The sequence below is a fragment of the Nerophis lumbriciformis genome, linkage group LG03, assembly GCF_033978685.3.
Source record: "Nerophis lumbriciformis linkage group LG03, RoL_Nlum_v2.1, whole genome shotgun sequence".
In the NCBI taxonomy this organism is placed as follows: domain Eukaryota; kingdom Metazoa; phylum Chordata; class Actinopteri; order Syngnathiformes; family Syngnathidae; genus Nerophis; species Nerophis lumbriciformis.
In genome coordinates this window covers 29660976-29721923 of record NC_084550.2, presented here as the reverse complement: position 1 = coordinate 29721923, position 60948 = coordinate 29660976, and the positions used below count along the sequence as shown (strand labels likewise).

At 42.4% G+C, this 60948-nt stretch overlaps 2 protein-coding genes across 4 annotated transcripts in view; both read left to right on the top strand.

Moving 5' to 3' along the window:
- Positions 1 to 309: 309 nt before the first annotated feature.
- Positions 310 to 33359, top strand: rab2a (RAB2A, member RAS oncogene family). The gene is made up of 8 exons (XM_061936626.1): positions 310 to 497; positions 5886 to 5957; positions 9326 to 9393; positions 15562 to 15644; positions 16857 to 16949; positions 20716 to 20827; positions 29172 to 29240; positions 31056 to 33359. Exons 1-8 carry the CDS (start codon positions 452 to 454, stop codon positions 31149 to 31151), a joined length of 639 nt encoding a protein of 212 aa, XP_061792610.1. The 5' UTR covers positions 310 to 451; the 3' UTR covers positions 31152 to 33359.
- A 3910-nt stretch (positions 33360 to 37269) lies between these two features.
- Positions 37270 to 60948, top strand: part of chd7 (chromodomain helicase DNA binding protein 7) — a 126611-nt gene continuing 102932 nt past the window's right edge. For 2 of the 3 annotated variants that reach the window (XM_061936604.1, XM_061936589.1), the window contains exon 1: positions 37270 to 37521. The gene's annotated coding sequence lies outside the window, so the exon portion shown is untranslated. Of the gene's footprint in view, positions 37522 to 37803; positions 38025 to 60948 lie in introns of those variants that run through there. The other variant, XM_061936596.1, reaches the window with a different exon arrangement.

Below are 60948 nucleotides of genomic sequence, written 5' to 3'. Positions count from 1 at the left end.
ATTGTAAATAATGTCAATAATTCAATGTATATACTCTGATGATGAACTTGTGTGATCACTGCATTATGATGATAGTATATATCTGTATCATGAATCAATTTAAGTGGACCCCGACTTAAACAAGTGTAAAAACTTATTGGGGTGTTACCATTTAGTGGTCAATTGTAGGGAATATGTACTTCACTGTGCAATCTACTAATAAAAGTCTCAATCAATCAATTACAATGCCACCTAGAAAGAGCTGGAAAAATGAAGTGTAGTTTCCGAGGGCACGTGAAGTACTCATACTGTAGCGTGGCGAGGGCGTGTCCAGTGACGTCACGGCAGGCTCGGGCTGTTTATTGTTCCTTCTTGGACGGCGACGGAGAAAAGGATTGAAGCTAGCCCGCAGACACTCGCCTTTTTCCCGCGGTCTACTACGTTGTAGTCGGCAAGACAGCCCTGTCCACACATGGCGTACGCTTACCTCTTCAAATACATCATCATCGGAGACACAGGTAGGCTGCGACCAGCGACAAACGCCGTTAGCATGCTGCTAGCAGTTAGCATGCTGCTAGCAGTTAGCATGGTCCATTTCCGCAGTGTTGGACAGTCCATGACGTGGTCACCGCAGAGCAGAGGTGGATGACACTTCTCCCTGCGGCCTGTTCGAACTAACATAGCAGCAAAGCATGGCAAACACCACGTCCACATTCTAGTGCGCTAATCGGACATGTTCTGCCGCCAGCTGCTAACATTTGTGAAACAATGCGGGCCTGTGCGTCTTACTGCTAGCTAGCATTAGCATTAGCATTAGGAGTTGATCCAAACATTACGCAAGCAGCAGCAGACACAACAACAACAACAACAACAATCATCATCATTCTCTCAGATAACGGGTGTGACCGCTGTAAATAACAACAAAGTGCGCTAATCGCCAGAAGAGGCCGGCACGCACAAACAAGCCTGAAATATTCCCGAGAAGACTTATTATTTTTGATCATATGCACCTTACTTGCACCGTGTTACTCTGACTAGTCTTTATCCACACCTCTTACCTAGTCCTGTGTGTGTACCACTACTACACCTTCTAGTTACTTGCACCGTGTTACTCTGACTAGTCTTTATCCACACCTCTTACCTAGTCCTGTGTGTGTACCACTACTACACCTTCTAGTTACTTGCACCGTGTTACTCTGACTAGTCTTTATCCACACCTCTTACCTAGTCCTGTGTGTGTACCACTACTACACCTTCTAGTTACTTGCACCGTGTTACTCTGACTAGTCTTTATCCACACCTCTTACCTAGTCATGTGTGTGTACCACTACTACACCTTTTAGTTACTTGCACTGTGTTACTCTGACTAGTCTTTATCATCTACACGTTACTTGCACCGTGGTAGTAGGACTAGACTTTATCATCTGCACCTTACTTGCACCGTGTTTCTCTAACTAGTCTTTATCCACACCTCTTACCTAGTCCTGTGTGTGTGCCACTACTACACCTTCTAGTTACTTGCACTGTGTTACTCTAACTAGTCTTTATCCACACCTCTTACCTAGTCCTGTGTGTGTACCACTACTACACCTTCTAGTTACTTGCACCGTGTTACTCTGACTAGTCTTTATCATCTGCACCTTACTTGCACCATGTTAGTAGGACTAGAAATTTATCCACACCTATATTCTAGTCCTGTGTGTGTACGTGTGTATATACCACTACTACACTTACTAGTCCTGTGTGTGTTTACCACTACTACACTTTCTAGTCCTGTGTGTGTGTGTGTGTGTGTGTGTGTGTGTGTGTGTGTGTGTGTGTGTGTGTGTGTGTGTGTGTGTGTGTGTGCCACTACTACATTTTCTAGTCCTGTGTGTGTGTGTGTTTACCACTACTACACCTTCTAGTCCTGTGTGTGTGTTTACCACTACTACACTTTCTAGTCCTGTGTGTGTGTTTACCACTACTACACTTTCTAGTCCTGTGTGTGTGTGTGTGTGTGTGTGTGTGTGTGTGTGTGTGTGTGTGTGTGTGTGTGTGTGTGTCACTACTACACTTTCTAGTCCTGTGTGTGTGTGTTTACCACTACTACACTTTCTAGTCCTGTGTGCGTGTGTGTGTGTGTGTGTCACTACTACACCTTCTAGTCCTGTGTGTGTATATACCACTACTACTCCTTCTAGTCCAGTGTGTGTGCTTGTGTGTGTGTGTGTGTGTGTGTGTGTGTGTGTGTGTGTGTGTGTGTGTGTGTGTGTGTGTGTACCACTACTACACCTTCTAGTCCTGTGTGTGTGTGTGTGTGTACCACTACTACACCCACTAGTCCTGTGTGTACCACTACTACACTTTCTAGCCCTATGTGTGTTTACCACTACACATTCTCGTCCTGTGTGTGTGTACCACTAAATGTTCTAGTCCTGTATGTGTACCACTACACATTCTAGTCCTGTGTGTGTATACCACTACATGTTGTAGTCCTGTATGTGTACCAGTACGTGTATTAGTCCTGTATTTGTACCACTACGTGTTCTAGTCCTGTATGTGTACCAGTATGTGTTCTAGTTCTGTATGTGTACCAGTATGTGTTCTAGTCCTGCGTGTGTACCACTACGTGTGCTAGTCCTGTGTGTGTGTGTGTGTATACCACTACATGTTCTAGTCCTGTATGTGTACTAGTCCTGTATGTGTACCACTACGTGTTCTAGTCCTGTGTGTATACCACTACATACCACTAGACATCCACCCCAGATCCCACCTCACTCCTACCCACTTCTCCAAAGTGGGCTGGCTCAGGGTGGAGGACAGAGTAAAACAACTTGCACTGAGCCTGGTCTATAAAATCCGCTACACCTCCCTGATACCGAAGTACATGTCAAACTACTTCCTTAACGTAAATGACCGCCATAACCACAACACCAGGGGGAGCTCCACTAACCACGTTAAACCCAGATTCCCATCTAACAAAGGTCTTAACTCATTCTCTTTCTATGCCACATCAATATGGAATGCACTCCCAACAGGTATAAAATAAAGGGCATCTCTATCCTCCTTCAAAACCGCAATAAAGGTACACCTCCAGGCAACTTCAACCCTAAACTAACACCCTCCCCGGATTGTTAATAATCAAATGTAAACAATCAAATGCAGATATTGTTCTTATGCCTTCTGATCTCTCTCTCTCTCTCTCTCTCTCTCTCTCTCTCTATGTCCACTACTTGCTGTAAATATCCTACCAAGTCAGAGCTACACTCTTTCAATATCCATTTCTCTGTTCTCAATTGTTGATGACTGATGATAAATAATGTAAATAATTCAATGTATAAACCCTGATGATTATCTTGTGTGATGACTGTATTATGATGATAGTATATATCTGTATCATGAATCAATTTAAGTGGACCCCGACTTAAACAAGTGTAAAAACTTATTGGGGTGTTCCCATTTAGTGGTCAATTGTACGGAATATGTACTGTACTGTGCAATCTACTAATAAAAGTCTCACTCACTCAATCAATCAATCAATGTCCTGTACGTGTACTAGTCCTGTGTGTATACCACTACATGTTCTAGTCCTGTAAGTGTGTACCAGTACGTGTACTAGTCCTGTATGTGTACCACTACGTGTTCTAGTCCTGTGTGTGCTACTACTTTAATTCATGTTTTCATCTGGACACTTGCCTGCCTTGAAGAAGAGTCTGTGTATGTTTTGTTATTTCAATTTTCTTTTTATTGGAATTTGCTTTCAAAATACAAAAATAGCAAAACATAAACTGACCCAAAGCGTTAAAATCAATGACTAAATAAAAAGCAGTTTGATATTCCATGTAACAAAAACCAAAATCCCCAGTAAACACATCTTGAACTACAGACCAAACAGATTTTTTCTTCATTTGCAGACACCGGAAAAAAGTATTTCAAAGTAAAAGCGGTGCTAATTACTCGGGTATTATTAGTGTGTTAGTGACTCTGGCTTTGGAGCCCTACACAGAAATGATTCTCGAGCTGGCACAAGGAGGTACGCACACATGAAGGAAAAAGATATTTCATATTGTGAGAGTGGAAGCAGCCATTTAAAGACAGAAGCTGTACAGTGTCTGCTCTAATCCTGTATGTGTGTCTACATTTATGGAGATGTCAAGTCTGGAACTATTAACAGTACAAATACATTGTAGCCAGGCACACCAGTACCCTACTTTTCTCCCTTTTACTTTGAAAATAAAACTTCCTGTGACTGCAAATAAAAAAACATCAGTTTGATCTGTTTTGGTCCGTGTAGGTCGCGGACATTCCTTTTTCCTTTGCAATAGAACAATAATCTCTTTTTTTATTTTGAAAATTAAAAAACGGATCATAATCAATTATTTGTTATCCGATTTTATTGATGTTTTTAAAAATGGAAAATGGGAATTAAAAGAAGTCATTTCTCTAGTCCCTGTTGAATATGTGTAGTTAGTCTCTCTTTTCAGCTCAGTCAACAACATTTTTGTCAATTCAAGTAAACCTGTCATTTTTTGTTTTTCAATTTCCATTTATGAGAATAAAATAGAGAGGAGCATCAACATTTGTATTTCAAAATATGGGAAAATAGGTAAAAAAATATGTTTTTTTTTACTGCATCATCTACTCAATTCTATACAATTTTACAACAGTTTATGGATTGAATAGATTGTAAGGTTTCCATGTAGGTTGAATTTTGTTTCCACTTGTATACAGTTTCAATATGATATTTTACTACAAGCAAAAGGTATGTATTCCTACCCCTTTTCCATTTCATAGCAATTACTAACACTGATGTTCACTTCCTGTTCTCAGTTTGTAAAACCGTGCTATGATAATAAAAAGTTGATTGCAAACATTTAAATACAACTAATTCTGGGATCTTATAGGTGAGACTTTTTTCAAGATGGCTGACAATGTCTTAATGTTAGAGAAATGAGCTGCTGCCTGCTCTTCTTTACTCATAGAGGTCTATTGACACAAGGTACTGACTTACTTTTTACTTTTCTGCTATCACATCTATATATTGTATTTCTGTTGTAGTTGTAAACAATACGATAAATATCGGCGGATACTGATAAAAAATGGCCGATATGGATATATGTGAAAAAGCCAAGTATCAGCAGTGATAATTAGCCCGGCTGATGGGTGTATTACTGATGTGTGTTACTGCAAGGAAAAGACTAAACATGAGAAGAAAAAACAACTTTTTACAGTTAAGAATAATTGATCCTATAGACAAATAAATAATCCTGAAGGAAATTACTGTAAAAATGACACTTTGTATACAAGCTGTACACTGACTACTCTAAAGTATATCCAAGCTTTATTTCTAGTATTGTCCTTTGAAAAGATGTACTTTAGTAAAAATAGTTGAAGGGTGTACTCACTTTTGAGATACTGTATATGTACATAATTTAAGTATTCTGTATTCATAAAGTGTATTTACTACAGTATCTGGCACGTGACTCATTCACACACACACACACACACACACACACACACACACACACACACACACACACACACACACACACACACACACACACACACACGTCATGATATCTGATTGTCTTGATATCTTTTAAATGCATTTATTTTTATATTTAGTATGCATAAACCAAATAACACCCATGGTCATGTCTGCCATAATGATTGAGAACCATAGGCAACATTTCAAACTAATTAAAAGGTGCAGTTCCCCTTTAAGGCCAAAATCATGAGCCTAATTTCAAGTCTTTTTAGTGCGGTTGTATTCCCAAGGTTTGTGAAAGGTTACTGTGGAAGATATTACAGTTGGTGAGGCTGTGCAAGTGTGTGTCTCTACTCACGCCTGTGTGTGTGTGTGTGTGTGTGTGTGTGTGTGTGTGTGTGTGTGTGTGTGTCTGTGTGTCTGTGTGTCTTTTCAGGTGTGGGAAAATCATGTCTATTACTACAGTTCACAGACAAGAGGTTTCAGCCTGTCCATGACCTCACCATTGGTAAGTCCTCTCCTGGTGTGTTCACTGCACAGCAAGGCCTTGTTAGGACAGCCTATAATCTTGATCACCTTGTTAGGACGGCCTATAATCTATATCACCTTGTTAGGATGGACCATAATCTATATCACCTTGTGAGGATGGGCCATACAACCTATAATCCATAGCACCTTGTTAGGATGGGCCATACAACCTATAACCTATATCACCTTGTTAGGATGGACCATTATCTATATCACCTTGTTAGGATGGGCCATACAACCTATAATCTATATCACCTTGTTAGGATGGACCATAATCTATATCACCTTGTTAGTATGGGCCATACAACCTATAATCTATATCACCTTGTTAGGATGGACCATAATCTATATCACCTTGTTAGTATGGGCCATACAACCTATAATCTATAGCACCTTGTTAGGATGGGCCATACAGCCTATAATCTATATCACCTTGTTAGGATGGGCCATTATCTATATCACCTTGTTAGGATGGGCCATACAACCTATAATCTATAGCACCTTGTTAGGATGGGCCATACAGCCTATAATCTATATCACCTTGTTAGGATGGGCCATTATCTATATCACCTTGTTAGGATGGGCCATACAACCTATAATCTATAGCACCTTGTTAGGATGGGCCATACAGCCTATAATCTATATCACCTTGTTAGGATGGGCCATTATCTATATCACCTTGTTAGGATGGGCCATACAACCTATAATCTATAGCACCTTGTTAGGATGGGCCATACAGCCTATAATCTATATCACCTTGTTAGGATGGGCCATTATCTATATCACCTTGTTAGGATGGGCCATACAACCTATAATCTATAGCACCTTGTTAGGATGGGCCATTATCTATATCACCTTGTTAGGATGGGCCATACAGCCTATACTCTATATCACCTTGTTAGGATGGGCCATACAACCTATAATCTATAGCACCTTGTTAGGATGGGCCATACAGCCTATAATCTATATCACCTTGTTAGGATGGGCCATACAGCCTATAATCTATATCACCTTGTTAGGATGGGCCATACGGCCTATAATCTATATCACCTTGTTAGGATGGGCCATACAGCCTATAATCTATATCACTTTGTTAAAATGGGCCATTATCTATATCACCTTGTTAGGATGGGCCATACAGCCTATAATCTATATCACTTTGTTAAAATGGGCCATTATATATTACCTTGTTAGGATGGACCATAATCTATATCACCTTGTTAGTATGGGCCATACAATCTATAATCTATAGCACCTTGTTAGGATGGGCCATTATCTATATCACCTTGTTAGGATGGGCCATACAGCCTATAATCTATATCACCTTGTTAGGATGGGCCATACAACCTATAATCTATAGCACCTTGTTAGGATGGGCCATACAGCCTATAATCTATATCACCTTGTTAGGATGGGCCATACGGCCTATAATCTATATCACCTTGTTAGGATGGGCCATACAGCCTATAATCTATATCACTTTGTTAAAATGGGCCATTATCTATATCACCTTGTTAGGATGGGCCATACAGCCTATAATCTATATCACTTTGTTAAAATGGGCCATTATATATTACCTTGTTAGGATGGACCATTATCTATATCACCTTGTTAAGATGGGCCATACAGCCTATAATCTATATCACTTTGTTAGGATGGACCATTATCTACATCACCTTGTTAGGATGGGCCATACGGCCTGTAATCTATATTACCTTGTTAGGATGGACCATTATCTATATCATCTTGTTAGGATGGGCCATACAGCCTATAATCTATATCACCTTGTTAGGATGGATCATTATCTATATCACCTTGTTAGGATGGACCATACAGCCTATAATCTATATCACCTTGTTAGGATGGACCATACAGCCTATAATCTATATCACCTTGTTAGGATGGGCCATACGGCCTATAACCTATATCACCTTGTTAGGATGGACCATTACCTATATCACCTTGTTAGGATGGGCCATACGGCCTAATCTATATCACCTTGTTAGGATGGACCATTATCTTTATCACCTTGTTAGGATGGGCCATACAGCCTATAATCTATATTACCTTGTTAGGATGGGCCATACGGCCTATAAACTATATCACCTTGGTCGAATGGGCCATACGGCCTATAATCTATATCACCTTGTTAGGATGGGCCATACAGCCTATTATCTATATCACCTTGTTAGGATGGGCCATACAGCCTATAATCTATATCACCTTGTTAGGATGGACCATTATCTATATCACCTTGTTAGGATGGACCATACAGCCTATAATCTATATCACCTTGTTAGGATGGACCATACAGCCTATAATCTATATCACCTTGTTAGGATGGACCATTACCTATATCACCTTGTTAGGATGGGCCATACGGCCTATAATCTATATCACCTTGTTAGGATGGGCCATACGGCCTATAACCTATATCACCATGTTAGGATGGACCATTACCTATATCACCTTGTTAGGATGGGCCATACGGCCTATAATCTATATCACCTTGTTAGGATGGGCCATACGGCCTGTAATCTATATCACCTTGTTAGCGCGATATGGCCTATAATCTATATTACCTTGTTATGTTGGGTCTATAATCTATATCACCTTGTTAGGATGGGTCTATAATCTATATCACCTTGTTAGGTTGGGTCTATAATCTATATCACCTTGTTAGGATGGGTCTATAATCTATATCACCTTGTTAGGATGGGTCTATAATCTATATCACCTTGTTAGGTTGGGTCTATAATCTATATCACCTTGTTAGGATGGGTCTATAATCTATATCACCTTGTTAGGATGGGTCTATAATCGATATCACCATATACATGGCAGCCTCCTCCACTAAGGATATATATCTGACTATATTATTTGGTGTATGAATGGTAATGGAAGCAGTTCTAATGTAGCTGCTGGTGTCTGCAGTGAGTATTTCATTGAGTTATGTGGGCAAAAAACCTTTGGAGCAGAAACCCTATGGATGTTTTTTCTTCCAGTTCAAGGCATTAAAACAGGAAGTACATTCTCAAAAGGGACATGTCCAAAAGATGGGGCCACAGCAGAACCAATAACACACTATTTCAGTGTGCCTGCTTGGATTGAATGAAAACTACTGAACACACAACATTATGGGCGTTAGCGAATAAAAACCCATAGATCAGCCATACCATTTATAAGCCGCAGGGTTCAAGGCGTAGGAAAGAAGTAGCGAAATTTCCGGTATGCGTCTATCACCTTGCTTATCAACATGCATGTGAACGTCCAGAGAATGCCAGGTGTGATACATTGTCTTTTGCAGTCATTTTGTGCCAAAGTTGATTTGTCTCTTTCTGAATTCAGGCGTGGAGTTTGGAGCGAGGATGATCACTATAGATGGCAAACAGATCAAACTGCAGATCTGGGACACGGTAATGTATTTATTGCTTGAATGTTGGCTTCAAATGATGATTCAACTGCCTAAAAGAAAGCAGAAGTATCTCTATTCCATGTGGATATTATGACTTGTGCTCATATACAGTTGCAAGAACCCTTTGGAATGTCTGCAGAAAACATGTTCTGATCTTCATCTCAGTCACCATCTGCTTCAACTAGTGCAGCACAAACAATTATTCATATCACACAAGTATTTCATCCCAAATTCCATTGCCATTCTTTACGTGACAACGTGAACAAATCCACAACTTGACCTGAACTACTTTTATGTTTTACTGACACTAATTTAGATTTGAACACATTTTGACTTTCATTCCTATTTCTACTTAACCTCCGTTTGCTATCTTTTTATATTTGACAATGTTTGTATTTTAGTGCTGTATGTGAGCCAGTGACCATTTTTTACATTTATTCTATTCTATTCTAAAAGGCAATTACCATATTTTACGGGCTATAGAGCGCACCAGGATATAAGCCACACCCACTACATTTTAGGGGGGAAAAGGATTTCCCATATATCAACCGCAGATATATACCTTGTGAAATGAGTTATTTACACAGAAATATTTTGTAAATGTTTATTTACATAACTTAATGGTTTCCAAACGGTGTCTGTAACACGGCAGTAAAACGTCTGATTAAACAAAACCGAAGTCATGGTCATGGACCCACTAGCTGAAACAGACTCAATAACTCCACGGTGACGTTTTGGTGAATTTAAAAAGTGAAACAATACAAAAAGAATGCTGTTGTAAGTTAATAATACTAACACACTCGTAAACCTGTTAGCATTCTAGCTAATGTTAACAACGCTAGCTTCATTACATTACGATAGCATGTACAAATATGCATGAAAACACTTTAGTAAGTAATTGTTTTAGTTATATTGTAAAACTTACAAACATTGCTTGGCGTGATGAATGAAGAATTAGAAGACAGTATGGCACTTCTTCTCCCAATTCAGAGTTTAAACCGCAGGAAACACTTGCTGACATTCCCCCAGCAGTGAGCGGATTCATTCAAAAGATGTCGCCATAGCACAAACAGTAACGCACCATTTAAGTGTTTAATGAAAATTATTTGCTTTATGGCCGTCAGCAAAGAAAAATCCATAAATTATCAGCACCGTTTAATAAGGTGCAGGGTTCAAAGCGTTGGAAAAATGTAGCAGCTTTTAGTCCAGAATTTAGGGTATATGTTTATTTTCATATATTTTCAGTGTTACACACAGCCCTCCGAGAGGCTGCCATAACTTTGACGTGGCTGGGGCTGCACTATTTGGAAGAACAAGAAGAACAAAACAATTGAGGGTTTTTTTTCCCTCCAAAATTGTGTTAATGATTCAATTTGCAATTATATTTTATACGTAGAAATGCATAAAACTGAAAATAAGAAGTGAAGGAAGACATGTTACTTTATTCTTGTCTCATGCATCGCAATTTGGAAATGGGCGACTGTAAAATAGATTAGAAAAAGTCAATGGATTTATTTATTGTAAATGAAATAATGCAGACAGTTGTGAAATGTTGACTGCAGCGAGCCACCTCACCCAGATACACAACCAGCTCCTTTATGTCGCAGTTTTTACATTTCATTTCATACATGTGATGGGAATTAATTCAATTCATTCTTATTACAAATGCACGTTTTTTAAAAGTTGCGAGTGATAAATGCTTATTTAGTGAAAGGAAAAGAAATGTAAAAGTGCATCAATAATGGATCTTTAATTGAAGCGTGGTGATGGAGTTGTGAGATGGCCTCTGTCTAGTCCCTCTGTGCTTCCTGTGTGTGGAACGCTGGCCCACCGAGACAAAGATTGTCAATGACTGAAAAGAGGGCTCACTGCGTTCAGTTAAGTAAACATGCTCAGGTGAGACGCATTTCTCCTCGTTTGAAGCAGAAACAAACAAATGTGAGGCTCAACAATTCTTTCTGGTGAACATGTTTGTCACTCAGACGGCGGAGAAAAAAAGCGTTTATTTATTGCCCTGAATAAAACCTCGACGTCGATGAATCATGCAGACCTTTGATACCCCTGCCTAGACTAATGACTTTGCCAAGAGCTAATTGGGGCCAGGAGTCTGCCAACCTGGAGTCCAACCTTTGTGATGAGACTGCTAAGCTAACAACACAAGTAGCTCCCACCAATAATTATTGACTCACATGGGAAGGGTTGCAAATATCTGTAAAAACTTTGATGCTCGTAGGTCTATGGTAAGACAGATTGTTCAGCACGGTGGTCTTCATGTGAAGATGACTGTGAGAGTGCAGTGCAGAATGCTAAGTGAGGTGATAAAGACTCTCTGGCACACGCTCACATTTTTGCTGACAAATCGACAAAAAGGAAAACATTGAAGAAGAATGGAGTGCATGAGAGGAAGCCACTGCTGGGGAAGAAAAGTATTGCAAAAGAACAGCTAGGTCTGTGGACAAATGAAACCAACATTCAGTTGTTTGGGGGAAACACACAACATTATATGGAAAAAAAGAAGGCACACCAACATCAAAACCTCATCCCAAAGGTGAAATACGGTGGTGGGGCATCATGCTTTGCTGAAACCAGGGTCTGGATGACTTACTGTCAGACAGAAACATGAATTCCCAATTGAATGGAGACATTTTGCAGGACATCTTAAGGCCAACTGGAGCTCAAAAGACAGGATAAGTGATGCAACAGAACAATGACCCAAAGCATAAAAGTAAATCAACAACAGAATGGCTTCAACAGAAGAAAATACACCTACATGGCCTACTGAGAGTCCTGACCTCAACCCCATTGAGATACTGTGGCATGAACTCAAGAGAATGATTCACACAAGACATCCCAAGCATATTTCTACACTGAAATACTTTTGTAAAGATGAATGGTCCAACTTTCCTCCAGGTCTGGTCTGCAACTACTGGTTCAGGTTTTTGCTGCCAACCAGTTCTTAAATCCAAAGGTTCACCAACGTTTCCCACCCCACACTGTTTATATCTTGTGTGATAGAAGAAATGTACAGTACAGTATTACTTTAAGTAGACTGTCTACTGTCTTGACTGAGATCACTGTAACCATTGTTGGGTCGTGAGGGCCGCCAAGAAGTATCAGTCTCAGGTGGAATACACTGGTCCACCACGTGTGGCAGTCATGACAATATCAAACAAACAGAAGAAGTCTGGCGCTAAAGTTGTTTCTTCAGCGCAGAAATTATGACTGAAGTGGCCAAGCTGTATTTTCATTCGCTCTTTATTTTTATTGACAGTTTAGTAAGACAACTTATACATTATTATCATGTATTATCAATTTGGTAAGAATGGATATGTACAATTATTCATCAGTTTTTATAAGTGCTTCCTTTCACAGTATATTTTTAGTACATATTTTGTAATCAGCCTGACCAAAGACTTGATGATAATGTTTTCAAATCACTTGACACGGTTGTAGACTGGGAGTAGGTCAGAAATAATTATTGGCTCAACGAGTAAGATCACTAATCCAGTGTTAATATTTAAGTGGGTCCCGGGCCCTTATCTAGCTGAAAAGTTGGGCCCCCAAGGTTAAAGGTTAAGAACCCCTGATTTAGATGAGACTTTTTCTGCAGAAATCCAAGTAATACCACAGGGTTGACATACGTTTTCTTGCAACTGTATGTTTGATATAACATTGATTGGATTGTAAAAACGGTGTAATGTTATTTGTTTATATATTTGTGCAAGTTTTTGGATTACACAATTAGTGTCAAATCAATAGGCCTCTATGACTATTGCACCTACTCAATGGCCTAGTGGTTAGAGTGTCCACCCTGAGATGGGTAGGTTGTGAGTTCAAACCCCGGCTGAGTCATACCAAAGACTATAAAAATGGGAGCCATTACCTCCCTGCTTGGCACTCAGCATCAAGGGTTGGAATTGGGGGTTAAATCACCAAAAATAATTCCCGAGCGCGGCGCCGCTGCTGCTCACTGCTCCCCTCACCTCCCAGGGGGTGAACAAGGGGATGGGTTAAATGCAGAGGACAAATTTTGCCACACCTAGTGTGTGTGTGACAGTCATTGGTACTTTTAACTTTTAACTTTACCATTAAGCTGTAGCAGCAAGACACACGCACATATTCATTTCACATTTTTTCTAAACTTTGGTTGAAAGTCTTCTATTTCCTGTCAGTGTACATTCCAACACTCACCAATAGTATTGTCCTAAATCAAGGGTGTCCAAAGTGTGGCCCTCGCTCATTTTTTTAACGGCGCACAGCACAGTCGTTAGCATTCTAATATTAGCATGCTAAATGTTTTGCTAATTTTGCAAGCGTTCACCTCAGTCATGCTAACGTCAGTACTTAAGTTTTTAATTTTTTTAGCTAATTTTGTTGGTGTAGACCTCTGTCATATTTTGGTACTTTATGCAGGCTAGCACACCTAGAGTAATATACTTTGCTACTTTGGACACATGGTACAGGGAACATTTTAACAAGCTAACATTAGCATGCAGTTTCTTTAACACATTTAGCAGGTGTACACCTCAGTGTCATATATTTTGGTATTTCATTCATGCTAAAGCAGAGTACTGTTTGCATGCTAGCTTTTTTTTTTATAGCATTTTGCTCATATTTTTGTTGCTTGAAGCTAGCTGGCCAGTGTGCTAACTGTTAGCATTTCAGTTTGGCTTGGGCTCTTCAGCATTCGCACAAAAATTTACTGAAATTGCATCTTCTGGTGCTTAAAAAAATCTATATATTGTACTGGTTTTGAAGGTGAGAACTACCAAAATGGCCCCGCATCCTTTGATTTGTCAGTCTGAGGCCCTCAGTGGAAAAGTTGGTGGATCATACCTGAAATAATGAGGTTATAAGGACCGGTCCCTTATTTTGAAGATGTAGTTTATTTGATTAAGAAAATAAAAGCAAACTTTTTTTATAATAATGGTGTGTTTCTACTTTTGGACTTCTTAAAAGAAAGAAAAACAGAAGTCACTGTAGAGGGAATGGAATCTCTCTGAACAAGGCATAAATCGGTTTTGCATTATTTCATGCAAAATAGCTCTTGGAGGCGTCACTAATTGGCTGTGATGTGCAGTGCAGCGTGTGACCTGCAGGGGGAACCAGAGCTCCGTTAAAGATGGAGGGTAGGTGTTGAGCAAGAAGACTAGAGGTGATGTCAGTCCTGGTGACACAACTGGGCCTGCTGCAACATGTACCTGTGGTACATTTCAAAGATGAACCCAACTGATTTGTGGTTTGCGTGTCGAGTCTGCGGCCAGACGTTGGCCCAGTCATTCACCCGCTTTGCCATCTTTCTGTTTTCCTGAAACAGCTGAGCTGGCGAGAGTGTGGAGCTGCAGCTGCTGGTGCAGAGTGTGCGTTTTGTTTGAGTCTGCGGTCCAAAGGAGACACAGGCAACATTGTGACTGCATGAATAGACCCGGCTCAGGGCTAGCAAGGCTGGGCCTTCAAAGAGAAAAGATGAGTGATGGGTGGAGGTGAGACAATGGAATAATAGAAGGGATTGTAAATGAACAAGATGACCTGTCCCACAGCAATACAAGCTAATGGGACCTTCCTTATTATTCATATATGGAGAAGTGGGGGTGGGGTAGAAAGAAAAGAATTGTGAAAGATGGATGGAGCAAGTAGAGAGAACTCCATTGTATCGGGTTACAGATATTGCTCTGTCCCGTCCTCTCCATAGCACCCTGAAAATCCTGGAACCGGAGTCCGCTTAGGATTCAGGATCAAGACATGTAGACCACGTTTACACTGCAGGCCATCCATCCATCCATTTTCTACCGCTTGTCCCTATCAGGGTCGTGGGGGTTGCTGCAGCAGGCCAAAGTGACCCAAATCGGGTTTCTTCGAAATCAGATTATTTTCCTGGCTGAATGTTTACACTGCAAGTAAAATGTGATTTGTGCCAGACTCCAGTGTGAACGCACTCAGGCCGCAGTGTGGCAACACATATCCAATCTGTGTCGCCGGAAGGCAAGGAATCAGATTTGGTGTGCGGTGTAAAGAGGGCCCTAATCTACCCAATCAAATATCCAACCCAGATATTTAGAAACTGATGTTTCACAGGACAGAACAGCCTGTCGTAGGATCAGCATAATTAGAAATTTCAATGATTGAAAAGTCCAATTATTTCCATGAATGTATGTATGTGTCTCTCCAGGCTGGCCAGGAGTCGTTCCGGTCCATTACCAGGTCTTACTACAGAGGAGCAGCAGGAGCACTGCTAGTTTATGACATCACAAGGTAACCACATCATGTTCTGTGTACAGTGTGATTAACTCTGCTGCTCATTTGCCTTCCCACTTACACGGACACTCCACTCCACCACGTCGCCGTAACAACGGAACTCGTACGTGAACCAAAAACCTAGTATCCACGTAAATGGGAAGGTTTATACTAGTATACGTTCCTCAAGATCACTATGTTAATGTAGCAGGGTTGCTAAGTTACCGTTACACAGCAGCTAGAATACAATGTTTTCAATTCATCTTTATGGATTGATTCACGATGGTCCAGAACCACTGAGTTTGTTAGTGACCTTCCTACTCCCTATTGTTGGACACTGGTGTTAAATATGTCAAATCACAAGCTTGCACTCAGTTTTGGATGCCTCTGAACGCTGTTAGGCAGCTCCGTGTTTATTTTATATTGTCAACATGGACCAGTCCAAAGTTGAACTAAGCACTAAACTCTCAACACCATTACTACTTGCTTTGAGGAAGTGTGTGATAGTGGCACGTGCTAAATAACATGCAGTGAGATACATTCTGGTAAAAGCAACCTTTTTTTCTACCTAATGATGTGGCAAATCTATTCAGTTTATGAAGTTAATTTTCGACCAGGACGGAAATCCAAATCCATGGTGTTGGTCTTTAAGGTATATATTCAACAGTGCAGGATAGGATACATTCTGATACTTAGCATTTTCAACTGATATTAAGAAAGGAAAATAGACTCAATTTAGTGAAAGGTGAGAAAAGAAAGACGCTGAAGCAGTGCGAAGTGGCGACCGATTAAGATAACTTTGTCAACAGGATGTGAGGTAGAGGGCTCCGCCTCTCCAAAATGGCCACACGCCGTGTGTACTGTACTGCACAGGAAGTGACGTCCCCAAAATAAGCCTTTTAGCGGCACACAAAATAATTGAATAAAGTGTTTGTACGCCAAGACTTGGTTGGCACACAGAGGCATTTCTGACTTGTTCGTAAATGGAAAAGTTTTCATAAAGAGGGATTTGTCGATGGCGGTTCCTCTGTATTCACATCAGCTTGTTAGCTTTCAATAAGCTCCAAAGTCATGCCTCTACTCCAAATGTTTCACTTTGAGTCTGACTTATTCCACAATGCAAATAGTTTTTCTATTGAATCTCAAGAAGAGATGTGTTCTGTCTAATAAAGTGGCTGGTCAAAGTTCCATAGACCACACTATGAACAATAATGTGAATTGTTTCCACAGGAGGGACACCTTTTACCACTTGACGACCTGGTTAGAGGACGCTCGCCAACATTCCAACTCCAATATGGTCATTATGCTCATTGGCAACAAGAGGTTGGTTGTTGTCCTGCTTGATAGACTGCATGTTTGTCCCAAGGTATTGCACACACTTTCAAGAAATCCACTCCAATGAAGGAACTTGCTATTGACACACCTCCTGCCTGCAGTTAAGCAAGGTGGTGTTCTGTAAGATGGGTGCATGTCAAAATGATTACAGACAATGATGTTCTTTTCTTCAACTCAAATGAGGAAGTTGAAAGCCACAAGACACCTCAGCTTGTTGATCCCAGTCGTCTTGTGTACCTATTAACTCTTAAATGAAAGTAGTTACAGATGACGGAGCACAATGTCAAAAACATCTGATTGTTGGATGGACTAAATCAAAGGTGTCCAATCTATCATGAGTTCAATAAAGCAGCTTTCAAATTCATCTTATATACCAGGCAGTCTCTGAATGCTACATATTGACCTGCTATCTAGTGGATGATGTGAGTACATCAGGTCAATGACCCTTGAATGTACTTTGCAACAAACTTTTGACATGAAGGTCAACACACATAACCTGCTTACTGAATTCCCAGGGCATTCAATGGATCACAACTAGACTGTTCGGGTTGTCTTACAACATGTAGGCTTCGAGTAGAGACTAGTAGAGGCTAGATCTGACCGACCTAAGTCTATGAGCATGAACTGATGAAGAGACTAGATGTGACCAACCTAAGTCTATGAGCATGAACTGATGAAGAGACTAGATGTGACCAACCTAAGTCTATGAGCATGAACTGATGAAGAGACTAGATGTGACCAACCTAAGTCTATGAGCATGAACTGATGAAGAGACTAGATGTGACCAACCTAAGTCTATGAGCATGAACTGATGAAGAGACTAGATGTGACCAACCTAAGTCTATGAGCATGAACTGATGAAGAGACTAGATGTGACCAACCTAAGTCTATGAGCATGAACTGATGAAGAGACTAGATGTGACCAATCGAAGTCTATAAGCATGAACTGATAAAGAGACTGGATGTGACCAATCTAAGTCTATAAGCATGAACTGATAAAGAGACTGGATGTGACCAATCTAAGTCTATGAGCATGAACTGATGAAGAGACTATTAGAGACAAGATCTTACAAATCTACAGTAAATCTATGAGCATGAGCTGATGTACAGACTAAATGTGACTAATCTAAGTCTATGAGCATGAACTGATGAAGAGACTAGTAGAGACTAGATGTGACCAATCTGAGTCTATGACATGAACTGATGAAGCCTACTGGGATGTGAGGCGAAAAGTCTTCCAAGACAAACCCAACAGTCCAGTTGATATCGATTGAAAGACCTGAGATGACAATGACCTGAGATGACAATGACCTGAGATGACAATGACCTGAGATGACAATGACCTGAGATGACAATGACCTGAGATGACAATGACCTGAGATGACATTGACCTGAGATGACATTGACCTGAGATGACATTGACCTGAGATGACAATGACCTGAGATGACAATGACCTGAGATGACAAAGACCTGAGATGACAAAGACCTGAGATGACAATGACCTGAGATGACAATGACCTGAGATGACATTGACCTGAGATGACAATGACCTGAGATGACAATGACCTGAGATGACAATGACCTGAGATGACAAAGACCTGAGATGACAAAGACCTGAGAGGACAATGACCTGAGATGACAAAGACCTGAGATGACAAAGACCTGAGATGACAATGACCTGAGATGACAATGACCTGAGATGACAAAGACCTGAGATGACAAAGACCTGAGATGACAATGACCTGAGATGACAAAGACCTGAGATGACAAAGACCTGAGATGACAATGACCTGAGATGACAATGACCTGAGATGACAATGACCTGAGATGACAAAGACCTGAGATGACAATGACCTGAGATGACAATGACCTGAGATGACAATGACCTGAGATGACAATGACCTGAGATGACAATGACCTGAGATGACAAAGACCTGAGATGACAATGACCTGAGATGACAATGACCTGAGATGACAAAGACCTGAGATGACAATGACCTGAGATGACAATGACCTGAGATGACAAAGACCTGAGATGACAAAGACCTGAGATGACAATGACCTGGAAGAATCAGAACACTCCTACACCTGCTCACTGAACTTTGTATATATTATAAAAACATGTGTTCAATCACTATAGATCATTCAACATTTCAACCATGTAAGGCCAATGCAATGCATGATGGGAAAATGCCAAACACTCTCCACACTTATCCATGTTTGGTGCATTTTAGATGCTTGATGTTTCTCATTGATTACACAACTTTAAGGAGGTCGTCATGGAAGTAAACGATGTAGGAGTCAAACTTTCACATACTCTTAATATCCATTTTATATTAATTATATATCCATTATATTAATATAATATGTACACAAATACAGTAGTGGTCAAAAGTGTACGTACACTTGTTAAGAACATCATGTCATGGCTGTCTTTAGTTTCCAATCATTTCTACAACTCTTATTTTTTTGTGATGTAGTGATTGGAGCACATACTTGTTGGTCACAAAAAACTTTCATGAAGTTTGCTTCTTTTATGAATTTATTATGGCTCTACTGAAAATGTGAGGGTCAAAAGTATACATACATTGTGGCCAAACAGCTCCATTTGTGTTTCATCTGACCACAGAACTTTTCTCCAGAAGGTCTTATCTTTGTCCATGTGATGTCAGATGAAACACAAATGGAGCTGTTTGGCCACAATACCCAGCAATAGTTTGGAGGAGAAAAGGTGAGGCCTTTAATCCCAGGAACACCAAACCTACTGTCAAGCATGGTGGTGGTAGTCTTATGCTCTGGGCCTGTTTTGCTGCCAATGGAACTGCTGCTTTAAATGGGACAATGAAAAAGGAGGATTAGCTCCAAATTCTTCAGGGCAAGGTAAAATCCTCAGCCCGGAGGTTGGGTCTTGGGCGCAGTTGGGTGTTCCAACAGGACAATGACCCCAAACACACCTCAAAAGTGGTAAAGGAATGGCTAAATCAGGCTAGAATGAAGGTTTTAGAATGGCCTTCCCAAAGTCCTGACTTAAAGGTGTGGACAATGCTGAAGAAACAAGTCCATGTCAGAAAAGCAACACATTTAGCTGAACTGCAGCAATTTAGCGGTCAAGCAGAAGCTTGTGGATGGCTACCAAAAGCGCCTTATTGCAGGTCAACTTGCCAAGGGACATGTAAGCAAATATTAACATTGCTGTATGTATACTTTTGACCCTCACATTTTCAGTAGAGCCATAATAAATTCATAAAAGAAGCAAACTTCATGAATGTTTTTGTGAGCAACAAGTATGTGCTCCAATCACTACATCACAAAAAAATAAGAGTTGTAGAAATGATAGGAAACTCAAGACAGCCATGACATGATTACAAGTGTATGTACACTTTGAGAGAGAGAGAGAGAGAGAGTGAGAGAGAGAGAGAGAGAGAGAGAGAGAGAGAGAGAGAGAGAGAGAGAGAGAGAGAGAGAGAGAGAGAGAGAGAGAGAGAGAGAGAGAGAGAGAGAGAGAGAGAGAGAGAGAGAGAGAGAGAGAGAGAGAGAGAGAGAGAGAGAGAGAGAGAGAGAGAGAGAGAGAGATGAGAGAGAGAGAGAGAGAGAGAGAGAGAGAGAGAGAGAGAGAGAGAGAGAGAGAGAGAGAGAGAGAGAGAGAGAGAGAGAGAGAGAGAGAGAGATACTGTGGTCCAATTGACTGTTCCCTACTTCCCTGTTTAAAAAGACTTGATTGTCTTCACGTCATTGTGTGTCTTCTTGTTTCAGTGACCTGGAATCTCGGAGAGAGGTAAAGAAAGAGGAAGGGGAAGCGTTTGCCAGAGAACATGGCCTCATATTCATGGAGACCTCAGCCAAGACTGCCTCCAATGTAGAGGAGGTAATGTAAAGACATAAACAAGAAAATGTGACAACTGACTGAAATGTGGCCTGGACAGAAGCCATGAACTAATAAGAGCCTTCATATCAATCATGGTGTGACACCACATTATCTGCTCTTTCACACACATCAGTCTTGCCTTTTAACATCTGCTACTGAACTTAGTCCTCACTAAACATCACTTGCAACTTCTAAACACTGCCTTGGTGATCAGAAGCAGTTGAATATATTACAGTCTGAAAGATACAGTATGCCGGTTTATTTGACCTCTGCACCCCGTGTTCCAGTGTCAGACTCAGACCCACGCTCATTTGTGACAAGTCTTACTTCAATTCTATCTTAAATCAAATCATTTGTTTTATGGGCAGCACGGTGGAACAGGGGTTAGTGCATGCGCCTCACAATAAGAAGGTCCTGAGTTCGATTCCGGGCTCGGGATCTTTCTGTGTGGAGTTTGCATGTTCTCCCCGTGACTGCATGGGTTTTACTCTGGCTTCCTCTCACCTCCAAAGACATGCACCTGGGGATAGGCCCCTCCCACCTCCAAAGACATGCACCTGGGGATAGGCTCCTCCCACCTCCAAAGACATGCACCTGGGGATAGGCCCCTCCCACCTCCAAAGACATGCACCTGGGGATAGGTTGATTGGCAACACTAAATGGTCCCTAGTGTGTGAATGTTGTCTATCTGTGATGAGGTGGTGACTTGTCCAGGGTGTACGCCACCTTCCTTGTCCAGGCTGAGATAGGCTCCAGCACATCCAGCATGGATGGATGCATGGATGGACGGACATTTATTACATGAATGTAAATGTGTGGGAAAAGTGTAAGATAAAGGAGCTGGTCTGTCAGTGAGGTCAGCTACATTTTAGAACAATACATAAATAATCCATTATTGACATTTACTAATGGATTTTACAACCGCCCATGTCCGAATAGCGATGCATCTCCAAATCGATGACTTCCCCCACCTCCAGCCTTCTTTTGGGTCTCCAGTTTGAGTTGCATCACACGGGCATGATGGAGCACTGACAGCTCTCTCATGGACACGTAATGGATGCTCTTCTGGGAGTCCTTCCTCACTTATCCAATCACATAAATAACCCCATCCTACCTACCTCAGGCTGCTGTGTGTGTGTGTGTGTGTGCGTGTGCGTGTGTGTGTGTGTGTGTGTGTGTGTGTGTGTGTGTGTGTGTGTGTGTGTGTGTGTGTGTGTGTGTGTGTGTGTGTGTGTGTGTGTGTGTGTGTACATTGATTCTTTTTGGTTGCTCCTCCATTCTCTTGCCTGGCCTCTATCACACACACACTATGCTGTGGAGGAGAGCTCTCTCAGGGTTTGAAGTGAGGGGGAGGTGTGTGTGTGTGTGTGTGGTATGATTAATTTGTCTCATTAGTGTCCTCTGAATCCTCCTGATACCTCACTTCCCTTCATCTGCACCCCTTCTATTGCTCCACATCCCTCCACCTCCATCATTTCCTCCTTATCCCTGTCGCTCTTTCCTATTCCCTCCCCCGTCATCAACCGAGACCCTCACACACACACACACACACACACCACACACACACATCTGTCCTTCCTGCATGCATCCTCCCTCCATGCTCCAGCAGTATATCAAGCAGTTAAAGTTGATACATATTCATAGCCTGCACCCCTCCTCCCCTGCCTGGCAGCCAGCAGCCAATCAGCATGCAGGGTTTGTCTTCAGGCTCTGTGGGTGGACATGAGGCTGATGGGAGGATCCAGGACATTTCTCTCCTCATGTTGTCTTCCTGTCCATGTTTTTCCTCCTCCTCTGTTCTTCTTCATTCCTCACTCAGCTTATATCATTTCTCCATAAATCCTTTCTCATTGTTGCCTTTTCCTTCACTTATTTTGCAGACCACATCTTCCTCAAATTCTCCTTCAAGGGTTATTATCGTTGTCATTCTCCATATTTCACATACAGTGAAGGAAATTAGGTTTTTCCTACTAAAGTTTCATCCGGTCCATCTTGGAATGGAACTTTGTAAGTACACTTAAAGGGGAACTGCACTTCCTTCTAAGATGTAAAAATTGACTCGTTCTTGGTAGCTAGCAAGGCAGCTAATGTTAGCAATCCATTATACCTCGAAATCACTTAAAAAAAGCATTCAAAAACCGTCAACAATACTTCATTTACATTCCCTGACCTGTATAGTAACCAACTGATAACATTGTTATTGTAAGAGTGAACACTGAGGAACTCTTTTTCAGCATACTAACACGTCAGCGTGCTACGGTATTAGCCATAAAAGCTAACTACGGCAAGAGATAAGCTAGCACGAAACATATTTGAGTTTGTAATCCACAACACTGTGACAGGACAACAATCTGTACTGAGTGAAAAACATGATCATACTACAGTATCTGTAAAGCTGGGTGCAGTGTGAGCTGGGTGGCAGCCGAGGGCAGGGCACTTGGCGGTCCGATCCTCGGCTACATAAGCTAGCTCTTGGGACGTGGAACGTCACCTCGCTGGGGGGGAAGGAGCCTGAGCTAGTGCGCGAGGTCGAGAAGTTCCCGCTAGATATAGTCGGACTCACTTCGACGCACAGCAAGGGCTCTGGAACCAGTTCTCTTGAGAGGGGCTGGACTCTCTTCCACACTGGTGTTGCACGCAGTGAGAGGCGACGGGCTGGGGTGGCAATTCTTGTTGCCCCCCCCAGCTCAAAGCCTGCACGTTGGAGTTCAACCCGGTGGACAAGAGGGTAGCTTCCCTCCGCCTTCGGGTGGTGGGACAGGTCCTGACTGTTGTTTGCGCGTACGCGCCAAACGGTAGGTCAGAGTACCCACCCTTTTTGGATTCGCTCGAGGGAGTACTGGAGAGTGCTCCCCCGGGTGATTCCCTCGTTCTACTGGGGGACTTCAACGCTCATGTTGGCAACGACAGTGAAACCTGGAGAGGCGTGATTGGGAAGAATGGCCGCCCGGATCTGAACCCGAGTGGTGTTTTGTTATTGGACTTTTGTGCTCGTCACAGATTGTCCATAACAAACACCATGTTCAAACATAAGGGTGTCCATATGTGCACTTGGCACCAGGACACCCTAAGCCGCAGTTCCATGATTGACTTTTTAATTTTTATTGGATTTGCGGTCTCATGTTTTGGACACTCGGGTGAAGAGAGGGGCGGAGCTTTTTACCGATCACCACCTAGTGGTGAGTTGGCTGCGATGGTGGGGGAGGATGACGGACAGACCTGGCAGGCCCAAACGCATTGTGAGGGTTTGCTGGGAACGTCTGGCAGAGTCTCCTGTCAGAGAGAGTTTCAATTCACACCTCCGGAAGAACTTTGAACATGTCACGAGGGAGGTGCTGGACATTGAGTCCAAGTGGACGATGCTCCGTACCTCTATTGTCGAGGCGGCCGATTGGAGCTGTGGCCGCAAGGTGGTTGGTGCCTGTTGGTGCCTGTCGTGGCGGTAATCATAGAATCTGCTGGTGGACACCAGCGGTAAGGGATGCCGTCAAGCTGAAGAAAGAGTCCTATCGGGCTCTTTTGGCTCATAGGACTCCGGAGGCAGCAGACAGGTACCGACAGGCCAAGCGGTGTGTGGCTTCAGCGGTTGCGGAGGCAAAAACTCGGACATGGGAGGAGTTGGAGGAAGCCATGGAAAACGACTTCCGGGCGGTTTCGAAGTGATTCTGGTCCACCATCCGCCGCCTCAGGAAGGGGAAGCAGTGCAATGTCAACACCGTGTATGGTGAGGATGGTGTTCTGCTGACCTCGACTGCGGATGTTGTGGATCGGTGGAGGGAATACTTCGAAGACCTCCTCAATCCTACCATCACGTCTTCCTATGAGGAAGCAGGGCCTGGGGAATCTGTGGTGGGCTCTCCCATTTCTGGGGCGGAGGTTGCTGAGGTAGTTAAAAAGCTCCTCGGTGGCAAGGCCCCGGGGGTGGATGAGGTCCGCCCGGAGTTCCTTAAGGCTCTGGATGTTGTGGGGCTGTCTTGGTTGACAAGACTCTGCAACATGGCGTGGACATCGGGGGCGGTACCTCTGGATTGGCAGACCGGGGTGGTGGTTCCTTTCTTTAAGAAGGGGAAACGGAGGGTGTGTTCCAACTGTCGTGGGATCACACTCCTCAGCCTTCCCGGTAAGGTCTATTCAGGTGTACTGGAGAGGAGGCTACGCCGGATAGTTGAACCTCGGATTCAGGAGGAACAGTGTGGTTTTCTTCCTGGTCGTGGAACTGTGGACCAGCTCTATACTCTCGGCAGGGTCCTTGAGGGTGCATGGGAGTTTGCCCAACCAGTCTACATGTGCTTTGTGGACTTGGAGAAGGCATTCGACCGTGTACCCCTGGAAGTCCTGTGGGGAGTGCTCAGAGAGTATGGGGTAACGGACTGTCTTATTGTGGCGGTCCGCTCCCTGTATGATCAGTGTCAGAGCTTGGTCCGCATTGCCGGCAGTAAGTCGGACCCGTTTCCAGTGAGGGTTGGACTCCGCCAAGGCTGCCCTTTGTCACCCATTCTGTTCATAACTTTTATGGACAGAATTTCTAGGCGCAGTCAGGGCGTTGAGGGGATCTGGTTTGGTGGCTGCAGGATTAGGTCTCTGCTTTTTGCAGATGATGTGGTCCTGATGGCTTCATCTGGCCAGGATCTTCAGCTCTCACTGGATCGGTTCGCAGCCTAGTGTGAAGCGAATGGGATGGGAATCAGCACCTCCAAGTCCGAGTCCATGGTTCTCGTCCGGAAAAGGGTGGAGTGCCATCTCCAGGTTGGGGAGAAGATCTTGCCACAAGTGGAGGAGTTCAAGTACCTCGGAGTCTTGTTCACGAGTGAGGAAAGAGTGGATGGTGAGATTGACAGGCGGATCGGTGCGGCGTCTTCAGTAATGCGGACGCTGTATTGATCCGTTGTGGTGAAGAAGGAGCTGAGCCGGAAGGCAAAGCTCTCAATTTACCGGTCGATCTACGTTCCCATCCTCACCTATGGTCATGAGCTTTGGGTCATGACCGAAAGGACAAGATCACGGGTACAAGCGGCCGAAATGAGTTTCCTCCGCCGGGTGGCGGGGCTCTCCCTTGGAGATAGGGTGAGAAGCTCTGTCATCCGGGAGGAGCTCAAAGTAAAGCTGCTGCTCCTCCACATGGAGAGGAGCCAGATGAGGTGGTTGGGGCATCTGGTCAGGATGCCACCCGAACGCCTCCCTAGGGAGGTGTTTAGGGCTCGTCCGACCGGTACGAGGCCACGGGGAAGACCCAGGAAATGTTGGGAAGACTATCTCTCCCGGCTGGCCTGGGAACGCCTCGGGATCCCCGGGAGGAGCTGGACGAAGTGACTGGGGAGAGGGAAGTCTGGGCTTCCCTGCTTAGGCTGCTGCCCCCGCGACCCGACCTCGGATAAGCGGAAGAAGATGGATGGATGGATGGATGGATGTAATGCAGTGACGTGCAGTCAGGGGAGGCAGGTGAGGCAGGGCCTAACGTGCCGTCATGGAAAGAAAAAAAAATATTAAATTGTTATATGTATCCAGTGATTATACTCCATCCATCCATCCATCCATCCATTTTCTACCGCTTATTCCCTTCGGGGTCGCGGGGGGCGCTGGAGCCTATCTCAGCTACAATCAAGTTATTTTCCATTTAACTTCACCAGTTTTAGATTATTTTTATTCAAAATTGCTGAATTTTCACATTTGCCGTTCAAATACTGAGAAGAGACTTGCGGTGAGTCAGCAGCCAGTTGAGCCTCACCATGGATTGCGCAATGACTCGACTAACTGCTGGCCTGCTGTGCAGTGAGACCGTATTGCTATATGAATAATGAAATAATACTTTACAGTGTAAAGTATTATTTCATGTTTTGTTTGTACACAGCCAGCCAGACAGTGTGTGTAGTGTAGTTGCAATAACACACATGATGTGTATCATGATCAATATGAAGCGTGACTTACTCCATGGACAGTTGTCTGTTTGGCCCAGATGGCCAGGGACGTTTTTTCTGATTTATTTGGCTAAGCACTCCATTTATTTCGAAATACCATGGCTTCAAATTCTACATTACAGCTTCAAGTCACGCCGACCTCACTCTCTCGGCTTCCGTCTCACCCTTTCTTGGTGTTTGCTTCCGTAAGCAGTAGTTCATCCTCCGTATATTCAGCTTCAAAAAGATCAAGTTTGTCCAAAATATAGTTGTTTTGATGTGAAGTAATTGGAGCCTTAAATAAGTCGTAACAATAATGCTTTTGGTTCATTTTTTTCCCATCATTTTTTTCAACAATAAGAGTTGAAAAGAAATGTGACTACAGGTTTCAGGGATTCAAAAGGCCCCCACTCATAAAAGAGCTAAAAATAAGGCATATATCAATATATATTATATTTACTTGCAACGCTTAAATCTCTTCAGATCTATCCATCTATCGTAAGTTTGTTTTAGCAGTTCTAAAGTAAAAAAACCTGCGTGGCAGCTTTGTGTTAGTAGTGTCAATATTGCAACTTTTTCTCGTAAAATTCCACCTGTTTGCTCTTTTAGTCTTACAAAAAAAAGAAAACAATTTTCCAAGAGATGGTTCATATTTAAAAAGTATTGATACATTTTGATCCGGCAGTGGTGAGCCGAGGTACCACTGTAGCAAGGTACCTTCGTCTCCATATTTTCACCAACATTAAAATACAGTTGCGTAGCAGGCCTAAGTATTCATTAAAAACAAGGCAGATGTTTTCTTTAACAAGTATATTTATCATTTTTGGCCGCTGTAACATCACACACAGTTTGAATGGGAAGTTCCAACATCCCACACTTGGCGAGTGCACACGTGACACATTCACCGTCTTTGTGTGTGTGTGTGTGTGTGTGTGTGTGTGTGTGTGTGTGTGTGTGTGTGTGTGTGTGTGTGTGTGTGTGTGTGTGTGTGTGTGTGTGTGTGTGTGTGTGTGTGTGTGTGTGTGTGTGTGTGTGTGTGTGTCACATCCTGAGAAAATGACACAATGTGTGACACACCTTTTAGAGGTAATGCTACGAATGAGTCAGTGTGATGAATGTTGATGACGTAATTGTGCAGCTGATCATGTGATGGGAACACAGACATGTTCAATACTTTGTAAAGACGCTCAAGTGAGAAATGGAAAGCACTTACTTCCTGTTAGCTTTGTACGGTCTTCCGGTACTAATAATGTCCGGTGACCACTTCTGAAGAAGACTCTCAGATGACCTGTATACCCAAAATATTGTCTGAACATTAGAAAAGTACTGCGGTACTAATGAATTAAAAACGGTACTATACTGCCTCTGAAAAATACTGTTGTTTTTTTTAATGGACATAACGGCACGCCATCATGACATGGCTGGTTTTACAAGCAGAGGAGCATGTTCGGCAACGCACACGCACAGAGTACTTACAAGCAGACACCATGTGTAGACAGAAAAGGGAGAACGGACGCATTTTGCCTTCAAAACAACTGATTAGGTTGAAGCTGCAAACACTGAAATGTGCTCTACAAGAGGTGCTTTAAGACATGGCTAGCTAGCAAGTGGCTAACGTCCATCCTCAGTGTTTTAGCTACTTCTAAATCACTAATCCTGGTCTCCATGGCGACAAATGAAGTATCGTTATCACTGGAGGACGAGGAATAGCTAAACATGCTTTACCACACACCGTAGAAGGATACAATAGCTCACTGCTAACAGCAAGCTAGTGCTCCTGAATGTAAACAAATGGGTGGATCTATACATATATCCACTGTAACGATACCAAGTACAAGAGCCAAATCTAGTAGATACTGCAATGATTACAACAATATTTATCATCACAAAATATGTTGTTTATAAAGTCAGTAAATATGTCCCTGGACACATGAGGACTTTAAATATGTCCAATGTATGATCCTGTAACTACTTGGTATCACATCCATACCTACATGTGTGGTATCATCCAAAACTAATGGCAAGTATCAAAGAAGAGAAGAATAAGTGATTATTACATTTGAACAGAAGTGTAGAATGTTAAAAGAGAAAGTAAACAGAGTAAATGAATAAGTAGATGAATAATGTAGAGAAAATAATAAAGTACACAATATGTTACATCAGCAGACTTTGTTTACTTACTACTAAAAGACAAGTTGTCTTTTATTTAAGGACTAAATGACAATAATAAACATATGTATCATAGGATGTTGTGTTCAAATAAAGACAATAGTGACATTTGTTGTGGTGCCCTTCATTTATAAAAGTATATAAATACATTTAGGTAGCGGTTCCTGTGGTGTGGCAGTGTTTAGAGATAAGTGCAAACATCTCAGGACACGTGACCTCATCATTTGATCCCTCAACTTCAACATGCACTCTTGTTAACACCTCGTCTGTCTCCTTCTCAGGCCTTCATCAACACAGCCAAGGAGATTTATGAGAAGATCCAGGAGGGGGTTTTTGATATCAACAACGAGGTGAGACACAAAAAGACTCTTCTCTCTTAAGACCCGGCCTACCAAAGTGCTGCCTCCTTTCCATTCTTCATATTTCTCTCTTAAGATCAAGCCTACCAAATGACATTTCCCTCTCAGCTGGTACATTCCTCACAGCCAACACACTTTGCCATCATGTAGTGGATCTCATGCTTATCTCTGCAACACTTGTCCACACATGTGGAATACCACTCTCCTTGTCAACTTATTTATTTCATATGGACATACCAGTCACTCTACTACTTATACTGCACTTCTACTTCCGGCTGTAAGCATTAAATGGACCTACAGTGAGCCAACTCGTCTAAAAGATGGCGTCATAGCACAAAAAAAACACACTTTTTCAGTGGATTTGCTTGTTTTTTTTTACTATTTCTTTTATGGTTGTCAGTGAAGAAAAATCCCTAAATGAGTCTCACTCTTATATAAGCCGCAGGGTTTAAAGTGTAGGAAAAAAGTAGCGACTTCTATTTTTAGGTGGACTTGAAGCTAGAAGTAGGAGAGTGGATCCCAACCTTGTGTTTGGCCAGAGGTTCTATGCTGTCCTTCATTGTGTTTGTGTAGACACGTTATGAATGTCCTTTCCAGGCCTGCAGCTCAGTGGGGTCATTACCAGTCCAAAGTCCCTGGGAACATCCACCAAGTCTTAGTCCGTTAGGTGTCAGGAAGCACATGAGCTGAGGGAAGCCCAACACAAAGAAGAGAATAAAATCAGCGTAGGAGGCCAGATAAATATATAGAGAAGGAGAGAGCTATGATGCAACACTTCAATTAAACCCACCACACATGAAAGTGCTACCTCTCTCTCTCTCTCTTGTCTTTTATTCCTGCCATGCTTTCTCATGTGCTCCTTGAGAGCTGCAGCACCTGTTGCTCCTTCTAAGAGGCACACTGTGGTCTTCATCTCGCCTGTTGCTCCTTCTAAGAGGCACACTGTGGTCTTCATCTCGCCTGTTGCTCCTTCTAAGAGGCACACTGTAGTCTTCATCTCACCTGTTGCGCCTTCTAAGAGGCACACTGTAGTCTTCATCTCGCCTGTTGCTCCTTCTAAGAGGCACACTGTAGTCTTCATCTCGCCTGTTGCTCCTTCTAAGAGGCACACTGTAGTCTTCATTTCGCTTGTTGCTCCTTCTAAGAGGCACACTGTAGTCTTCATCTCACCTGTTGCGCCTTCTAAGAGGCACACTGTAGTCTTCATCTCGCCTGTTGCTCCTTCTAAGAGGCACACTGTAGTCTTCATCTCGCCTGTTGCTCCTTCTAAGAGGCACACTGTAGTCTTCATTTCGCTTGTTGCTCCTTCTAAGAGGCACACTGTAGTCTTCATCTCGCTAAGAGGCACACTGTAGTCTTCATCTCGCCTGTTGCTCCTTCTAAGAGGCACACTGTAGTCTTCATCTCACCTGTTGCTCCTTCTAAGAGGCACACTGTAGTCTTCATCTCACCTGTTGCTCCTTCTAAGAGGCACACTAGTCGTCATGTCATTCCCTCTAGAGCTGACAAATGATAGAAAGCTGGGCCTGCTCTCTGTGCCCTGGTCGCTCGCTCCACTTCTGAGATGGCGCCAAGTATCAAAATGCACTATTTTTAGGTGTTAAACATACAAAATTAGCTGAAGAGCTGGTGTAAAATGTTAGCATGCTAATATAAGAGACGTTGGCATACTGGCGCCAAGTATCAACATTCATGATTTTTAAGTCACTATTTCCTGCAGCTGTGCTCTAAAGGGTGAAGTCACTTCCTGTACCTTTACTTCCTGTCTGTTTATGACGTGTTGCCAATGCTTTTGTCTCCATCCAGGCTAACGGCATAAAGATCGGACCCCAGCACCCCACCACCAACTCCACGCTGCCTGGGAGCCAGGGGGGTCAGCACACTGGGGGGGGATGCTGCTGAAGACCTCCTCCTCTAACCCCTCAGACCCCCCATTGGCCCTCTCCAAGACCTGTCCAGCTCAGTTACATGTAGTCTCTCCATCCACCTCTGGCTTTTCTTGCCTTTCCCTACATCCCCACCTCAACACCTGGCAACCCTTTCCATACATCCCCACCTCAACACCTGGCAACCCTTTCCATACATCCCCACCTCAACACCTGGCAACCCTTTCCATACATCCCCACCTCAACACCTGGCAACCCTTTCCATACATCCCCACCTCAACACCTGGCAACCCTTTCCATACATCCCACCTCAACACCTGGCAACCCTTTCCATACAGCCCCACCTCAACACCTGGCAACCCTTTCCATGCATCCCCACCTCAACACCTGGCAACCCTTTCCATACATCCCCACCTCAACACCTGGCTTTTAGCAGCTTGACCAGAGGTGAAGCTAATCACACCTAGCAGGTAGGTAGGTAGGTAGGTGTGTGAGAGAGGTAGCAAGGCGTGTTCCTACATGTGGAGATGATCCAGGCATTCCAGCATAGTCCCCCCCCCCTCCCTCTTCCCTGTGTCGTCATGGCAACCTGCAGTTGAATTAACACTAAAACTTGTTTAAAATTGTCCTGGGCAGACAATAAAAGTGTTGGGTGTGACAATGAAGAACTATTTATCTACAGCTTTTAAAGCAGGGGGGTCCAAATTTCTTCACTTGAGGGACAACATAGGAAGAAAAACATTTTTTTGGGCCGGGGGCCAAAAGCTAACTGCATGTAAAGTATGAATATTGTTTTATATATATACATATATAGCCTATACATGTGTACATATTTACATGTATATATACATGTGTGTATGTATATATAATGGCTGTATAATTTGTATTGAATATAATTGGATATTGTATGTGAGGACTTTAAAATGTAATCAATCAGCTTAACGTGGATAAGTGTGGGGAGAGTGTGTTGCATTTGTACCCATCATGCATTGCGGGGGATATAAATGGTTGTAATTTAGGATGATGTGTTGTGCATGGACATGTTTTTATTTGATGTTCAGTGAGCAGCTTGTGTCCAGTGTGACTTTTTCTGCCAGTTTATTTGCACCATGACTGGGGAAGGTTGTTTGGATTGGGTCATAAATCAAAATGATGTGCACGTCATGGTCATGAAACCGAATGACTCACAATTTCCAGCAGATGGCGGTAAAGTAGGTGAGGTGGTTTGGACCCCCCTGCCTTAGAGGCTGGTCATGTGAAGGCTTCTAGAAGGAAATTGGCCTTCCAGTGGCAAGTGTGAGCGATCTTGTAGACTCAAATATCCATCTTTGAAGATATATCACTCTTTCTACAAGGTCTTGTAGACTCTCGTATGTCCATCTTTGAAGATATATCACTCTTTCTACAAGGTCTTGTAGACTAGTATGTCCATCTTTGAAGATATATCACTCTTTCTACAAGGTCTTGTAGACTCTCGTATGTCCATCTTTGAAGATATATCACTCTTTCTACAAGGTCTTGTAGACTCGTATGTCCATCTTTGAAGATATATCACTCTTTCTACAAGGTCTTGTAGACTCATGTGTCCATCTTTGAAGATATATCACTCTTTCTACATGGTCTTGTAGACTCATGTATCCATCTTTGAAGATATTTCACTCTTTCTACAAGGTCTTATAGACTCATGTGTCCATCTTTGAAGATATATCACTCTTTCTACAAGGTCTTGTAGACTCAAATGTCCATCTTTGAAGATATTTCACTCTTTCTTTACCTTTTCACTTGCTTCTCTCCTCCCTCCCTCCCGCGTGCTAACATTGTCTTTCTGCATTGCCAAAATAGTGTTTGGTTAGATGAAGAGTCACTTGGATGTGATGCCAAGTCAAGATCAGCTGTCTGCCTTAACTCCGCCCCCTTTCTGACATCATTGATTCAGCACATGTACGGCCTGTATCACTAGCACTTTTTCTTCCTGCACAAGTCAAACATGGTGGATTGTGGGTAAAGACACGTGTGGACAGACCCCCTGGGGGGCTACGGGGGGATCAAGCCAAACTTGATGCATCTATTTATCTATCTGTGGATTAATAATCTTCTCTATGTTCCCTCCATCGCTCTTCTTCCCTCAAAACTTCTTTGTTGTGTTTGTTCTTTGGAGAAAAATGGGAAAAAAAAGTTAAAAAACAAAATGCTATCACAATAAACTATAATAAAACATTCTAAAGTCTTCATTGCTTATTTCAAGGTGGAAGATCCACTGTGCTGAAGCAGGGAAGTTCTACATGCTGCAAACTCCTATAAAGTGTTGTGGAGGAGCTTGGACAAGCACAAACATTCACAGATCCTTGAATGGACCTTGCTAGCAAACTTACTTCCAAGTCCTCTCCTTTTTGGCAACATACCTTGTTCACTTCAGATGTTCTTAACTTCTACTGCTGGTGTTCCTCAAGGTTCCATCTTAGGTCCTCTCTTTTTCCACCTTTCAGCCATTCCACTGCTTCAAAAAACTCTTTGGGTGGGGGGAAGAGACGAGTGCTGTCATAGAGATAATCTTTGGCCAGCTTTTTTTTGCAGAAGGTCCTTAAAAAGAGCAGAGTGCTCCTGTAGCTTTGACCAAATAAAAAGAGCCAAATCAAATGTCTACTGTTTCTCAGGAAAATACAAAATAAGAGCAATAGTGAGGGAGAAGGCGGGACCCCCGGTCCTTAGCTTTCTGGAAACGTGGCGCCCCAAAACAACTTTGTTGAATATCCCTGCTGGAGGGATTTCAACTACCATTTCTGACTGTAATTATTGGGTTTATTTTGCATAGATTTCTATTATTTGCGGTGGCACAGGGGTTAGTGCATGTGCCTCACAATACGAAGGTCCTGAGTTCAATCCCGGGCTCTGGATCTTTCTGTGGGGAGTTTGCATGTTCTCCCCGTGACTGTGTGGGTTCCCTCCGGGTACCTCCATCCTCCAAAGACATGCACCTGGGGATAGGCCCCTCCCACCTCCAAAGACATGCCCCTGGGGGTAGGCCCCTCCCACCTCCAAAGACTGCACCTGGGGATAGGCCCCTCCCACTTCCAAAGACATGCACCTGGGGGTAGGCCCCTCCCATCTCCAAAGACATGCACCTGAGGATAGGCCCCTCCCACTTCCAAAGACATGCACCTGGGGGTAGGCCCCTCCCACCTCCAAAGACATGCACCTGGGGATAGGCCCCTCCCACTTCCAAAGACATGCACCTGGGGATAGGCCCCTCCCACCTCATCCCACATACCCACATGCACCTGGGGCCACTTTCAAACATTGTCTCCATTAAAGATGCTCGGCTCCTTTTTGTGTTATGGATGACAAGTCAATATTTATTATGGTAATACATCCTTTTAATCTGGAAGGACTTTGCAAGTGGCCTTCAACACCCCAGACTAGACACTAAAAGATTTCACTTTCCTTACGTCTCAACTTCTACACTCTAAACCACACGTGTCAAATGGCCTGCCACATCATTTTTTGTGGGCTACCACTTTATTTCATGTGGTTTTGCCACCTCATTTTAATGTGGCCATGAATGTAATTTAACGTGGTCCACTTTATTTTAAGAGGCCCGCCATTTCATCTCACGTGGTTCCACCACATTTTAATGTGGCCCACCACTTTACTTCATGTGGTTCGCCACATTATTTTAACTGGCCCTCCAAATTATTATATGTGGTCCGCCACATAATTTAAGAGGCCTGCTGCGTCATTTATGTGGTCCGCCACACTAATTTATAGTGGCCCTCCCCATCATTTTATGTCATCCTGCACATTATTTTAAATGGCCTGCCACATCATTTGTCATCCGCCACATCATCTCATGTGGTTCCATCACTTCATTTTATTGTGGCCCTCCACATCATTTACAGAGGCCTGCCATGCTATTCATGTCCTCTGCCACACTATTATACGTGGTCCACCACATTATTTTAAGAAGGCTGCCACATCATTAACTTGGCCCTCCACTCCATTGATGTGGCCTGTGAAAGGCTGAAATAGATGCTCTCTCTAAGTTAACATCAATTTGTACTGCACACAATATTTACATCAAGTTGTACTGCACACAATATTTACATCAAGTTGTACTGCACACAATATTTACATCAAGTTGTACTGCACACAATACTTACATGAAGTTGTACTGCACACAATATTTACATCAAATTGTACTGCACACAATATTTACATGAAGTTGTACTGCACACAATATTTACATGAAGTTGTACTGCACACAATACTTCTCACACTGTAATATTTGTCATCACGCTACAAAATGTTCCAAACATTTGTTTTGTGTAATGAAAAAGCAAACTTGATGCATGATTGCAATTATTGGAGTTATTCATCACATTGCAAAGAAAATGTTTTACTTCAAATAGTTTATTCAACTTTGTTCTTATCACACAGGCGGCCCTCTGGGAGCCAACGTGCCCCTCTGGGGGCCAATGTGGCCCTCAATAAAACCAAGTTGGACACCGCTAGTCTACACCAGTAGGGGGCAGCAGATTACCTGCACAACACAACTATTGACATCATAGTACTTTTATACTGCATGCTAGTAGTGCAGTACACACTATATGTATTTTATTATACATGACAGTACTTTAATACTGCATGGTAGTAGTGCAGTACACACTATACTATCATGTATTTTATTATATGGTGGTAGTGAAAACACACAATATATGTATTTTATTATATGGTAGTAGTGAGTACACACTATACTATCATGTATTTTATTATATGGTAGTAGTGAGTACACACTATACTATCATGTATTTTATTATATGGTGGTAGTGAGTACACACTTTATGTATTTTATTATATGGTAGTAATGAGTACACACTATACTATCATGTATTTTATTATATGGTGATAGTGAGTACACACTATGTATTGTATTGTATGGTAGTAGTGAGTACACACTACTATCATGTATTTTATTATATGGTGGTAGTGAGTACACACTATGTATTTTATTATATGGTAGTAGTGAGTACACACTATACTATCATGTATTTTATTATATGGTAGTAGTGAGTACACACTATACTATCATGTATTTTATTATATGGTGGTAGTGAGTATACACTATATGTATTTTATTATATGGTAGTAGTGAGTACACACTATCATGTATTTTATTATATGGTAGTAGTGAGTACACACTATACTATCATGTATTTTATTATACGGTAGTGAGTACACACTATACTATCATGTATTTTATTATACGGTAGTGGGTACACACTATACTATCATGTATTTTATTATATGGTAATGAGTACACACTATACTATCATGTATTTTATTATATGGTAGTAGTGAGTACACACTATACTATCATGTATTTTATTATATGGTGGTAGTGAGTACACACTATACTATCATGTATTTTATTATATGGTAGTAGTGAGTACACACTATACTATCATGTATTTTATTATATGGTGGTAGTGAGTACACACTATACTATCATGTATTTTATTATATGGTAGTAGTGAGTACACACTAGACTATCATGTATTTTATTATATGTGGTAGTGAGTACACACTATATGTATTTTATTATATGTAGTAGTGAGTACACACTATACTATCATGTATTTTATTATATGTAGTAGTGAGTACGCACTATATTATCATATATTCTATTATATGGTAGTAGTGAGTACACATTACACTATCATGTATTTTATTATATGGTTTTAGGGAGTACGCACTATACTATCATATATTGTATTATATGGTAGTAGTGAGTACACTACCGGTATGTATTTTATTATATGGTAGTAGTGAGTACACACATGGTAGTAGAGAGTACACACTATGGTAGTAGAGAGTACACACATGGTAGTAGAGAGTACACTCTATGGTAGTAGTGAGTACACACTATGGTAGTAGAGAGTATGGTAGTAGTTTTAGATAAGAATATTTCGTGGTGTTTTGAAAAAGATGGCATATGATGACGTCCACGGGTCCCCCTCCTCCCACTCCCCCTCCCCCCTCTCGGCCGCGCGTCACACGGGCACGCGGGGGTCAGTGACCGCGCACGCTGCCTGTTTATCAGCAGGGGAGGTCCTCGGGAGCGCGCACGGGGAAGGTGCGCGCGTGTCTGGAGGGCAGGACTCGGGCGCGCGACCAGAGCAGCCGACAGGGATCGATCATAGGATTAAATTGGAATTGGAGAGAAATTAAAGACAAAGGCGAAGACCCTCAGGACATTTTTATTCCCTGACAAACATTTCAACTTTGCTTCTTTGAGAGGCGAGAAGGAGCAGCGACATTTTACTCGCACCCCCACCACGCAAACGGAGATACTCAAGCAGGATTTCATTCCAAGTGAGCTCGCTCGCGAGGTGAGATTTCACTGTTTTACTCTTCTTCATTTCACATTTGTACTCTTCTTCATTTCACAATTTTACTCTTCGCGTCTTTGTCTTCAAAACATGAAGTTTCATCCACTTTTCACACTCGCGTGTGCGCGACTTTGCTGGCGTGTTTGGACGCCAGCGAGGAGATTCCCAAGCAGCACTTTTTTATCACTTTTAAAAACATTTTATTACCATTGAAAGTAAATAAAGTGTAAAGTCATTGAAGGTCCGCCATGCCGACATGCTAACAATAGCACCTTTAGCGCACACGCGCACGCGCACACATCCCACTTCCAACAGTTAGTTGTAAAAGTGGAAGTCTAATAAAATATGTTTGCTTAGCAGCGCACGGCGACATGTTTGACTCATCTGGACACTTTTCTGGGGCCGAAGCGAGACTTAAGTTGGCGGTGACGTTAGCATAGTTAGCATGTTAGCTGATTGTGTTGCAGCCTCCAGGAGACACGAGGTGTGAGAGCAGCCGAGAGGTGAGTCACTGGCCGGCTAAGGCAGGGAAATATACCCCCTCTTACCTCCTTCCTCCAGCGCTACACGCGTCCCATGGAGACATTTGCGCTTGCTTCTGCCGGACAAAGTCACATTTGCAGTGGCTGGTCAGCGGAACATTGTTAGATAGTTAGTAGTAGTAGTAGTAGTAGTAGAGCTGATGTGTGGATGGATGGACACAGGAGGTCATCATCTTTTATTTCATCTCGCCTTTCTTACTTGCTCAGTAAGACGCGGCAAAATAAAACAATTAAAAAAGTCCTGGTGTGCTAAAAACTAAACTAGGGGAAAAAAAAAAAATAATCAAACAAGGCTCGTTCGGAGCGACACTAATTAGCCTGGCTAGCACACAACATAAGTTAGTTAGCATGTTAGCATCCTCATTAGCACAATGCTAACACACAACATAAGTTAGTTAGCATCCTCATTAGCACAATGCTAACACACAACATAACTTTGTTAGCATCCTCATTAGCACGATGCTAGCTAGCTAACTTTGTTAGCATGTTAGCATCCTCATTGTCTACTTCTTCGCTACTTTCTCCAGCAACTTTGGTGCTCTCACCTTCGCTTTGACTTTGGGTAAGTTTGTCATTTATTTTTTTTACTTTGAAAACAATTTTTGGAGTTTTTTGTTTTTTTTTGTTCTCAACGCGTCGACGAAGTTTGAGTGCAGTTGCACTTGTTAGTGAGCACCTGCACCAACACTCACTACTAACTATCACACACTTTTCTCTTTGACATCATTTTAATGCATGTCCTCCTCTCCTCTCACAGTATAACTGACGTAATGGTCAGCCTGACGCTTACGAGCAAATTAGTCGACGCTTATCCACTTGAGCCAAGATGGCGAAACAAACTTGTCTTCTCCAACAATAAAACTCCGCGTTTTTTTTTCTTCCGCGCGACGTTTGTTGTTGTTTTGTTTCTCCCTCCGCCTGTTGTGTGCCTGCTCGGCTTGGAGCCTCCAGCCAAGATGGCAGCTAGTCAGTCCTGTTAGCGGCCACGGAGGGAGAGATAAGACCACACACACACTACATGTTCACCACCATGCCTCGTTTTCCCGTTGGGGGCTCCACTGGCTTTTCTTCTGCTTTCCATTGAGCTCTTTTCAAACTAAGAAGACTTGTGTTATTTGCATGTTATGACTAACTTGTGTTGACCTTGGAGTCCACGTTGGCCCAGGTCGGTTCAAGTGGACATTTGTTACAGCAAGAAGTCCCTGCTGGGAATTGTAAACATGGTCTGAAATTGCTGTACAGTAGGATGTACAGTCACAATCAAGAGTGTACATACACTTGTAAAGAACATCATGTCATGGCTGTCTTGACTTTCCAGTCATTTCTACAACTCTTATTTTTTTGTGACAGAGTGATTGGAGCACATACTTGTTGGTCACAAAAAACATTCATGAAGTTTGCTTCTTTTATGAATTTATTATGACTCTACTGAAAATGTGAGGGTCAAAAGTATACATACAGCAATGTTAATATTTGCTTACATGTCCCTTGGCAAGTTTACCTGCAATAAGGCGCTTTTGGTAGCCATCCACAAGCTTCTGCTTGACCACTAAATTGCTGCACTTCAGCTAAATGTGTTGCTTTTCTGACATGGACTTGTTTCTTCAGCATTGTCCACACATTTTAGTCAGGAAACCTTAATTCTAGCCTGATTTAGCCATTCCTTTACCACTTTTGAGGTGTGTTTGGGGTCACTGTCCAGTTGGAACACCCAACTGTGCCCAATGACGATTTTAGCTTGTCCTGAACAATTTGGAGCTAATCCTCCTTTTTCATTTAAAGCAGCAGTTCCATTGGCAGCAAAACAGGCCCAGAGCATAATACTACCACCACCATGCTTGACTGTAGGCATGGTGTTCCTGGGATTAAATGTCTCACCTTTTCTCCTCCAAACATATTGCTTTCCTCCAGAAGGTTTTATCTTTGTCCATGTGATGTCAGATGAAACAAAAATGGAGCTATTTGGCCACAATACCCAGCAATATGTTTGGAGGAGAAAAGGTGAGGCCTTTAATCCCAGGAACACCATGCCTACCGTCAAGCTTGGTGGTGGTAGTATTATGCTCTGGGCCTGTTTTGCTGCCAATGGAACTGCTGCTTTAAATGGGACAATGAAAAAGGAGGATTATAGAAATGATTGGAAACTCAAGACAGCCATGACATTATGTTCTTTACAGGTGTATGGAAACTTTTGATCACGACTATCTATCAAAGGCTACATTGGGACTGCAGGGTCAGTTGTAGGCCCGGGCAGATAACGTATTGCTTGACGATATATTGACCTACGAATTATTGCTGATAAACAATATTATTGCCATGAATTAATTTGACGGGACCAAGTCAACCATTGATGTAATGATACATAACAATAACAGTTGTATACCCTTTCAAATGCAATAAACCTGTATTTCTCATGTATTTTAACATTGTAATTGGAATGGAAACGTTGACATCTCCAAGTTAAAGAAAACAAATACAATTTACTTTGTTAGCAACATTTTGTACTTGAGTAAAGATTACAACCAACAGCAATACATATATCTTAAAAGGGAACTGCACTTTTTGGGAATTGTGCCTATTGTTCACAATCATTATGAGAGACAAGAACACATCTTTTATTGGGGGGGATTTTAAATATAAATGCTTGGAAGTTTGGCTTGTTTGTGTACAAACAAAACATGAAATAATACTTGACAGATACTGTAATATGATCATGTTTTTCACTCAGTACAGATTAGTGTCCTATCACAGTGTTGTGGATTACAAACTCAAATATGTTTCGTAGAAGCTAGCTCATCTCTTGCCGTAGTTAGCTTTTATGGCTAATACCGTAGCACAACAATGTTAGTACGCCAGAAAGAGTTCGTCGGTGTTTGCTCTTACAATAACAATGTTGTACAGTTTGGTTATTACACAGGTTACACAACCTAAATAAAGTATTGTTGACGCTTTATGAATTATTTAAAGGCAGTATTGATTGCTCCCATTAGCTGCATTGCTAGTCACCTAGAACCAGCCCATTTTTACATGTTAAAAAGCAAAAATAAACATTTGTCTTCTTGTCTCTCACAATTGTGAATGATAGGCAAAATTCCCCGAAAAAGTGCGGTTTCTATGGGGAATTGTGGGGCCTGAATTACACAAGCATAAGAATAAATGAAATAGCTAAAAAGTATTGACACTTCAGTAATGAACATGTAGGCAGAGGTGGACTTGTACATTTCTTAACTGACAATCAAATATAAACAGTACAGTTTAAACCGATGTGTTAACAGTAAACAAAATTAAGTTTGGCAGTTCCAAGTGACGAACACCGACATGACATGACAACATGAACGCACATTTAAAAAAAATGCTAGTTTTCTAACATTATTGAATGTCAACGTGTCTTTGGCCATGTATTTAACCACACTTTCTGACAGTTTTATTTACACTGACCTGGCTTGTTCACCAAACGCAGAGTGATTGTGAGCTGTCAAGTGTGCTTGCAGGTGTGTTGTAGTCGCATACATTGGGCATTTAATGTAAATAAACCGTTATAAAGTTTGTCTGACTGCAGCCGGCCATTTCACCCAGAGATCCCACCAGCTCCTTTATTATTGCCCACTTATGTTCCAGTTTTGCACACTTTCATGAATTTAATTCAACTTTCTTATTACAAATTTTTTTTTTTTTTTTAAGTTGCAAATGACAAACGCTTATTTAGTCAAACGAAAAGAAATGTAAAAGTGCATCAATGCACATAAATGATAGATGCCTCAATAATCCATTTTGAATGGTATCATAGCTCCTGAATTGTAATGGAATAGTAAGGTGCCCAAAGATTCTTACCTCTACTCCTTGGTGTTGATAGACCCATCTTGTTCCAACTGAAATATTCACAATCCCGCCTCCAAAGACATGCATCTGGGGATAGGCCCCTCCCACCTCCAAAGACATGCACCTGGGGATAGGCCCCTCCCACCTCCAGACATGTACCTGGGGTAGGCCCCTCCCACCTTCGAAGACATGCACCTGGGGATAGGTTGATTGGCAACACTAAATGGTCCCTAGTGTGTGAATGTTGTCTGTCTGTCTGTGTTGGCCCTGTGATGAGTTGGCGACTTGTCCAGGGTGTACACCGCGTTCCGCCCGATTGTAGCTGAGATAGGCTCCAGCGACCCCAAAAAGGGACAAGCGGTAGAAAATGGATGGATGGGTGGTGTGGTTTATGATCATTTTCTCCTTGTCAGATGCTACATGCTTAATAGTAGAGGTGCAAAGTTTTGGGCACCTCGCGATTCCTTTACGATTCGATTAAAAATCCATTATTGATGCATCTTTAATTTATATATATTGATGCACTTTTACATTTCTTTTCCTTACACCAAATAAACTTGCAACTTTAAAAAACAGTGCATTTGTAATAGACAGTTAAATAATTTTTCACATTCAATACATTAAAGAAAACCCTAAAATAAAGGAGCTGGTCGGATCTCTCGATGAGGTGGCTCGTACATTTTAGAACTGTTGTTTACTAATCCATTTTATAATCGTGATACAATATTCAAAAGAAAATGAAAAACCTAGGGTAAAAACTGCGGGTAGTGAAATATGCAGTCAAAAATGGTAATCGAGCAGCAGAAAAAAAGTTTAGAGTGGGTGACAAAATTGTGAGTGAGTTGCGAAAAGCAAAGTGGTCATTCTCATTTAGAAGGTTGGCTTACCCTGATGTTGTCAAGCAAGGTTTGTTGCAAGACAGGAAGTGGCCACTGAGCAATGGGAGGGACACGCTAACAGCCAATCACATAAAAGTGTCAATTTGATTGCGCCATCTTGCTGTCTCGCTGTTGATTCTCTGCATGGAGTGAGTAGAGAAAGTCAAAATGAATAAATTGCAGATAAAACCGTAAAAGTCACCTCAACAGTATGACAGTTTTTTGGATTTTTAAAACGGACCGTAGTCCTTAGCCGTATCCACCTCCTTTTCTTTTCAACCCTCGTCTGTTCTCTATCCGGGTATACAGAAACAACAGGTAGGAACTAGAGATGTCCGATAATATCGGCCTGCCGATATTATCGGCCGATAATCGGTATCGGTATCATTTATTTATTTATTTTTATTAAATCAACTTAAAAAACACAAGACGCACTTACAATTAGTGCACCAACCCAAAAAAACCTCCCTCCCCCATTTACACTCATTCACACAAAAGGGTTGTTTCTTTCTGTTATTAATATTGTGGTTCCTACATTATATATCAATATATATCAATACAGTCTGCAGGGATACAGTCCGTAAGCACACATGATTGTGCGTGCTGCTGCTCCACTAATAGTACTAACCTTTAACACTTCATTTTACTCATTTTCATTAATTACTAGTTTCTATGTAACTGTTTTTATATTGTTTTACTTTCTTTTTTATTCAAGAAAATGTTTTCCATCCATCCATCCATCTTCTTCCGCTTATCCGAGGTCGGGTCGCGGGGGCAGCAACTTAAGCAGGGAAGCCCAGACTTCCCTCTCCCCAGCCACTTCGTCCAGCTCCTCCCGGGGGATCCCGAGGCGTTCCCAGGCCAGCCGGGAGAGATAGTCTTCCCAGCGTGTCCTGGGTCTTCCCCGTGGCCTCCTACCGGTCGGACGTGCCCGAAACACCTTCCTAGGGAGGCGTTCGGGTGGCATCCTGACCAGATGCCCGAACCACCTCATCTGGCTCCTCTCCATGTGGAGGAGCAGCGGCTTTACTTTGAGCTCCCCCCCAATGACAGAGCTTCTCACCCTATCTCTAAGGGAGAGCCCCGCCACTCGGCGGAGGAAACTAATTTTGGCCGCTTGTACCCGTGATCTTGTCCTTTCGGTCATGACCCAAAGCTCATGACCATAGGTGAGGATGGGAACGTAGATCGACCGGTAAATCGAGAGCTTTGCCTTCCGGCTCAGCTCCTTCTTCACCACAACGGATCGATACAGCGTCCGCATTACTGAAGACGCCGCACCGATCCGCCTGTCGATCTCACGATCCACTCTTCCCCCACTCGTGAACAAGACTCCGAGGTACTTGAACTCCTCCACTTGGGGCAAGGTCTCCTCCCCAACCCGGAGATGGCACTCCACCCTTTTCCGGGAGAGAACCATAGACTCGGACTTGGAGGTGCTGATTCCCATCCCAGTCGCTTCACACTCGGCTGCGAACCGATCCAGTGAGAGCTGAAGATCTTGGCCGGAGGAAGCCATCAGGACCACATCATCTGCAAATAGCAGAGACCTAATCCTACAGCCACCAAACCAGATACCCTCAACGCCCTGACTGCGTCTAGAAATTCTGTCCATAAAGGTTATGAACAGAATCGGTGACAAAGGGCAGCCTTGGCGGAGTCCAACCCTCACTGGAAACGTGTTCGACTTACTGCCGGCAATGCGGACCAAGCTCTGACACTGATTATACAGGGAGCGAACTGCCACAATAAGACAGTCCGTTACCCCATACTCTCTGAGCACTCCCCACAGGACTTCCCGGGGTACACGGTCGAATGCCTTCTCCAAGTCCACAAAGCACATGTAGACTGGTTGGGCAAACTCCCATGCACCCTCAAGGACCCTGCCGAGAGTATAGAGCTGGTCCACAGTTCCACGACCAGGACGAAAACCACACTGTTCCTCCTGAATCCGAGGTTCGACTATCCGGCGTAGCCTCCTCTCCAGTACACCTGAATAGACCTTACCGGGAAGGCTGAGGAGTGTGATCCCACGATAGTTGGAACACACCCTCCGGTTCCCCTTCTTAAAGAGAGGAACCACCACTCCGGTCTGCCAATCCAGAGGTACCGCCTCCGATGTCCACGCGATGTTGCAGAGTCTTGTCAACCAAGACAGCCCAACATCCAGAGCCTTAAGGAACTCCGGGCGGATCTCTTCCACCCCCGGGGCCTTGCCACCGAGGAGCTTTTTAACTACCTTGGCAACCTCAGCCCCAGAAATAGGAGAGCCCACCACAGATACCCCAGGCCCTGCTTCCTCATAGGAAGACGTGCTGGTAGGATTGAGGTCTTCGAAGTATTCTCTCCACCGATCCACAACATCCGCAGTCGAGGTCAGCAGAGCACCAACCCCACCATACACGGTGTTGACACTGCACTGCTTCCCCTTCCTGAGGCGGCGGATGGTGGTCCAGAATTGCTTCGAAGCCGTACGGAAGTCTTTTTCCATGGCCTCCCCGAACTCCTCCCATGTCCGAGTTTTTGCCTCTGCGACCGCTGAAGCCGCACACCGCTTGGCCTGTCGGTACCTGTCTGCTGCCTCAGGAGTCCCATGAGCCAAAAGAACCCGATAGGACTCCTTCTTCAGCCTGACGGCATCCCTCACCGCCGGCGTCCACCAACGGGTTCTAGGATTACCGCCACGACAGGCACCAACCACCTTGTGGCCACAGCTCCAATCGGCAGCCTCGACAACAGAGGCACGGAACATCGTCCACTCGGACTCAACGTCCAGCGCCTCCCTCGTGACATTTTCAAAGTTCTTCCGGAGGTGGGAATTGAAACTCTCTCTGACAGGAGACTCTGCCAGGCATTCCCAGCAAACCCTCACAATGCGTTTGGGCCTGCCAGGTCTGTCCGGCATCCTCCCCCACCATCGCAGCCAACTCACCACCAGGTGGTGATCGGTAGAAAGCTCCGCCCCTCTCTTCACCCGAGTTTCCAAAACATGAGACCGCAAATCTGATGACACAACTACAAAGTCGATCATGGAACTGCGGCCTAGGGTGTCCTGGTGCCAAGTGCACATATGGACACCCTTATGTTTGAACATGGTGTTTGTTATCGACAATCTGTGACGAGCACAAAAGTCCAATAACAGAACACCACTCGGGTTCAGATCCGGGCGGCCATTCTTCCCAATCACACCTCTCCAGGTTTCACTGTCGCTGCCAACATGAGCGTTGAAGTCCCCCAGTAGAACGAGGGAATCACCCGGGGGAGCACTCTCCAGTACTCCCTTGAGTGAATCCAAAAAGGGTGGGTACTCTGAGCTGCCGTTTGGCGCGTAAGCGCAAACAACAGTCAGGACCCGTCCCCCCACCCGAAGGCGGGGGGAAGCTACCCTCTCGTCCACCGGGTTGAACTCCAACGTGCAGGGTTTGAGCCGAGGGGCAACAAGAATTGCCACCCCAGCCTGTCGCCTCTCACTGCCGGCAACGCCAGAGTGGAAGAGAGTCCAGCCCCTCTCAAGAGAAGTGGTTCCAGAGCCCTTGCTGTGCGTCGAAGTGAGTCCGACTATATCTAGCCGGAACTTCTCCACCTCACGCACTAGCTCAGGCTCCTTCCCCCCCAGCGAGGTGACGTTCCACGTCCCAAGAGCCAGCTTATGTAGCCGAGGATCGGACCGCCAAGTGCCCTGCCCTCGGCTGCAGCCCAGCTCACACTGCACCCGACCTCTATGGCCCCTGCTATGGGTGGTGAGCCCATTGGAGTGTGCCCGGCCGGGCCCCATGGGGACAGGCCCACCAGGCGCTCGCCATCGTGCCCCACCTCCGGGCCTGGCTCCAGAGGGGGGCCCCGGTGACCCGCGTCCGGGCGAGGGAAATCTGGGTCCTTTGTTAGTGTTCTTCATAGAGGTCTTCGAGCTGCTCTTTGTCTGATCCCTCGCCTAGGACCAGTTTGCCTTGGGAGACCCTACCAGGGGGCATAGAAACCCCCGGACAACATAGCTTCTAGGATCATTGGGACACGCAAACTCCTCTACCACGGTAAGGTGGCAGCTCAGAGAGGAGTGACAAAATGTTTTTAATTTATTTATCTTATTATTATTATTTTTTTAAATGACCTTATCTTTACCATACCCGGTTGTTCAAATTAGGCATAATAATGTGTTAATTCCACAACTGTATATATCGGTATCGGTTGATATCGGTATCGGTAATTAAAGAGTTGGACAATATCGGAATATCCGATATCGGCAAAAAGCCATTATCGGACATCTCTAGTAGGAACTAAAATACAGTACTGTATAAATACAAAATATCACGCGTGCTGCTCTAAAATAATATTACCAGAAATTTGGTCCCCTAATATTGAAATAATTACAGCATAAATTAATTTCATGACGTAAAAAAGATAACCGGCCAAAATAATGTTACACAGCTGTAACTTCCTGGCACTAAACCTGTACAGAATAGTTATTTATTCTCAGGTTACTTTATCATTTTCACACTTTGCCCTATTTTGTTACACTTGATTAAGCATTTATTACATATTCCTTATTTTTAAGAAGTTATTAAGTGTTTATAGTGAGTTTACAATTGTGTTTACCATGCTTATGTTGACATGTATTTCCTGCTTTGATAGCTGAGGGGATTTTAATTGGAGAAAGGTTACATTTACAATTTCTTTTACATCTAATATATTTTTCTCCTGGTCCTTATTTTTAAATAAATAATGATAAATGGGTTGTACTTGTATAGCGCTTTTCTACCTTTAAGGTACTCAAAGCGCTTTGACACTACTTCCACATTTACCCATTCACACACACATTCACACACTGATGGAGGGAGCTGCCATGCAAGGCGCTAACCAGCACCCATCAGGAGCAAGGGTGAAGTGTCTTGCTCAGGACACCACGGACATGACGAGGTTGGTACTAGGTGGGGATTGAACCAGGGACCCTCGGGTCGCGCCACGCCGTCCCTTTTTTGGTAGGTCAAATGAATATTAATTGTCGGTATGGACCGATGTAAAACACTTGTATAATGATAGTTTTCAGTCATATCGTAAAGCCTTACCTTGCCCACTTGCTTCTTGCTTATGTCACCACAACATCCTGTTTCAGCACTGAAATACTGAAAGTATTTAAACCAAAAATCTATTTTTTTGCCTTTTGGTCCAAAATGTTCTGTGGTTGAAATTATTTTTGCATTACTAGTTTTTATCCTCGCAGAGTGTTTGCGGGGCATTTGTGCGGGTGTAACGCAGGATGTCTCCTCTGAAGGAGTGTCGGATTGACGCCATGTTTGTTTACACCAGTGTTTCAGCGTGGGCGAGCAAGAGGGGAAATTTTCATTAAATAACCGGTATAGCTCGGTTGGTAGAGTGGCCATGCCAGCAACTTGAGGGTTCCAGGTTTGATTCCCGCTTCTGCCAACCTAGTCACTGCTGTTGTGTCCTTGGGCAAGACACTTTACCCACCTGCTCCAAGTGCCACCCACACTGCTTTAATATGTAACTTAGATATTGGCTTTCACAATGTAAAGCGCTTTGAGTCACTAGAGAAAAGCGCTACATAAATATAATACACTTCACATTTGTGTCTACACTCTAGTATTCTTGTTAGAAAGACACACAAGCCTGCATCACTGATGGACGTTATGGTTTTAAAGTTATATTGCAGCTCTCTGCGATAACGTTATATATCACAATATGTTATTTGGTATATAAATGATAATATAACCATTTCTTAATTTGATTGCTGACATTTGAAGTAACCAATTACCGTAGCTTGAGGTTAGCATGACCTCCTACTGTGTCTCATGTAGCATTTTTAGCTATTCGTCGTCCTTCAGCGATAATGTAACTTGTAAGAAACCGTTTGTTTGTTTATAACTTAGAAGTGGCTTTGCACTGTGGAGGGAAGTTAGCAATTTGCAGGAATGCTACATCGTGTTTAGGGACACCTTCGCTCGCTTGTCACAGTCAAATTTGCTTGATCACAATTTAACAATTGTATTAAAAGCTCTATCGTGGGCCAAATGTTTATCATTTATATCGTCAATATAAACATTACCTAAACTGCCAGTAATTTGCTATGATAGGCTCAAAAATGTATACATACATTTAAAACAAATCTGTTAATTAGTATTAACATATTTTATCGTTTTGCCATATTTTCAATTGTTGCTGCATTTTTTACAATGTACTTTGAGATTTTCCCAAGTGTTTACTGACTTTTAATGACATTTATTCAATTAAAAACTAGCAACAAATGTAGCATCTTCTTCTGGTGTTATTATAGAATGTACTCGTGCGTAGAGACTCTACATCTGTCCCTTGATGTCCCTGACGAAAGAAGAGTGCTGCAGCCAGCATGACGTCACACTTGCTTAATATTTGCACATTTTGTAGATGGCTTTCCGTGGGTCTATTTGGAACATATATAAAAAGCAGGTCCACATTGCAGACGTTTTGTTTACGTCCGGTTTCCGTAGTGCGGTTTTTGGTCTTTTTTTCAGTCTTTTTTCAGCGGTCAAATTTTCAGTACATCACTTGTCAATAGTGTGCAAATAATAGGCTATATATATCAATTCATACTGTAACAACTGGCTGGTGTTAATGTTTTATGTTCGTGTGGTTTGGATTTGATGTCCGTTTTTCCCACGTTTGCAAACACACCGTCCATGCCTGAAAGGTGATTGGCGGAGAATGAGGAAGTGTTGTTGTGTGTCCGGCCGGGAAGCGCAGAGTCACAAGACAAAAGTGTTTGCATGGGAGGTAAAACCTGTTGGAATTGTGCCGTTAGTTATCGTAAGATTGGTAATAAATGTTAAAAATAGCGTCAGACTTTGTGTGATTTCTTCTGGGAGCGACAGTACATTAAAACAAATTAAATATAATGTAGAAATAAAAACATATTTTTAAGGTGTGGTGGTAATAAAAATACAGTGAATTACATTAAGCGGAAACCTTGGCTCCACCCATTTTACATTCAAGAACGCTAGCTTGCTGTTAGTGGTTTGCTATTGTATCCTCTTAAGCTGTGTAGTGAAGTATGTTAAGCTATTCCTCCTTCTGCAGAGATACTTGTAAGAAACTTACTTTATTTGTCGCCATGGCGGCAAGGATTAGTGATTTAGAAGTAGATAAAAGACTGGATGGAAGTTAGACGCTAGCTAGCTAGCTATGCTTGCAGAGCGGTGCTTCAGTGTTTAGACTGTAGCTCCACTTTTATCCTTAGTTTTAAAGCCAAAACACATCCATTCTTTCTCCATACTGTTTCCGCTTGCAATTAGTTTGTGCGTGTGTTGACACGTGACGTGCGACATAAGGCTCAAAGTAGGCCTGCCTGTTTTTTTCAAAGGCATTATAGTACCTTTTTGAAATCATTAGTACCACCGTACTTTTATGAGTACTGGTATAAATAAATAATAAATGATAAATGGGTTGTACTTGTATAGCGCTTTTCTACCTTCAAGGTACTCAAAGCGCTTTGACACTACTTCCACATTTACCCATTCACACACACATTCACACACTGATGGAGGGAGCTGCCATGCAAGGCGCTAACCAGCACCCATCAGGAGCAAGGGTGAAGTGTCTTGCTCAGGACACAACGGACATGACGAGGTTGGTACTAGGTGGGGATTGAACCAGAGACCCTCGGGTCGCGCACGGCCATTCTCCCACTGCGCCACGCCGTATACAGTACAACCGTAGTCTAAATCAAGAATCGTGCTGAATCGAGAACGCTTCTGCATCGAGTTGTATCCCAGGAATCTGAATCAAATGAATCGTTAGTTGTTGTAAGATTTACATTATCCAGTGTCGCCATTTCTACATGGTCAATGTTTGTCTCGGTTAAGCCAGGCAACAAAGAAGAGATCGTGCATAACTGAAATATGATTCCTAGTTCATGAGCCTGGTGAATTTGATCATTTTTAACCCTGAGTTTGACCCTGGTAAATACTTGATGTGGCTTTTGTACTCCAGGAACCTGTTTACACGCACACACTGTATAGTTGTTCATAAGGTAGGAAGCATCCCTTAAAGAACCTGAATGAAAGTTATTGCTTGGGAAAATGTGATGTAGTTAGATGAGATCTAACTTGAGCCATGTCAGCTTGACTGGACGGTTTTGGAAACAGAAAAGTTTATGTACACATTGTTTTCAGAGTATGTAAGGGTTGTAGGTATGCAGTATGGCATAGGATAGGATCAACATTTTGATTCATATTGTGATTTTTTTTTGTGTGTGTTTTTTAACCTGCAAGGTTGAAAACCTCTACTAAAAACTATAAAAACCTAGAGATGAGTTCTAAATGATAATATACTGAGTAAAGAAGTTCAATTAAAAAGCACAGTAACAATAAATGTGTAAAGTTTATGCACAAGTTTTATAACACATCAGCTATTTCACCACCAGTGGCTAGGGTTAGCCGATCTTTGGAGCGTGGATGGACCATTTCCAAATATCAAAAATGTACTTACGTTAAAGTAACATGATACCAAAATGCAAATCACACGGAGGGGGGAGGAGGAGAGCAGAACATGCTAACTGTGGTGCTAGGCTAGTTTGAATGTGAAATCTTGAAACATAAAAAGATTAAATGATTTGTACACCAACAGAAAAGTCTAACTAGAACTGTGTTACAGCTAATAAGAAGAAATTAGCAAGCAGATTAATAGGTCAGGAGAGAAAATATCCATGCAGGGTGACCAACAATTGCAGGTGTAGATATGAATGAGTAGATAGACGACACGGTTTTCAGCCACAAGTTTTTGGCAACCGTGGGAAAAGCATCTGAACATTCTGTGGTTTTAGAAGGCAAGAAAATAAAAACTTAGTAGGAATGTGTAATCATGTTTACATTTTCTTAGCAGGCATATACAGGTCTCACATTATGGATACACTTGTAAATATACACCTATGCTGTGCACACTAGCATTAACAGGGGATTTATTACCTTACAGTAATATTTATTACATTAGGGAACTGTTTGGAAGTTTTGTAGCTTTTTCACACATGTGTGTTTGAGGTGGCCGCTTTGAGGTCTGAGTGACGGCATCCTGAAGGGCCACCTGCTAGAGTGCTGGCCCCCGGCTGGCCTGGCTCCATGGGGGTGCTTGTGAAGTGCACTGTCCCCCGTAAGCCACATTTTTCCAAAACAAAGACAGCATGTCAGTCAAATGATACCAATTTCTGTGACTTTTGCTTGATAGGTTGCATTTTTGTTGGCCAACTCTGTGATTCCATTCGCAATTGCGTTAACACGGAATCATAGGGCCCTCGTTAATTGGTTTTGCTGCGTGTTAAGCTCCAAGTTGAGTCATTCTGTGTACAGTATATCATTTACTTCTGCTGAACCTTGTTACCAGCAGTGCGGCGGGAGAAGGTCCACTCTGATTGGCTGTTGTCACACACATTTCCATGTTTGATGGGTTAATAAATGCTCACAGCTGATCACCATGAGTGACCTACCGGTAAATGTATCCAATCACCTAGCTTGTGTAAAGTACTGCAACTGGACTGTTCCTAAAACCTGACCATAGCTTAGGTATGTTCTTCATAGATGTCTGGATATGTCGTGACCCAGTCAAGCTTTTGATGGCGGTCAGCAGATGCAACGGTCTTTCAATTCTTCCAAGTATTGTCAGATTTGTAGAAAAATGTAAAACTAGTGTTGAAATTCAATTATAATCCTATCGCACATCATTTGGTGTTTGATTTGTGAATGTTTGTTTTGATGGCTATTTTATTGTCTTTGCGCCACATTTACCCACCACCTCAACCATCCCTCATGCACACTCTTTTCTCATGTCCTTCCCTCTACTCATTAGTATCTTCTCTGTCTTTGCTTGCATGTCTGTTGGCACCATATTCCCCCTACCATCCAACCAAAATGTTAGTGGGGGACTTGAAATACCGTGGTGACATTCACAGCCGAATGTCATCTCTCTTCTACCACATCCTCATTTCCTGCCATGTCAGTCAGACCTTCTTGACCAAGTGTTGTCTGTCATATATAGAGCTGTCTTGTGTGGGCACGTGCATACCTGACGTCAACTATATCCCATTACCCATATGTGTGCATGCATTTCAATCTAGCCTCTCCCAGTGACAAGGGATTTGAGGCAAAGATACAGAATGTTTTTGGTGGTCCATCCCTCCCCTTGCTCTGCTGACGAAAGGTTAAGAGCTGCCTGCCAATAGAGTCAACATCCTGTTAGGAGGGGATTGAGGCAGTAATGGCAGCAAATATATTATAGGTGAGGAAATGTGTATTTTGCATTTAGCAACTAGATGTGACTGCACAATGTGGGATTGTTGTTATTGGTCAATAAAAATAGCTTTTGCATGACCATAAAGCGAACTGAGATGTCTGGAGTATACGTGAGGGACGGACAGTGGTCTTGAGATGACTCTGCAAGGTCATTGACTGTGATGATGCAGAAAGGCCAGGTTGAAATGACTATTAGCCACTTTTCTGAGACCTTTTAGGAATGTGACAGTACAGTTGTCATGGATTTTCACCAATGTGTGGTTTATGTTTAAATCCACCAGATGTTTGTTTCCTCGTCTTCTATGACTCGCGTGAAAACAAAACAATGTGCCTTCCCGGATAGCGTCGGTGTAGTCCACAATCGACTTTTAATCACGATTTTGGGTGCCCGTCGGCGATAATAACATTTAGAAAGCAGGCTTCGCTTCATATCAAGCTTGTGTATTAGATGTGAGAGGTATCACTCCTATTTTAGTGTTTTGGCCTAACTGTTGCACCGAACCACCAACACTTGTTTGTTAGACTTTATCTTCATTGGCCAAACTGCTTTTTGTTTTGTAATGATCTCAAAAAACTGTTGTTTTTTTTGTTTTTTTTTACATTAATGTGGGCAGGTGGTTCATGTCACAAAGTTATTACTTCAAAAACAGTTTATGTGACTTGGCATGTTGTTGATGTTAATTCCTATATGACATATGTATTTCTGCTCAAACTCATTATGAATCTGTCCTATTAATACAGCATGTGCCCCCCATGTTAAAGGTCTGGGCTGCAGCTTTACTTTTTGATATATTTTCACAGCACTACTCCCAGCTATAAGCTAATGCTAACGGCTGTGTTGGCACGGACCAACAGTATTAGGAAGAACTAGACTTTCACCATGCAGCACAGAGCATTGCGTTTGGCGTGTATCAACCAGCTGCATGTTAGCCCAGAGTCAGACCAATAGTCAGCATGACAATAACGTACAATAACAACATTGATGCAGAGTTTATTCTGGCATCCACTAATGATCGGGAGTCCTGTAACTCAAATTAAAAAAAATTAAGTCTGCGCTTATCTCAAAATACTAGTAAATCTAACTCTCATTCAGTTGTGCCAGTAGGAAGAAAATATGCAGATAGTTACTAAAAAAATGTAATTTCATATTTTATAACCCACTAGTCTGCAATGTTTGGTCAGTGTGGACAATCTTCCAGGAGATAGAAGAATCAGTGCTTATTGGCATCCAACAGTCATCATAAATGAGCGTCATGCACAAATGATATACCGTCTAATCTGTTGGTCTCTGTTCAGTTTTCTTGGCCTTTTGCTAAGTACCGTATTTTCCGTACTATAAGGCGCACCTAAAAACCACAAATTTTCTCAAAAGCTGACAGTGCGCCTTATAACCCGGTGCGCTTTATACCGTATATGGATTAATATTAAGATTCATTTTCATAAAGTTTCGGTCTCGCAACTTCGGTAAACAGCCGCCATCTTTTTTCCCGGTAGAACAGGAAGCGCTTCTTCTTCCACGCAAGCAACCGCCAAGGTAAGCACCCGCCCCCATAGAACAGGAAGCGCTTCTTCTTCTACTGTAAGCAACCACCCGCCCGCGTAGAAGAAGAAAAAGCGCGCGGATATTACCGTACGTTTCATTTCCTTTGTGTGTTTACATCTGTAAAGACCACAAAATGGCTCCTACTAAGCGACAGGGATCCGGTTCATGAAAAGACGCAATCTCTCCATCCGCACACGGATTACTATTTCACAGCAACTGATATTCCTGTGAACCGCACTGTGGATACAACGGGAGCACGTACGGTGAATATTCGCACCACAGGGAATGAGAAGTCATCCTTCACTGTGGTTCTAGCTTGCCATGCTAATGGCCAGAAACTTCCACCCATGGTGATATTCAAAAGGAAGACCTTGCCAAAAGAGACCTTTCCAGCCGGCGTCATCATAAAAGCTAACTCGAAGGGATGGATGAAGAAAAGATGAGCGAGTGGTTAAGGTAAGTTTAAGTTTACGCGAAGAGGCCGGGTGGCTTTTTTCACGCAGCTCTGTCCATGTTGATATACGATTCCATGCGCGCCCACATCACGCTGGTTTTAATATATTATTAAAGTTTGACTGACCTATCTGACTGTTTTTTTGACATTCCTTTACCGCAGTTAGATGCGGCTTACAACACGGGGCGGCTTATAGGTGGACAAAGTTTTGAAATATGCCGTTCATTGAAGGCGCGGCTTATAACCCAGGGCGCCTTATGGTGCGGAAAATACGGTACCCTTTTTCTTCCTTCCTCATATCCAGCACAGGTTAGAATCTGATATGGATGTGACCTTTAAAAATGTTTGGTCTTATACCTTTGATGTTGCCTCTTACTTTCTGGCAGCTACAGCGTTTCTAGAGAAAGGTGAGGAGACTTGTGGGGGAGGTAGTAGCATATGCTGTACTGTCAGACCCAACAGACCAGGGCAGCAACTATTTTAATAGTCATCGCAACAATTAATCCACTAATTGGATTATGAAGCTCACATCTATTCATTATTTAAATTCAGCTTGAGATTTGTTTAGGCATGTGCATGTTTAAAAGTAAGGATGACTACATCATCCAGAAATACTTGTTTATAAATTGTACTACTACAAATATAAAAACACCTATTTTGTCTATTTAAAAGCAGGCTGTTTGAAGCCATCAGTTTTACCACTTATTTTCTCTACACTGCGTAAATATAAATAATATTAAAAGGAAAATCTGCAATTTTAATATTCTTAATTCTAAAAACCTGTACACATGTATTTAGACAAAATTAAGCCGATGGACTTTGGTTAAAATGATAGTTGAAGGTAGTTTTTACACAACTCTGTCCCTCAATAACCAGCTAGCTTGCAGAGAAGAGTTGGAGACTGCAGACTGAGCAAGTTATTTGTGTCTTTGATGTGTTTTGGCTGAAAAGTTTCCATACCTTCAATGGCTTCCGTATGTGGGTTGTGGCCGCAGGCATTTTACTCTTCCTATTGCTTACGGCGTGGCGCAGTGGAAGAATGGTCGTGCGCGACCCGAGGGTCCCTGGTTCAATCCCCACCTAGTACCAACCTCGTCATGTCCGTTGTGTCCTGAGCAAGACACTTCACCCTTGCTCCTGATGGGTGCTGGTTAGCGCCTTGCATGGCAGCTCCCTCCATCAGTGTGTGAATGTGTGTGTGAATGGGTAAATGTGGAAGTAGTGTCAAAGCGCTTTGAGTACCTTGAAGGTAGAAAAGCGCTATACAAGTACAACCCATTTATCATTTATTTACTGGTCACGCTAAATGGTGCGTGTCCGATCCTACTAGTGATGTATATCGTTAGGATTTTATCGATGCAGATGTCGATATTCCTTACCGATACCTGTATTCATTGGTACTATGTGGCCAGTGTGTGTGTTTGTACACATTTAGCTGTAAAAATCTGCTGTACAGTATGTGTTTGGGTCCCTTTTTTCAGGAACACTAATACCAAAAGTCACAATGTCCCATAGAATTCTAAAAACGTTATAACAGACCACCTCAAAAAAACGTTTTTTACTGAATGGGAGACTCAAAATGTACATGACAATCGAGTGGGATTTACACTATTAACTATGAACAATAAAACACTGAATATTAACAACATATGAACATCTTTTACTTCTCAGACCAGCTCCTCAATAGTTGTGCGTCTTTTACAATCAAGCAAAACACAACAAAAATGTAAAAAAACAGCAAAATATGAATGCAAAGTGTAATAAACACCTACAATATGATATATTATCTTGTGAAAATCTGCTTCCACATCTGTTTCTGACATGTTTGGGACTGGCTGCTCTGGAAACAAGCCCCGCCCACTCTGCTTTGTTCCTGGTCTGAGCTGCTGTGACGTAGATTACTGTAATAACTCCTATAACACCCAAAAGCGCAGATTCTGATCATTGAAATACTTTGTACAGTTCAAGACTTGCGCTCATTTAAAAACATCACTGCACATCATCATGACGGCTACAGTTTTGGTGTTAAAGGTCTAAAAAATGATGTAGAACGTGCGGCGGGCCGTATTGAAAATCTTAATGGCCTGCACGTATTTTTACCAGGTCTGATGTACAGTCTGGATTATGGGAGTGATATCTGGCCAGTGGTTTTCTCTTCCACATGGTGAGGACACAGATAAACATAGACCTTTTCCACACGTAGACACACACACTGGCCATTAACCAGGCAGCCGTGTGTAAAATAACCAGATTTTCTACTGCTTCACTGCTTCTTGCTCTCTTGAACCCTCCCCCCTTTCTCTCTGGCTTCCTTCCGGGCCTTAAATCCCAGCCCCAAACCCACATAATTACACACACCACTATCCAGATCCTGCATGATGCCCTCCATTTGGGAACAAAGGTCTGAATGATATGGGCTTGAAGCAAGTGGTAATGGGAGATGCACTCACTACTTTGCTTAGATGGGTCGTATTAAGCCTGGGCTGCGTTTTGTTTGTCTCTTCTTGTCTCAGAGGAAACATGGTGTTGACATGGCAGAGATTTCCTGTAGTAGGGCCTGGAGGCTGCACACAAACTGTTGACAGCACAGATGCTGTTAGCTCTTATCGCTTCCTACACAAAATACATTTGAAGTCTGTTGATTTTTTTTCTGGAAGAGGTTAAGTTTGTTCAGTGTTGATTTAGACAGAAGTTTTTTATTTTAGTCAGTCTTTTGACAATGTCTTTTACCGTAAAAACAGAACCCTGCGGCTTACAAATTGGAGCAGCTAATTTATGGATTTTTCTTCGCTGGCGGACATAATAAAAATAATTTAATTTAAAAAAACAAGTAAAAACACTAACAAAGGTGTTTTATATTTTTTTGCTATGGCACCATCTTTTGGACAAGTTTGCTTGCTGTAAGTGCTGCAGTGTCCTTCCATTTACCGGCAGTGCTTTTTTTTTTTTACCGGCGGTGTTTTTTTTTTTTTAAACCGGAGTACTGTTCCATCTTCTAGCCTTCCATACTATTTCTACTCATAGGGATTCTCCATTCATCACTCCAAGCAACGTTTGTAAGTTTTACAATACATTAAAACAATTCTTACGTACTCAACCGTCCCATGTGGGATGTTTGTTTTCATGCATACTTGTGCGTGCTATTGTAATGCAGCTAGCGTCGTTTATGGGTGTCTGTTAGTTTTATTTAATTACAATGGCATCCTTTTTGTATTGTTTCGGTTTCACAAATTCCTCACCAAAACATCACCATGGAATTAAGGAGTCTGTTTTGATTGGAAAGCTAGCTTGAGCAGCTAGTGGGTCCATGACGATCATTTATTTTTTGTTTGATCAGCCCTTTTACTGCCGTGTTACAGACACCACTTGGAAGCAATTTAGGTATGTAACTAAACATTTACAGAATATTTCTGTGTGCAACTAATTTCACAACGTATATATCTGCGACTTATAGTCCATATATAGCGTTTCTGCTCAAAGATTCATCATTCTTGCAAACCTTTGTAAGTTGTACAATATAACTAAGACAATTCTTACTTACGAAGGCATCCCATGTGTGATGTCTGTAGGAGTGTTTTCATGCATATTGTACATGCTATCGTAATGTAAAGAAGCTAGCGTCGTTAGCATTAGCTAATATGATAACACATTTACAAGTGTCTGTGTTAGTATTATTATCTTGCAGTTTCACAAATTCCTTGATAAATTTAAAAGAAATGTAAAATGTCACCATGGAGTTGTTGGGTCTGTTGGATAGTGGGCTAGTGGGTCCATGACGATGACTTCTGTTTTGTTTGACAAGCCGTTTTACTGCCGTGTTACAGACACTATTTGGAAGCAATTAAGGTTTGTAAATAAACATTTACAAAATATTTCTATGAAAATAACTAATTTTGCAACGTATATATCTGGGGCTTATAGTTCAGTGCGGGTAATATATGGAAACTATATTTTTCTTCTAACATTTAGTGGGTGAGTTTATATACTGGTGTGCTCTTCAATCCAGAAAATGGGGTAATTTTGTCAATCGTCAAATATCTTTCAGGCATTTTTATCCTTTTTTGCTATTTCAACTTGATAGTTTGTCTATCAGATTGTGTATTTTAGGTTGTTTTTTTAACGGTCCGCTTCAATGCAGTGTTTCTATCACTAGTAAAGTCCTTATGTTTAACAGAAGTGACAGTAATCCTTTTTGGCTATGTTCACACCGCAGAGTAGGATGTCCAGTTTCTTTCTGTCAAATGGGATCTTGTTTATGTAGTGGTTAAAAAATGCGATGTCTAATGTGAACATGCAGACATGACTTGGCACATGCTGCAGAAGTCAACGTGGCTCCAGTCCACGTTGTTTATGTAGCACATTTAAAAACAAAGTGCTGCACACACATTCAAAAGCAGGATACAACTAAGAACAGTCAAGTGTTAACTGAAAACTAAAAAAGAGAATAAAAATTAGACTAAGATCACAAGTGTTGTTCTGGTTTAAAAGTGTTTTGAGGCGTGATTAAGAGGGAGACATCAGCATAACCAAAAGTTTTGGAGCCACAGCAGAAAATGTGCGATCCTCCCTGGACTTGAAGCAGGTCTTTGGTACCACATTGAGAATTTGATCAGCAGACCCCAGAGACCTTTTGGGGTGTAGAATTAAAAAAAAAATGTCTAAGAGATCTAAAAACAAACAATACCGTTTTAAAATGAGATCAGGTCTCAGTCCTGGCGCATTTGTGGCAGTTTCAAGGATTTTGTGCAGTCAAAGTCAACATTTGCGCGTGGAAGATTAAGAAGGAAGAGTGCAAGCATTTTGGCTCTGGCAGTTAGTCTGCTACAAGGAGTGTGTACCATACCCACAGACTTGAGTGGTGAGTTCACTAAACATTATATCACTTGTCAACTATTTATTTTGCAATCCTCCATTTTGGGGAAAACTTATCAAGCTTAGTGCTTTTTGAATCCATATTGGGAAGTATGGGTCGACAACACATTTTGCTCGACGATATATTGACCTACAAATTGCAGATAAACGATATTATTGCTATTATTTTTTTGAGACCAAATTAACCACTGATGTCATGACAATACATCATAATAATGGAAGTATACCCTTCCAAATTCAATTAACTTGTATTTCTTGTATATTTTGACATTGTAATGTAAATACACTTTTGAATACCTAGTTAATGAAAAAATTTAAAAAATGAAATATACTCTAAGGGTATATTTTTAAACTTGATTAAAAACCACAACCAATAACATAGCTTCTGTCTTTAAGAAGGGAGTGGGAGACCCTCAATTTTTTCAGTTGTTTCACTTCCGGTTCATGTGACGCCACATGAGTTTACTTCCTGTTGAACAGAGTTTGTGTGTGTCCGTCTGTTCCAACTTGTCTAGTTGATCGATAACTTGGTGCTGAAACAGCACATCCTTTGTTTAATGTGAATAATGTGGGTGACTTGTTTAGACACAATGTTTGTACAAGTTTAGGATGTGTCATAATGGGGGAAGGCCTTAATGTCTGTTGTTTACATGTTAGCATTAAAGCTAAAGAACCACTGGCACACTCGCCATGATGGCCCTTTTGCTCAATGCCTCATTCTTTGATGAATGAAGGTATGGGAACCACTGGCACAGGTGCCATGATGGCCCTTGTGCTCAATGCCTCATCCTTTGATGAATGAAGGTATGGGAACCACTGGCACAGGCGCCATGATGGCCCCTGTGCTCAATGCCTCATTCGTTGATGAATGAAGGTATGGGAACCACTGGCACAGGCGCCATGATGGCCCTTGTGCTCAATGCCTCATCCTTTGATGAATGAAGGTATGGGAACCACTGGCACAGGCGCCATGATGGCCCTTGTGCTCAATGCCTCATCCTTTGATGAATGAAGGTATGGGAACCACTGGCACCAGCGCCTTGATGGC

Coding starts and splice junctions, on each gene's coding strand:
- rab2a (XM_061936626.1), top strand. CDS start 452: ATGGCGTACGCTTACCTCTTCAAATACATCATCATCGGAGACACAG. Junction 5,958..9,325: donor TGTCCATGACCTCACCATTG/GTAAGTCCTCTC, acceptor TTCTGAATTCAG/GCGTGGAGTTTGGAGCGAGG. Junction 16,950..20,715: donor ATGCTCATTGGCAACAAGAG/GTTGGTTGTTGT, acceptor TTCTTGTTTCAG/TGACCTGGAATCTCGGAGAG.